Consider the following 72,089-nt stretch of genomic DNA (forward strand, 5'->3'; position numbering starts at 1 on the left):
TTATGATTGCATTGCTCTTTGGTGAGTAAATACCTCATTCTTTTCTTATTCGATTAAGTTATTCACTTCAGTTAATTTCCTCTGCAAATAGGCATGTGCTGAGTTATACTAAAGAAAGTATGGAACATAAAAATGGAACACGTACTGTATGTTCCAACTAAACCTGGTGGAAAGACACAATATGCAGGCTGGCACTGGCCATGCATTCATCAAGGTACAGTGTCAAAATCCATGTGTGTTACTATGAAGGATGTTGCATTCAAAGGCTAGCCTTGTCATATAAAGCAGGACATATGAAAGCCACAATGTACCATCTAGGCTATGAATTACCTTTCCCTTTTCAACTCACCTCCTCCTTTCCTTTTATCGTAATGATAATGAAACTCTGAATCCGGTGTTAAGTGTCAACCTGAGGTCTGTGTCTTCAGTGCCCTCGCATTCATCACCGGATGCGGTGCATTCCACTTCTGTGTACACCCACAGGCTGGGCCTCATTCACGCCTGGTACAATGCACAAGGACAGAGCAGACACATCAGAGGTTGACAATAAGCCACACTGATGTAATGTATACCGTGTGTCATATTGACAAGTCGCCCCAGGAAACACTAAAGGGCCCAGCCAGCACTGTTTTTATTCCAGCAATGCTTTTTAGAGGGAATTTATGTTCAGGCATAGATTGATTTTTAGATGGGTTTGAAGGTAAAATCATTGGTATCACATCTGGAGAGAAGCCAATACTTGGTTCTTTCATCCCCAAGTATTTAGTTATGTTTCTAATACATGGTTTTCCTTTGAATACCTATTTTACAAGTTGTCGTTGTTGTTAGGTGCTGCTGATTCAGTTCTGACTCATAGTGACCATACAGGACACAGTAGAACTGCCCCATAGGGTTTCCAAGGAGCTGCTAGTGGATTTGAACTGCCAACCTTTTGGTTAACAGCAAAGCTCTTAACTACACCACCAGGGCTATTGAATGCAAAGAGTCATAAGTTAAGAAAATGGACCTGGATATTTATAACCCAGTGATATCCAGGTATAGCATATGAATATACCTGCGTTGACCAAAATATCCCACAAAAACATTCAATCTCTTCCTTCATTTGTGAATTGATTCATTCATCTATTCATCAAACGTTTACTTAGATCTCTGAGTTGCTATGTGAGGCACTAGGGATGCAAAGACCATCATCCTCTCCGTGAAGCTCAATGACTAGTGAAGGGAATCATACATATGCAGAAAATTATGGTACCCAGTTCCTGAACATAGTGAGTGATCACTTAAAGCACATCTTTGCATGAATGACTACCTATAAATTATCAATACAACTTTATATTTAGTATAATATTTGCATAAATATAGAGCTAAAGGGAGAGAAAGGGGGGAGGAGAGACTGGCTCTGCCTCTAAGAGCGGGAGAAGGTGTCAGACAAGGGGTGACACGCACAGTGGGTCTTGGAGAATTAACAGGGAGTCAAAATGAGACATAGAGGAAGTGCAGTTCAAACGGAGGGACCAGCATGTGCTGGGGCACAAAAGCCTGAGAAGGTGTGGCATGTTTTGGGGACTGGTGGGATCTCATTTGTTGTGCCTTTGGTAATAACACGGATAAAGGAGAATTGGCAGGAAATAAAGCCAAAGAAATAAGTTAGAGCCAGATTTTATTCCATGCAAAGACATTTTTACTTTGTTCTATGGTTAAGAGCTTGGCTGCTAACCAAAAGGCTCGCAGTTGGAATCCACCAGCCACTCCTTGGAAACCCTCTGGGATAGTTCTACTCTGTCCTACAAGGTCGCTATGAGTCAGAATTAACTCAACAGCAATGGGTTATTTATTTATTTTTAGTATGGTCATTACGGGAATCACCCAAAAGCTTAAGCAAGACTGTGATGTATCATTTTGGGCAAAGGTAACTTGCAGCAATACAAGGTCTAAACTAGAACTGTAATAGAGTTCCCACTGCTGTCAAGTCAATTCCAACTCATAGCAACCCCAAAGGACAGAGAAGATTTGTCCCATAGGGTTTCCAAGGCTTTACGGAAGCAGACTGCCACATCTTCTGAGGAGCAGCTGATGGGTTCCACCTGCCGAACTTTAGGTTAGCAGCTGAGTGCTTTAACCAGTGTGCTACCAGGGCTCCTATGGTAGAGTAGTATAAAGAAATAACTGATTGAAAACACCTCTTGCAAGGGGTGCAAAAGATGCTCCAAAGAAAAAATAATCAAAGCCCAAACTAAACCACAGCAGCGCAAATGGAACATAAGAGCTAAATTTGAAGGAAAAAATCCCCTTTTCCAGGAATGTATTTCATTCTTTCAACTGAAGTTATCACTATGACAGAGTAGCATCTGGTTCAAGCAGTCTTTGTTTAGAGATAGAGAAAATATAGATATGTTAGGCTCAATTTAAAGAGACCCTGGGTGGTGCTAACTAACGTTAACATGCTCATATACTAACCAAAAGGTCAGTGGTTTGAGTCCATTCAGGGGCACTTGGAAGAAAGGCCTAGCAATCTACTTCTGAAAAATCAGCCATTGGAAATCCTATGGAGCACAGTTCTACTCTGACACACAGAGGGGTCACCATGAGTCGGAGTTGACTGGAAGGTAACTGTTTTTAGGTAAGAGGTAACCCAGGAAGCATGAAGCAATCAGATCTGATGGAGTGATATGGTAAGATCAGCAAATTAGATATTTTACAACAATGTGGTAAAACTAGGGAGACTGCTCTCTGCAATTCACTCATTTCTAAAATGTTTAGTAATAAACTGGGACGTGGGAGGAGGCAAACAATAAGCTTCCAAAGGGTCAGGGGGTTCACTGAGTCTGGGCAGAGTGTTGTTTCCTGAAGTTATGGTTAGAGCAGATCTCTGATTCAAACAACAAAAAAATGTAGTAGAAGGAGAAACATCAGGATTGTAGCCAGAGGCCAGAAGCCATCATTGGGTCATTAGTGCAGACCAGGCAACATCAGGAAAACAAGAGTTTGAAAGAGTCGGCTGTCAGACTCAGAGCTGATGATCAGCAGCTTGTCTTGGGTCTGGTAGGCACTGTTGGCTCAGTAGCCAAGGTGAGTTGAAGGCATAGTGCAAAGACAATAATTTCTTGCATTTACATATACAGTATCCTCCCTATTGGTAAGGTATTCACTGTAAAAGTGATCTTGTTCTAATGCTTGAGTAATACTCACCAGCTGAACACAGACATGCTCAGCATTTGGGATGTTCAGACTGAATCTATCTGACTTTCTTTAAAATTCAACTTCATATTTTAATTAATTTAAAATAGTCGATAAATATTTTAAATGCCACTTTAAAAAAATGTTTTTTCTAGAGGAGGAGCCAACATGGTGCTGTAGACAGAAGCACCACGCCATCCATCCACAGTGAAAACTTGAAAAACTAAGTAAAACAGAGACAAACATCAATCCTGGGACCCTAAGGTGAAGAGATAAAGAACTCAACCAAGCACCAAACGGAATAAGAAACTGATAGAGAATAGAGAGCAAGGAGAGATACCAGCAGAGGTCCCCTATCAGCTAACACAGCATGGATTTGCCATCTTGGACTCCTGTCGGAGATTGGCGGACAAAGAGTACAGGAAAGTAGCTTCATGGAGCTCCCAGAAGGAGACAGAGCACCCAGGAACCAGCAATACATGCTTTCCCACCCCCCACCCTTTTTCCCCCTGCTTGTCCTCTGCCTCTTCTAAGTGGGCTGAGTGACCACAGCCCAGGATGGGCTGGCTCCCTGCCACTTGGATTCACCCCGCCCACATAGGCCGGCTCCTACAGTGCCATTTTGTTGCTGGTGTTGCTTTTTTTGGCTTCTTTTGGTTTCTTCCCTGCCTCTCATCTCCTTTATCTCAAACTCCTGACTCTGTGGGCCATCTTTGCTTCTTGACAGGATGTGAACTGCCGCTCAACTGCAGAACTGCTTCCCCGATCTGCACTGCCATGCTGGTGGGATCCCCGAGGCTTTTGCTGTTTGTTTATTTTGTTTTGTCTGTTTGTTTGTTTTCTTTTTCTTTTCTTGGCTTGGGAGCCCCTTCTAGCCGGTCTGTACTGTGCTGCTTCAGATCCACTTCCCTGGTCTGCGCAGCTGTGTCAGTGGGATCCCTGGGGGCATTTTTTTTTCTTTTTGTCTTTTTTCATTTCTCCATTTCTTGTCCCTCTCTACTTACCTTCTTTTCCTGTCTCCTGAATACCTTGTGCTGTGTGCAGCATCTCTGCCCCTTGTAGCTGGGCCATACTGTACTGGTTGGAAGACACTTCACTGGTCTGGGCCATGACAGTTGAGATTCCTGGGAGTCTTTTTCTTTCTTTCTTTTCTCTTTTCCTTTTTCTTCATTTCTCAGTTTCTCATCTTTCTCTTTCCTGTCTCCTGAATACCTGGTGCTGTGTGCCATCTCCACCCCTTCTAGAGAGACTGTGCCCCAAGGCCTAGGACCCACTTCCCCAGTCGGCGGTGGAATCCCTGGGGCATTACTTTTTATTTTATTTATTTGTTTTTTCTCTTTTTCTTTTTGTTTTTCTTCACTTCTCAGTTTCTCATCACTTCAGCAGAAAGTTCCTTCAGCCGTATTTTGTTGTTGTTGTTGTTGTCGGCTCCTGTTTCTCTCTCCTCTCTCTCTTCTTTCCCATACTCATCTTAGCTCCACACATCACAACCTCAACCCGCCCTCCTGCCTACCTGTACTGTGGGCTGAACATCACAACACCAAGCAGCACAGGCATGACCTACTGACTCCCAGCGTGCCCTGTAGGCCCCACTACATGCTGCAAACAACCCATTCTAGCCCCTCCCCTTCAGCTGGACCTGCCCTGCTGCACAAGCTGAGCTGGCTCTGCCCTTTGGACAAGGAGATGAAAAGTATCTTGCCTACAGATGAGCAAACAACAAAGAACACACAGCCCGCCTGCTCAGACATGACCAAATAAAACAAAAGAGCAGGATGAAACAAACAAATATACAATCAATAAATGAAGAGAATAACTACTGAATGTCCCAAAGACAGCAGACAAAATCAAAACATATTTTAAAAAAGGTAGGGTGGTCCCAGTAGGTGTCCAAAATAAAACACCACATGACTTTCCAGGAGAAAAAAAGGCACTAGAACTACCTGATAAGGAATTCAAATGTCTATATTCAGAGCTATATAAGAGTTGAAGCAAAAAGCAGACAAAAAATGAGGAAAAATAGACAAACTCATGGAAAAGGCAGACAAATTCATGGAAAATATGGACAAGAAAAGAAGAATTCAGGAATATAATACGGGAACAAAATATCAAAATAAATTCACAACATGAAATCATACAAAAAAATTAGAAATCCAAAAGACAAACAAGATTTCAGAAATGGGCAGTGTCATAGGTCTGAGGAGCAGGTTTGAAACAATGGAAGACAGGATCAGTGAAACTGAAGACACATACTTGGATACAACTTTGAGGAAAAAATCAGAGAAAAGAATGAAGAAAAATGAAGAAACCCTGATAATTATGTGGGATACAATCAAAAGCAAAAATTTGCAAGTGCTCGAAGTTACAGAACAGAGAGAGAAAATGGAAAACACAGAGAGGATCTTTGAAGAATTGCTGACAGAAAACTTCCCTAACATCATGAAAGATGAAAAGCTGACCATCCAAGAGGCTCAGTGAACCCTATATAGGATAAACCCCAAAAGAAAATCACCAAGGCATATAATAATCACATTTGCTAAAACCAAAGACAAAGAAAGAATCCTGAGAGCAGCTTGAGAAAAACGAAAAGTCAACATACACACAGGAAACAATAAGACTAAGCTCTGATTACTCAGCAAGAAGGCAATAGGGATGACATATATAAAACCTTGAAAGAAAAAAATCCTCTACTAATAATAATATATCCTGCAAAACTCTCATTCAAATACGATGATGAAATTAGGACATGTCCAGATAAACAGAAATTAAGGGAATATGTAAAAAACAAACCAAACTTACAAGAGTTATAAAAGGATGTCCTTTAATTTGAGAACAAACAACATCAGACAACAGCATGAATCTAGGACATAAGATTGCACCAGCCAGATACCAACCTAGGAAATGAACTCTCAAGGACTATTCAAAACTGAAAGATTTACAACAGGGAACCAGAGAGGCTAATCTGCAAATGACAGCAACATCAGAATAATAAAAGAGAGAATAAATGGTGTAGATATAGAACTTTCTAAGGGAGAGGAAGGCAAGGTGATACTAAGTAATCATAAAAAAAAAAAAAAGCTGGTTCAAACCTAGCAAGATAAGTGTAAATTTCAAGGTAACCACAAAGAAAGTTAACAAACCTACTCTTCAAAATAAAGAAGAAAAACATAAATCTCAGCAAAAACAAAAGAAGGAAAAAAAAATCCCCACTCAAAAGGAATTCAGCACAAGAGAATAAGAGGGACAAAGAAAACGTTTGCACCACCAAAAAAAAGGCACTACAAAATGACAGCAATAAACTCACACCTCTCAATAATTACACTGAATGTAAATGGCCTAAATGCACCCATAAAGAGAGAGAGAATGACAGAATGGATTAAAAAAAACAGGATCCATCAATACGCACTCTACAAGAGACTCCTCTTAGAATCAAAGACATAAATTTATTAAAAATCAAAGGATGGAAAAAATATATATCAAGCAAATAAAATAACAACTACCAAAAAAGAGCAGGAGTGGCAACACTGATCCCAGATAAAATAGACTTTAAAACAAAATTCACCATAAAAGAAAAAGGATACTATATAGTGATTAAAGGCATGATCCATCACAAAGACATAACCATAATAAATATCTACGCACCCAATGACAGGGCTCCAAAACACATAAAACAAACTCTAACAGCACTGATAAGAGAAACTGACAGTTCCACAATAATAGTAGGAGATTTCAACACAACACTCTTGGTAAAGGGCAGAACTTCTAGAAAGAAACTCAACAAAGATACAGAAGATCTAAAGGACACAATCAGTCAACTTAACCTCATATATAGAACAGCTGCAAAGTACACATTCTTTTCCAAAGCACATGTAAAGTTCTCCAGAAAAAACCACAGCTTAGGCCATAGAGCAACCCTCAACAAAATCCAAAACATTGAAGTGATAAAAAAATTTTCTCTGACCACAATGCCATCAAAGTAGAAATTAACAACAGGAAAAGGAAGGAAAAAAATCAATTACATGGAAACTGCATAACATCTTGCTTAAAAATCACTGGGTAATAGAAGAAATCAGAGATGGAATCAAAAAATTCCTGGAATCAAATGAGAATGGAAACATATCATACCAAAACCTTTGGGACACAGCAAAGGAAGTCCTCGGAGGCCAATTTATAGCCATAGATGCACACATCAAAAAAGGAGGGACAAAATCAAAACATTAGGTACATAACTCAAATAGAAAGAGAGCAGCAAAAGAAGCCCACAGCCTCCAGAAGAAAGGAAATAATAAAGATCAGAACAGAAATAAATGAAATACAGAATAGAAAAACAATAGAAAGAATCAACAAAACCAAAAGTTGGTTCTTTGAAAGGATCAACAAAATTGACAAACCAGTGGCCAAACTGACAGAAGAAAAACAGGAGAGGATGCAAATAACTCAGAGAAGAAATGAAATGGGGGATATGACAACAGACCCAAGTGAAATAAAAAGGATCATAACAGAGTATTATGAAAAACTATATTCCAACAAATTTGAGAACCTAGAGGAAATGAACAAATTTCTAGAAACACACTACCTACCCAACCTAACACAAAATGATGTTGAAAATCCGAGCAGACCCATAACAAGAGAAGAGATTAAAAAGGTAATTAAAAAAAAAAAAAATTCCCAACAACAACAAAAAGAAAGCCTGGCCCAGATGGTTTCACTGGAACATTCTACGAAACATTCAGAGGAGAGCTTACACCAGTACTACTAAAACTATCTCAGAACATAGAAAAGGAAGTGATACTTCTGAATTTATTTTATGAAGCCATCATAACCCTGATACCAAAACCAGGCAAAGACACTGAAAAAAAAAAGAAAATTACAGACCAATATCATGAATATAGATGTGAAAACTCTCAACAAAATTCTAGCCAATAGAATTCAGCATCTTGTCAAAAAAAATAATACACCACAACAAAAAAAACAGAAAACCAAACCCGTTGCTGTCGATTCTGACTCATAGCGACCCTATAGGACAGAGTAGAACTGCCCCATAGGGTTTCCAAGAAGTGCCTCTCCTGGTGGATTAGAACTGCCAACCTTAGAGTTAGCAGACATAGCCCTTAACCACTACACAACCAGGGTTTCCATCACCAAAAAAAAAAAAAAGTAGGGTTCAAATCAGGTATGCAAGGATGTTTCAACATTAGAAAATCAATCAATGTAATCCACCATATAAATAAATGTGAAGAAAAGAATCACATGATCATCTCAATCCACACGGAAAAGGCATTCAACAAAGTCCAACACCCATTCCTGATAAAAACGCTCAATAAAATAGGTAAATAAGGGAAATCCCTCAACATAATAAAGGGCATCTACTAAAAAAAAAAAAAAAAAAAAATTTGTAAAACCAACAGCCAACATCATTCTTAATGGAGAAAGGCTGAAAACATTCCCCCTTGAGAACAAGAACAAGACAAGGATGCCGTTTTCACCACTCCTACTTAACATTGTGCTAGAAGTCCTAGCCAGAGCAATAAGGCAAGAAAAAGAAATAAAGGGCATCCAAATTAGTAATGAAGAAGTTAAACTCTCCCTATTTGTGGCTCATATGATACTATACATAGAAAACCCAAAAGACTCCCTGAGAAAACTATTGGAACTAATAGAAAGATTCAGCAGAGTAGAAGGATACAAGGTAACCATACAAAAATCAGTTGTATTCCTATACACCAATAAAGAGAATGATGAAAAGAAAATCAGAAAAACAGTACCATTTATAATAGCCCCTAAGAAAATAAAATACTTAGGAATAAACCTAGCCAGGGATGTAAAAGATCTATACAAAGAAAGCTACAAAGCACTGAAGTAGAGAAAATGTTTCCTTTGGTGTTCTAGTATTGGAATAGAGAAAATATATTTCTAGTGTTTTAGTATAACTGTATAAACTGTGATTAATTTCTAGTTTTTGAAACATAATTACTTGCTCTGAAATCTGTCTCATGATTGTTTCTATAAAGAAGAATAAGGTAATCAATTTTTAGTTGTTGATTAAACTATGTTCCTCTCCCAAGGTGGGGGGAATACAAAAGTAGCCGAACAAAGCTTAGATCCATCTTGTGACAGAAACCAGGACGGCATGAAGGGACTTGAAGGGCTCCAGGATGGCATGAGGAGACTTGCTCCTAGGAAGACTTCAATAATAGATCACTTTATCATCGTGTCTACCTCAAAGAAAAACCAACATTCCTGAAAACCTCAAAACTCTAACCTTCCCCCTATAAATACTCTTCAATTAGTCCTCTAGTTTTTAGACAGAATTTGAGAGAAATTTGACCCTCTCTGTCTCTTGAATACTGGTATTCAGTAAAGCCTTCTTGCTGCTTACTTCCTCCTGTCTCAGCGTTGGCTTTGCAGCAGGCAGCATGAATCCGCGATTTGTGGTAACAACACTACCACAAGAAACCACAAGAGAGCTACATAAATAGAAAAACGTACCATGCTTGTGGATAGGTAGACTCAACATTGTGAAAATGACAATTCTACCCAAAGCAATTTACAAATACAGCGTAACCGGGATCCAAATACCAAGGTCATTCTTTAAAGAGATGGAAAAACTTATCATCAACTTCATATGGAAAGTGAAGAAGACCCAGATAAGTAAAGCACTATTGAAGAAGAAGAATAAAGTAGAAAGACTCACACTGCCTGATCTCAGAACCTACCGTACAGCTACAGTAGTCAGAATAGCCTGGCACTAGTACAACAACAGAAACATTGACCAATGGAACAGAATGGAGAACCCAGATGTAAATCCATCCACCTACAGTCACCTGATCTTCAACAAGGGCCCAAAATCCATCAAACGGGGAAAGGACAGTCTTTTTAACAAATGGTGTTGGCAAAACTGTATTTCCATCTGCAAAAAAATGAAACAGGACCCATACCTCACACCATACACAAAAACTAATTCAAAATGAATCCAAGACCTAAATTAAAGCAAAAAAACTATAAAGACCACAGAAGAAAAAATAGGATCAAGGCTAGAGGCCCTAATACACAGCATTAACAGGATATAAACCATAAATAATGACACATAAACTCCAGAAGATAAGCTAGATAACTGGGATTTTCTAAAAATTAAAAACTAATGCTCACCAAAAACTTCACCAAAAGAGTAAAAAGAGAACCTACAGACTGAGGAAAAAAAAAAAATTGGCTATTACAAATCTGACAAAGGTCTAATATCTAAAATCTACAGGAAAATCCAACACCTCTACAACAAAAAGACAAATAATCCAATTAAAAAATGGGCAAAGAAAATGAACAGACACTTCACCAAAGAAGACACTTAAGTGGCTAACAGACACATGAGGAAATGCTCCCAATCACTAGCCATTAAGAAAATGCAAATCAAAACCACAATAAGATACCATCTCACCCCAACATTACTGGCATAAATCAATAAAACAAGATATAACAAATGTTGGAGAGGCTGCAGGGAGATTGGAACTCTTATGCACTGCTGGTGGGAATGCAAAATGTTACAACCATTTTGAAAAACAATATGGTGCTTCCTTAGAAAGCCAGAAATAGAAACACCATATGATCCAGCAATCCCACTCCTAGGAATATATCCTAGAGAAATAAGAGCCATCACACCAACAGACATACGCACACCCATATTCATTGCAGCATTGTTCACAATAGCAAAAAGCTGGAAACAACCTAGATGCCCATCAATAGATGAATGGAGAAACAAACTATGGTACATACACCCAATGGAGTACTATGCAATGATAAAGAACAATGATGAATCTGCAAAGCATCTCACAACATAGATGAATCTAGAGAGCATTATGCTGAGTGAAATAAGTCAATCAGAAAAGGACAAATATTGTATGAGACCACTACTTTAAAAACTGATGAAAAGGTTTACCCACAAAAGGAAACAATCTTTGATGGTTACAAAGGAAGGGAAGAATGGGGATGGAAAAACACTAAATAGACAATTGATAAGTGGTAACCTTGGTGAGGAAACCCTGGTAGCATAGTGGTTAAGTGCTATGGCTGCCCACCAGGTGCTCCTTGGAAACTCTATGGTGCAGTTCTATTCTGTTCTATAGGGTTGCTATGAGTCGGAATCAACTTGACGGCAGTGGGTTTGGTTTTTTTGGTTTAACTTTGGTGAAGGGTATGACAGTACACAATACTGGGAAAGCCAGCACAATTTGTACAAGGTAAGGTCATGGAAGCTCCATAGACACATCCAAACTCCCTGAGGGACCAAATTATTGGGCTGAGGTCTGTGGGAACCATGGTCTTGGGGAACATCTATCTCAATTGGCATAATATAGTTTATAAAGAAAATTTTCTACATTCTACTTTGGTGAGTAGCATCTGGGGTTTTAAAAGCCTGTGAGCAGCCCTCTCAGATAATCCACTGGTCTCACCCCTTCAGGAGCAAGAGATAATGGAAAAAAACTAAAGAAACAAGGAAAAGATTAGTCCAAAAGACTAATGGACCACAACTACCATGGCCTCCACCAGACTGAGTCCAATACATCTAGATGATACCTGGCTACCACCACTGACTGCTCTGACAGGTATCACAATAAAGGGTCTAAGGGAGAGCTGGAGAAACATGTAGAACAAAATTCTAACTTACAAAAAAAAAGACCAGACTTACTGGCCTGAGAGAGACTGGAGAAACCCCGAAAGTATGGCCTGGACACCCTTTTAGCTCAGTAGGTTCACCTTTCCTCCAAAGATTAGACAAGCCATAAAACAAAATGAGACTAAAGGGGCACAGCATCCCAGGGACAAGGGCTAGAAAGCAGGAGTGGACAGGAAAACTGGTATAGGAAACCCAAGGTTGAGAAGGCAGAGTGTTGACATGTTGTGGGGCTTTAACCAGTGCCAAAAACCATTATGTGTACTGTTTAATGAGAAGCTAGTTTGTTCTGTAAACCTAAAGTATAACAAAAATAATAATAAAAAATACTTTTTCTATAAGTACATCAGAAAATGCTGCCATGATTTCATTTTGATTTCCCAGAAGTTCTAATGGAACTAAGATTCCATCTCTAGGGAAGGAGAGACAGAAATGGGAGTAAACACTTGGTCCCATCAGTGACTGAGCTAGCTTCAGCAGATCCCTGTGTGACAAAAGAAAAAAAGGTTGCCCTTAATTTTACTTTTACATTTATAATGACTCTCCTTACCCTTTCCACTTGTGACATTCCTACTTGCTACTAATTGACCAAATTAATCAGCGGGACGGGAAATAACCACTCACAAGCTGTCAAGCGAACCTTGTCACTTTATGGCTTCCAAGGGCTCACAGCCATTCAGATCAATTAGCTTCAGTGTTTTACACACAGTGCTATACAGCCATTTGGAAAATGCTTTCATGTTTTCTTCTTTCTTTTCCCCTCAACAAACAATGATACATCTTAATAAATACGCTTAAAAAAAAAAAAAGTACAGAACGGACCATTTTAAAAGTACTGCTTTTGAAGAATACAGTATCTGCTATGAAAGTTTTATCCTTTCTGAGTACCCCTTTCTTGTCTAGAGGAAAAACTAAATTTTCTGGTTGTCCCAAAAGATCAGTAGCTAATTACAGTCAACTTCCACCTATCGCTGCTAATGGAAAGAAGCACTGATGCAGGCAATTCCCAAATGGCAAATCTTCCATGAGATCCCAGCAAGTAGAAACACAAAAGGCATTTTACACTTCAATGATTTTTTTCAGTTGTTTTAAAAATAAATTCTTGATCAGGTCAGAGTTTGACTTTTAGAGCATCTTAAGGTAACATAGATAAGTTTCTATGACCCTTTGGACTTACCATCACAACTGTATTTACATCAGAATTGAAATGTAACTCATATGCTTTAACAGATACTAGCTGAGGAGGACTGGAGAGAGCTCAAACGGTCGATGTCACCAGGTCATAAAGCCTGTAACCCGCATTTGGATTATCGGTAATAATTATTATAGTGACAACAACAATACTAATAACAACTCCCATTTTGAGTATCTGCTATATGCTTTAACTACATTGGCCATAATCCTGAAAACAATCCTGCATGGCGTTATTATCCTTATTTTACAAATGGAAAACTGAGGCTCAGAGAAGTTACATGATTGACTTTGTGCTACACAAATAGTAAATGACTGAGGTTAGATTTAAGTTCTACCAGACTTCAAAGCTCAGCCTCCTTCCAAGAAGCTGTTTGGATAAATAGAGTGGGCAATGTTTAATGATCACTTTTAAATTCTCCTATTACAATTACAGGTTCTGGTGCACGTACTAGTTAAATCACTTATAAACTTAGATGCTTTATTGTGTGACAGATGGTTCTTGAGAGTTTTCTTACTGAAATTTGAAAAGACTGTAGCTAAAAGTTGTTTCATTTAGAAAGCAACTGGCAGGAAAAGATCCTGAAAGACCCATTCTGTGAAGACTCTGGTCCAAAAGTGTCATAATCTTGCCCCTATGTTAACTTTTCCCACCGCCATGGGGATTTCTAACTCAAAATCTTCATCAAGCAAGTTTGGCTCATGTCTTTTTGCTTTGCAAGTAATTGTTTTTCAGGAGTGGACTTTTCTTTTAAAATCATTTTAAAAGTGAGTTTTCTGGGGAAAAGGTCACTATAGGAATCCTCCAATAAAGAGAAATTACACTTATGCAAAATAAAAATTATGAAGACATAAATGTGTATATTCCTCAATAAGCTCATTATTCTTGAACAATATTGGCTCCACTATTCTTTCCATTTCATGAAATGGAAAACATGTACATCGATATCCTAGGCATTAGTTTATGAAATGGAATGCATGAACATCAATATTCTAGTCATTAGTGAGCTAAAATGGACTGGTATTGGTCATTTTGAATCAGACAATCACATAGTCTACTATGCTGGGAATAACAGCTTGAAGAGGAATGGTGTTGCATCCCTTGTCAAAAGAACATTTCAAGATCTATCCTGAAGTATAATGCTGTCAGTGATAGGATACTATCCATACACCTACAAGGAAGACCAGTTTATATGACTATTATTCAAATTTATGCACCAAGCACTAACTCCAAAAATGAAGAAATAGAAGATTTTTATCAGCTGCTGCAGTCTGAAATTGATCAAACGTGCAATCAGGATGCATTGATAATTACTGATGATTGGAATGTGAAAGTTGGAAACAAAGAAGGATCGGTAGTTGGAAAATATGGCTTTGGTGATAGAAATAATGCCAGAGATCGAATAATAGAATTTTGCAAGACCAACAACTTCTTCATTGCAAATGCTTTCTTTCATCAACATAAACAGTGACTATACACATGGACCTCACCAGATGGAACACACAGGAATCAAATTGACTACATCTGTGGAACAAGACGATGGAAAAGCTCAATATCATCAGTCAGAACAAGGCCAGGGGCTGACTGTGGAACAGACCATCAATTGCTCATATGCAAGTTCAAGCTGAAACTGAAGAAAATCAGAGCAAGTCCACAAGAGCCAAAATGTGACCTTGAGTACATCCCACCTGAATTTAGAGGCCATCTGAAGAATAGATTTGACCCACTGAATGCTAGTGACCAAAGACCAGATGAGTTGTGGAATGACATCAAGGACATCATACATGAAGAAAGCAGAAGTTCATTGAAAAGACAGGAAAGAAAGAAAAGACCAGGATGGTTGTCAGAGGAGACTCTGAAACTTGCTCTCAAACGTCGAGTGCTAAAGCAAAAGGAAGAATTGATGCATGAAAAGACTGAACAGAAGATTTCAAAGGGCCTCTCAAGAAGACAAAGTAGAGTATTATAATGACATATGCAAAGACCTGTACGTAGAAAACTAAAAGGAAGAACACGCTCAGCATTCCTCAAGCTGAAAAAACTGAAGAAAAAATTCAAGCCTTGAGTTGCAATAGCGAAGGATTCTATGGGGAAAATATTAAATGATGCAGGAAGCATCAAAAGGAGATGGAAAGAATACACAGAATCATTATACCAAAAAGAATTAATCGATATTCAACCATTTCAAGAGGAAGTACGTGATCAGGAACGGATGGTACTAAAGGAAGAGGTCCAAGCTGCTCTGAAGGCACTGGCAAAAAACAAGCCTCCAGGAACTGACAGAATATCAATTGAGATGTTTCAACAAATGCAGGTGCTCACTTATTTATGCCAAAAAATATGGAAGACAGCTTCCTGGCCAACTGACTGGAAGAGATCCATGTTTATGCCTATTCCCAAGAAAGGTGATCCAACCAAATGCAGAAATTATAGAACAATATCATTAATATCACATGCAAGCAAAATCTTGCTGAAGATTATACAAAAATGGCTGCAGCAGTATATCAACAGGGAACTGCCAGAAATTCATGCTGTTTTCAAAAGACAACGTGGAACCAGGGATATCATTGCTGATGTCAGATGGATCCTGGCTGAAAGCAGGGAGTACCAGAAGGATGTTTACATATGTTTTATTGACTATGCAAAGGCATTCAACTGTGTGGATCATAACAAATTATGTATAACATTGAGAAGAATGGGAATTCCAGAACACTTAATTGAGCTCACGAGGAACCTTTACATAGATCAAGAAGCAGTTGTTCGGATAGAACAAGGGGATACTGATTGGTTTAAAGTCAGGAAAGGTTTGTGTCATGGTTGTATGCTTTTACCATACCTATTCAATCTGTATGCTGAGCAAGTAATAGGAGAAGCTGGACTATATGAAGAAGAATGGAGCATCAGGATTGGAGGAAAACTCGTTAACAACCTACCTTATGCAGATGACACAACCTTTGTTGCTGAAAATGAAAAAGACTTGAAGCACTTAGTAATGAAAATCAAAAACCACAGCCTTTTTTTTTTTTTTTCAGTATGGATTGCACCTCAACATAAAGAAAACAAAAATCCTCACAACTGGACCAATGAGCAACATCATGATAAATGGAGAAAAGATTGAAGTTGTCAAGGATTTCATTTTACTTTGATCCACAATCAACAGCCATGGAAGCAGCAGTCAAGGAATCAAATGATGCATTGCATTGGGTAAATCTGCTGCAAAGGACCTCTTTAAAGTGTTGAAAAGCAAAGATATCACCTTGAAGACTAAGGTGCACCTGACCCAAGCCATGGTATTTTCAATCGCATCATATGCATGTGAAAGCTGGACAATGAATAAGGAAGACCAAAGAAGAATTGATGCCTTTCAATTGTGGTGTTGGCAAAGAATATTAAATATACCACGGACTGCCAAAAGAACAAACAAATCTGTCTTGGAAGAAGTACAACCAGAATGCCCCTTAGAAGCAAGGATGACGAGACTACATCTTACATACTTTGGACATGTTGTCAGGAGAGATCAGTCCCTGGAGAAGGACATCATGCTTAGCAAAGTACAGGGTCAGAGGAAAAGAGGAAGACCCTCAACGAGGTGGATTGACACAGTGGCTGCAACAATGAGTTCAAGCATAACAAGGATTGTAAGGATGGTGCGGGACCGGGCAGTGTTTTGTTCTGTTGTGCATAGGGTCTCTATGATTCGGAACCAACTCGAAAGCACCTAACAACAACAACAACAACCATCTTTACATTCTCAATGATGGTGATTACCAGTAAAGACTATCCTAGCCATAAATACAGATAGAGTAAGGTACTATAATTAATAATTTCTTACCCCTTTTAACAGAAAAGACTCACATATACACAAATAACTATATCAAAAAGTAATTTTTGCTTGGCAGCACAACCATTGATGTCTCCAAAAAACAGAAATCTGGAGGCATTCTTGATTCCCCACTCTAAAATCTCTAATTCAGTCATTCTCAATGTCTTGATAATTTTTCTTTTTAAACTTTCTCAGCCATATCCCCTTCTGTACATCTGCACTCTCACTGTCTTTTGCCCAGGTTTTATCATCCATCTCTCATTTAGACTATTGTTACAGCCTCTTGTCCAATCTTCCTACTTTTACCATTAAGCCATTCTCATATTTTTCCACATAGAATTATCTAATATGAAAATCTATGTGATTCTCACGCTTTCAGTTCTTTAATGAATGCCTTCACAACTCAAAATGGAAATAAAGCCAAAAAGAAACTCAAGTGTTGGAGCTTTCATGTATTAAGGGTGTGACCTTGGGCAAGTTACTTATCCTTTCTAAGCCTGGTTAATAACATGTAAACTGTAATACCAGTATCTCGGAAACCTCAGGTTTAAATGAGAATAAATAGTAGAAGCAAAGTCAAGGTATGTGGTAGAAACTCAATTAAAAAAAAAAAAGATCATAATCATTATTTCAGGCTCTTTAGCTTTGCATGTGCAATTCCTCCATGTTGTGGCCTCTATCTAATTCTACAGTCTTATCTTCAACATCTCTCTGTGTTTCACTTTATGCTCCAGCAACATAGAGACATTTGTAGTTGCCTGAAAATACCATGTTTTCCCACACCACCATGGCTTTGTCTATTCTGATGGCTCAGCTTGGAACGCCCTTTCTTTCTTCTTCATCACTTACTTTTGAATAAAGTCTCATTTCCCATGTCATCTCCTGCGAAAAACTTCTGTGCCAACAATGGAGATGTGCAGCCCAGACCTGTCTTCAAGAAAACACTTGCTGCTCAGTTGCAGAGAGAGCAGTCAGCAGAGAGCCACCTCACCTGAGGTCACGAGCCTATCTGATGACTTAACCAGGTTAGGGTATAAAGGCTCTGCCATTTGGGCCTGATGCTGGATAACTCTGATGGGCAGATTTCCCTGATGGATTGGCTGAAGCTTTGTTGTATCTACAGTTTACATTTTCCTCTGCTCAGTTCTGTGCCCTCCTTCATATCTCAAAGGTTGGATCCTTAATAAACGTCCTGCCCCATAAACTCCCATTCAGCATCTCTTCCAGAGAGCCCAATCTGTGATGGTTAGTACCAAAAGTGGGACATTGGAGCTAGATTATTTACTACTCAGCTAGTAATGAACTTACTATCCCTGGTGGTAGGTGGAGCACAGACAGCTCCTAACACAGGATGATGGTCCAATTGTTAAAGTTGGTGGTGAACTAGAAAGTATATAAATGAGATAACTTCCAACATATTTCCATTTAATTCACCAGTCTGGCTGTCCAGTAACCAAATGGGATCTAAACAATGACTGTAGACCAGGGGACTGCGAACTATTTTTAAAGAGAGCTAGATAGCAAATATTTCAGAGTTCATGACTCAAGAAGCAAAATTGAAGCAGAGTATATAACCATTGTTAGTTGTATAATCATTTAAAATGTAACCATTTAAAAATATAAAACCATTCTTAGCTTTCAGGACATTAAAAAACAGTTTACTGATTAGATTTGACCTACGGGCTATGGTTTACCATCCATTGCTGTAAATTGTTTCAAACTCAGTCAAGCAGCAACAGGGAACTATGAAAGGGTGTGAATATCAGGAGGTGAGAATCTTTGGGGACCAGCTTAGATGCTTAAAAATGCTCAAAAACAACAATTTGTTCCACATGGAACATGAGGAATTTATGTGAAACCCCTTTAGAATGGGACTTGGTTGATATTATATTGATTGTAAATATCAATAAATCATATAATTTGAAATTGACCATTACAATGAGATTTTTAATCATTAATAAGACATATGTTATAATTACAGGGTCACTATGAGTTGAAATCGACTCGACGGCACTGGGTTTTTGTTGGGTATGTTATAATTAGAACTAACATAATTTTTTATTCCGGTTGATGTTTTGACATATTTTGGCTGTAAACCAACAAGCCTTGAATTGCATATAGTTTTTTTCGTGTTTACTTTTGATAGATAAAAACAATAACTTATTATCCAACCAATACGGCTGTAAATTCCTCATCATAAAGAGTCCTATTTCAATCTATATTTTAATGTACATACAAAAAATTCACTTTGTATTTATTTACATACAGTTTAATGGGTTTTGAGAATTGAATAGAATAATGTAACCACCACTAAAAATCTGGACACAGAAGAGTTCCCTCACCCCAAAAATTTCCCTCGTGCTGCCTGCTCATTTAAAACAAATGAAAACCCGTCCTTTACCCCTAATCCCTAATGAACACTGATTTATTCTCTGTCCCTATATTTTTTCCTTTTGCAATATGTTGTACAAATAGAATCATGCAGTGTGTAACTTTTTGCCTGGCTACTTCCACTTATCATAATATATTTGAAATTTATCCATGTTGTTGTATGTATCAGCAGTTCATTCCTTTTTTATTGCTGAGCAGTATTCCATTGCACAACAGTTTTGTTAACCATCCACCAGTTGGAGAACTTTTGAGTTGTTTCCCGTTTGGGGCAATGAAGATTAATGCTGTTATAAACATTCATTCACAGGGTTTTGTGTGAACATGCATTTTTCATTTTCTAGGGTAAATACCGAGGAGTAGGACTGCTAGATCATATGGTAAGTATATTTTTAACTTTATAAGAAACTGCCAAACACTTCTCCAGAGTGTTAGCAGCATCCTGTAGTCTCACCAGCGATGTATGAGACTTTCAGTTTCTCCGCATACTTCCCGGCTCTTTTTTTTAAAAGCTATTCAACCGTTCAAATCAGTGTTTCATAGTACCATATTGAGATTTTCATTCGTACTTCCTATTGACTCTAAGGTTGCTATGAGTCCGAACTGGCTCGATGGCACCTAACAACAACAACAAGAGGGACTAATAATGTTGAGCATCTTTTCATGTGCTTCTTTGCCATCTGTATATCGTCTGTAATAACGCACCTTTTCAAAACTTTTGCTCAGCTGGATTGTTGAGGATTCTGTATATATTCTAGAATAAAATTCTTTGTCAGATATGTGATTGTGAACGTGTTCTCCCAGTGTGTACCTTGTACTTTCAGTCTCTGAACAGTGTCTTTCCAAGAGCAATAGATATTAGTTTTGATGAATTCTAATTTATCAATTTGCTCTTTTACAGGTCAGGATTTTAGTGTTGCAAAAATTTAGTTTGCCTTACCCCAAAATATCAAGATTTTACCCTATGCTCTAATAAAATTTTATAGTTCTTCATTTTACATTTGTCTGTGATCCGTTCTGAGTGAATTTTTGCATAAGGTGTGAGGTATAGGTTGAGGTTCACTTTTTATTGTGTAAAAATGTCCATTTCTTCTATCACTGTTTATTGAAAAGGCTATCTTTCTTCATTGCTTTTCCTTTATATTTTTGTCAAAAAGTTATGGTCATACTTGTGTATGTCTATTTCTGGGCTCTCTATTCCATTCCATTGATGTATGTGTCTATCCTTCCCGGAAAACCACACCATATTGAATACTGTAGTTTTGTAGTAAGTCTGAAAATGAAGTAGTGTTTCTGGCCAAAATGGAATAACAGGGGCTGGATGAACTCTTCTCATGGAAGCAATCAAAAGAAAGAGGCACAATTTATGAAAAAACTTTTTTTAAGGCACTCCAAAAACTAAACCAAACACATTGCTGTTGAGTCAATTCAGACTTATAGCAATCCTCTAGGACAGAGTAGAACTACCCCATAGGGTTTCCAAAGCTGTAATCTTTAGGGAAGCAGACTGCCCCATCTTTCTCTCACGGTGAGGCTAGTGAGTCTGAACTGCCAACCTTTTGGTTAGCAGTGAAGTGCTTAACCACTATGCAACCAGGGCTCCTTCAAGGACAAATAGAGAACCTGAAAAGCCCTAGCCCTATTAAAGTAATTGAAATTATAGTTAAAAACTTTCCTGCAATGAAAACTCCAGGCCAAGATATCATCATTGATAAAATCTATCAAATGTTTAAGAAAAAAATAATAATACCAATTCTACATAATTCTTCAAGAAAATTGAAGAGTAGGGAATTCTGCCTAAATCATTCCAACAGGCTAGCATTACCATGACACCAAAACCAGCAAAAGCATTACAAGAAGAGAAAACTACAGACCCATATCCCCAATGAACTTACATGCAAAAATTCTTCACAAAACTTTAGGAAATTGAATGAAGCCATTTGTGAAAGGATAATAAAGCATGACTGTGTGTTGGGTTTAATCCAGGAATTCAAGGCTAGTATAAGATTTGGAAATCAATCAATGTAATGTAGCACAGTTAAATAGTAAAAAAAAAAGCCATAAGATCATCTCAATATATACAGAAAAGCATTGTGGCAGAATCCAACATCCATTCTTCAGGGGAGGAAATAAAAAAACCTTAGCAAAGTAGGAATGGAAGGAAACTTTCTCAACATGATAAAAGGCATCTATAATAGCAAGTATTCAAGGATTACTCAGATCACAGAATTATGGGATGCCAAGGAAATGGAGTATACTAGTATATCATCTAGATAGCACCACACAAGTTGCAGTGCAAAATAGTAGAATAGAGGCTGCTGTTTTAAAATTAGAAAAGAGCTAGAACATTGCATATGCCAAGTACTATTTCCCAATACATGAACTCGTTTACATATATATGAAATGTCTTCACTTTCCTGAGCACCAGAATGCTCCTTAGGAGTAAGGATGGCAAGACTACGTCTCACATACTTTGGACATGTTATCAGGAGAGATCAGTCCCCAGAGAAGGACATCATGCTTGCTAAAGTAGAGGGTCAGCGAAAAAGAGGAAGGCCCTCAATGAGATAGATTGACATGGTGGCTGCAGCAATGGGCTCAACCATAACAACAATTGTGAGGATGGTGAAGGACCAGGCAGTGTTTTGTTCTGTTGTACATCAGAACAGACTCAATGGTACCTAACAACAACTCGTGAATACACATACCCTATACATCTCTATTTTTTTTATACATCTCTAATCAAACACACAGGTGTATACACATACGCATACACATACATGCAAGCACACACACACAACTTGAAGTCTGGACCAGGAGGTTAGAATCATTACGAGAAGAAAGCATATTTGGAGATTAACCTCTGAATTCTGCATCAAGCAGAGAGTGTTGTTATAGCTCTGACCTTATAGATAGAACTAAAAGAAAATACCTGATGAAGAAATTCAGGAATTACGCACATTCTGAAAGCAGTTCAACCTGTGATGATGGACGGATTGGGGTGTGGCTTTGTAGGAATCGGGATTGGGTACCTAGCAAATATTTCTTTCCTGATGTCAGGAGTGTGTGAGGATGAAGAGAAACATTCAGGGGTACAAACTGAAATCAAAGCAAACCTTAGTCATTAATCCAAAGGACCTGGGAGTTATCACACTGGGAAGACCAAGTGGAAAACCTTTACACTCTCCCCGTCCCAACCAAGAGAATAAATAAAAGACATTATTTCATCCTGGGTAGAGCGGCAGAGATTAGTGCCACTATCAAACCAAAACCAAACCAGTTGCTCTCTAGTCTATTCCAACTTATGGCGACCATATGTGTTGCAGGGTGGAACTACACTACATGAATTTTCAAGACTGCAACTTTTCAGAAGCAGATTGCTAGGCCTTTCTTCCAAGGTGCCTCTGAGTGGGTTTGAACCAACAACCTTTTCATTAGTAGTTGATCACTTAACCATTTGCTCCACACAGGGACTCCTAGTGCCACCATTAAAGATATAAAACATGCAAGAATAGCAATCTCTGTCCCATCTCCACATTTTCCACACGTCTTTTTCCCGCAGAAATCAGATGGGTCCTGGAGAATGACTCTAGACTATTGCCAACTCAGCCAAGTAGTAGCACCAGTCATAGCTGCCATGCTGGATATGGTTATTGCTATTAGAACAGATTTACAAGCTTCCAGGTATATGGTATGAGGCCATTGATTTGGCGAATGTGTTCTTTTCTATTCCAATCAGAAGAGGGGATTGTAAGGAGTTCATATTCACATGGATCTGACAATAAGATTTATCTACAGTTTTTCCCCAAGGCTATACTAACTCTACTGCCCTCTGTCATAATAAAGTCTTAGGAAATCTGACCCATCTGGATATCCTGCAGAATACCAGATTGATCCATTATGTCAATGACATCTGGTTGATTGGGCAGGATGAGCATGAGGTGCTTGTAGATAAAAGGCCTTGGTAACGTTTGTGTGCTCCAGAAGGTGAGAAATAAACTCTGAAGATTCAAGAAACTGCCGCTTCAGTGAACTTTTTGAGGGCTCATTGATCAGGAGTGTACCTAGAAGCACATCGCTTTCAAAGGACAATAGCAAAATCTTTCATCCCTTCTAAAGAGAAGAAAGCTCAATGATAGACAGGACTCTTTGGATTTTGAAGGTAAAATATTTCACTCTAGGAATATAATGTTGTTGCTAGGTCCCCTCATGTAGGTTCCAACTCATAGTGACCCTAGGAACAACAGAACGGAACACTGCCCAGTACTGCGCCATCCTCACAATCGTTGTTGTGTTTGAGCCCATCCTTGCAGCCACTATGTCAGCTCATCTCCTTGAGGCCCTTTCTCTCTTTTGCTGACTACTCTAATTTACCAGGCAGGATGTTCTTCTCTAGGGAGTGGTCCCTCCTGATAACATGTCCAAAGTATGTGAGACAAAGTCTAGGTATCCTCACTTCTAAGGAGCATTCTAGCTGTACTTATTCCAAGACAGATTTGTTTATTCTTCTGGCAGTCCATGGTATACCCAATATTCTTCACCAACACCATAATTCACAAGGCATCAACTCTTCTTTGGCTTTCCCTATTCATTGTCCAGTCTCTACATACATATGAGGCAAATGAAAAAAACATGGCTGCGGGGGTGCACCTCAGTCCTCAAAGTGACATTTTTGCTTTTTAACACTTTAAAGAGGTCTTTTGCAGCAGATTTGCCCAATGCATTACATTCTTTGATTTCTTGACTGCTGCTTCCAGTGACATTGAGTAAAACGAAATAATTGACAAATTCGACATACTTTTCCTAACTTTAAACCACACAGTATACCCTTGTTCAGTTCAAACAACTCCCTCTTGGTTTATGTACAGGATCCTAATGAGCACAATTAAGTGTTCTGAAATTCCCATTCTTCGCAATGTTATCCATAATTGTTATGATCCACACAGTCAAATGCCTTTGCATAGTCAATAAAACACAGGTAAACATCCTTCTGGTATTCTCTGCTTTCAGCCAAGATCCATCTGACATCAGAAATGTTATCCCTCATTCCATGTCCTCTTCTGAATCTGGCTTGAATTTCTGGCAGTTCCCTGTTGATGTAGTGCTGCAACTGCTTTTGAATAATTTTCAGCAAAATTTTACTTGCATATGATATTAATGATATTGTTTGATAATTTCTGCCTTCTGTTGGACCACCTTTCTTTGGAATGGACACAAATATAAATCTCTTCCAGTCGGTTGTTCAGGTAGCTGTCTTCCAAATTTCTTGGCATAGACTACTGAGCATCTCCAGCCCTGCATCCATTTGTTGAGGCATTACAATCGGTATTCCATCAATTCTTGGAGTCTTGGTTTTTGCCAATGCCTTTAGTGAAGCTTGTACTTCTTCCTTCAGTATCATAGGTTCTTGGTCATATGCTGCCTCCTGAAATGGTTGATCATTAACCAATTCTTTTTGGTACGGTGGCTACGTCTGTATTCTTTCCATCTTCTTTTGACACTTCCTGCATCATTCAATATTTTGCCCATAGAATTCTTCAATATGGCAAATCAAATCTTAAATTTTTTTTCAGTTCTTTCAGCTTGAGAAATGCCAAGCATATTCTTCCCTTTTGGTTTTCTAATTCCAGGTCTTTGCACATTTCATTATACTACTTTACTTTGTCTTCTCAAGCTGCCGTTTAATATCTCCTGTCCAAGTCTTTTACTTCATCATTTCTTATATTCGTTTTAGCTGCTCTGTGATCAAGAGGAAGTTTCAGAGTCTCTTCTGACATCCATTTTGGTCTTTTCTTTCTTTCTTGTCTTTTTAATAACCTTTTGCTTTTTTCATATATGATGTCCTTGATGTCGTCCCACAATTCATTTGGTCTTCAGTCATTAGTGTTCAATGCTTCAAATCTGTTCTTGAGATGGTCTCCAAATTCAGGTGGGATATAATCAAGTTCATATTTGTCTCTCCTGTACTTGTTTTAATTTTTTTTAGCTTCAACTTGAACTTGCACATGAACCATTGATGGCCTGTTCTCCAGTCAGCCCCTAGCCTTGTTCTGACTGATGATTTTGTGCTTCTCCATCATCTCTTCCCACAGATGTAGGCAATTTGATTCCCATGTATTGCACCCAGTGAGGTCCACATGTATAGTCCCTGTTTATGCTATTGAAAAAAGGTATTTGCAATGAGTAAGTCCTTGGTCTTGCAGAATTCTATCATGCAATCTCTGGAGTCATTTCTATTCAAGGCCATATTTTTCAACTACCGATTCTTTGTTTCATCTTGATTGTGTTACCAAACCGAGGAAATTGGGTTCCTGTCTGGCACTCGAAGACTTGCCAAATATCTGGGAAGTGGTCTTTGAGAAAGAGAAAGTAACTACTGTAATACAATGTGAAGAGCAAGGAGCTGGAAGGAAGTTCTTCAGATCGGCTCCCAAGCTACAGGGAAGCAGGACTTACATGTGATTTGGGCAGCAAGATGGCCACACAGGCTTACTGGGGAGAGAAAATTCTAGAAGGTGGGCAGGAAACAGCAGGTGATACGGTTCTTGTCAGACCTCTCACTTCGGAATAGGACCCAGGTGATGGTTTTTCTCCTTATTCTTTCCTCCCGTTGCTGTGTCCTCTGTTGAGGTCAATTAATGGTCACACCTGACCCTTCTGCATATGTGGGGTGGGCTAAATCTGGCTTCGGCTAGTTTAAGGTCATAGGGTCAAGTTACAACTGCATGTTTGATCAATTTCAGACTGCAGAAGTTGGTAAAAATATTCAATTTCTTTACCTTTGGCATTAGTGGTTGGTGTGTAAATTTGAATAATAGCTGTATTCACTGGTCTTCTTTGTAGGCATATGGATATTATCCTATCATGGACAATGTTGTACATCAAAATAGATCTTGAAATGTTCTTTTTGACAATGAATCTAATGCTATTACTCTTTTGTTATTCCTGGCAGAGTAGACCATATGATTGTCCGATTCAAAATGGAATCCCAGTCCATTTCAGCTCACTAATTCCTAGGACATAGATCTTTATTTGTTCCATCTCATATTTGACGACTTCCAATTTTCCTAGATTATATAATACTCTGTACATTCCATGTTCCAATTATTAGTGGATGTTTGCAGCTGTTTCTTCATTTTTGATGTGTGCCACATCTGCAAATGAAGGTCCCGAAAGCCTTGCTCTATCCATGTCATTAAGGTAGGGTCTACTTTGAGGAGGCAGCTCTTCCCCAGTTGTATTTTGAGTGCCTTCCAACGTGAGGGGTTCATCTCCTGGCACTATATTAGACAATGTTTTTCTGCTATTAATAAGGTTTTAATTGGCCAGTTTTTTCAGAAGTAGACATCCAGATTCTTCTTCCTAGTCTGTCTTAGTCTGGAAGCTCCGCTGAAGCCTGTCCACCATGGGTGATCCCGCTGGTATTTGAAATACCAGTGGCATAGCTTGCAGCACTACAGCAACATGCAAGCCACCACGTACCACAAACTGACAGATGAGTGGTGGAGGAATATAATATATAAGATGGTATATGTGATAGGTATTATATATTGTAGAAATATAATACCTGTCTCTTATACCAGTTAACATGGAAGGGTGACTGCATAAGTGAGAGTTAGTGTAAGTAGCTCTACCACTAGGGACGTACAATTGGGCAGACGCAATGTTGGAAATATCAATAGTGGGAAAATGGGTAATATGGTGGTTACTGCACACCTCAATGGGAGAACCACAATGCAGTGCCCTGCATTTCTGGAGCAAGGTAAAGTCATCTGAAGGAGAGAATTAAATGCCTTTTGAGAAGCAGCTCCTGAATATTACCAGGCCCTGGTAGAAGTAGAACACTTACTTGACCATGGGGAATCAAGTAATCACACATCTGGGACTTCCCATTATGATGTGGAAACTGTTGGATCCAAATAATCATTAAGTTGGATGGGACCACCATTGGTCAACTGCAAGACAGAAATGTTACACCTTGGATCAAACCATACTGGAACCAGAAGACACTAATAAACTGCACAAGCAGGTATCCCAGTCACTGATGTCACCCACCAAAGTTGCATCAGTGTTGCTCTCTCAGTTCACACTTAAAGCCATATGGGGTGGGGATTGGGAAGGGTTGTCTCATAAGACCAACAGAAGAAAGAGGGGGAAGAAAAAATCCAACCTGTGTTCACATGTGAGTTGCCTTGGTATGTGAGTAAAAACTAAAAATGGATGATGACTTGATTTCAGCCACATTTATGGGTCACCTTGAAAGAGAATGGAGAGAGAAAATCCTCCTAGTGGGTGGAGCAGAAAGCAGTATATCTGGCCATCTATGCTGTGTGGAAGGAAAAATGGGCCAAAGTAAATGTACATGGAGATTCTGGGCTGTGGCCAATGGCTTGACTGTCTGATCAGGGACCTAGAATGAAGAGCTAGAAGATTTGAAACAGGTATAGAAGTGGAAACAAAGTGTGAAGACATCTTTTTCACATCTTAATGCCCATCAGAAAGACTTCATCGTGAAAGAGGCACTGAACAATTAAGATGACAAAACAACTCACCCAGTTGATATTGACTAGTTGTCATCATTGGCAACCTCAGAACTGTCACAAGGGCGGCATGAAAAAACAGCCACGGTGGAAAAGATGGAGGTTATGCATGGGCCAAATAGCATGGACTCCCACATCCTGAAACTAATCTGCCTATACCATCTATGAATGCTCAACCTGCCAACCATATAGAACAACAACTCCCCAATTCAACACCATTACTTCAGAAGATCAATTGGCCAGTTGGTGGCAAACTAACTACATTGGGCCCCTTCTATCCTTGAAGGGCCAGTAATTAGTACTCATAGGGACAGATATCTCTTCTGGGTATGAGTTTACCTTTTCTGCTCACAGAGACTAAATCAGAACCACCATCTGCAGACTTAACTCACACATGGAATCCCACACAACATAGCACCTGATCTGGGGGTCTGTTACAGATTGAATTATGACTCCCCAAAAGATGTGTTATAAATCCTAACCTCTATGGCTACAGTTATAATCTCATTTGAGAGTGGGTTGTCCTTGTTATGTTAATTAGATAAGATTAGCATAGGGTATAACTTGAGTCAATCTCTCTGAGAAATAAAAAGAGAGCAAGCAGAGATGGGGTAAGATAGATGCTAACCAAAACCAAACCCAGTGCTGTCGAGTCAATTCCAACTCATAGCGACCCTATAGGACAGAGTAGAACTGCCCCATAGAGTTTCCAAAGAGCACCTGGCAGATGCTAAGACATGGAAATCTCCACAGGACCAGGAATAGAAGCTGAAAAGACAAGAACCTTCCTCTAGAACCAACGGAGTGAGAAAGCCTTCTCCTAGAGTTTGCACCCTGAATTTGGACTTTTGTCTCCTAAACTGTGAGAAAGTAAATTTGTTAAAGCCACCCACTTGTGGTATTTCCGTTATACCAGCACTAGATAACTAAGACAGTACCTATTTCACAGTGAGGGAGGTATAAGAGTAGACCCATAATCATGAGATCCACTGGTCAAATAATTTACTGCACCATCCAGAAGCAGTCAGTTTTACAGAGCATTGAAATGGTCTGTTAAAAGTACAACTGAAGTTCCAGCTTAGAAAAAGTACTCTGTAGAGATTGGGTACCAGAATGTAGTATACAAAATAAATTAGAGACCCTTAATACAGTTTTTTTTTTTTTTCCCTGTCAGAATAATATGTGAATCAGGGAAGTAGGGAGCAGAAGCAAGAATGGCCCCATTTAATATCATTCCCAATGACCCAGTGAGAAACATTGTGCTTCTAATACCCAAAACTCTGAGTTAGAAGTACTGATTTCCAAAGCTCCACACTCTTGAACTACAAAGTATGGCTGACACCTGAGGACTTTGGACTTACCGTGCCCAAGGATCATCAATCTAGAAAAGGAGTCACGATCTTGGCAGGGGCATTTGATTTTGATCATCAGTAGAATGTAGTGTTGCTTTCACTCAATAGGTGAAATGAGGACTACAAATGGCACCCAGATGATCCATTTGGACACAAGTAGGGTGATCTACTTCCTTGTCTAATTAGAACTGCAAATGGACATGTGCAATAGCCCTGGCCTGAGAAAATTATAATGCTCAGGGGTTTGACCCTTTGAAATGGGGGCTTAGATCACACCACCATGTAAGCCACCAAGACCTGCAGAGGTGATGGCTGAGGTTGAGGAGAATTTAGAATGGAGAGTGGACAAGGGAAATGCTGAGTGCCAGTTGCAGCCCTGAGATAAACTGCAGTAATGAGGGCTGTAGTCTTCACAATAACTTGGCTCTCCTAAATCTCTCCTCAGGAGGAAAGGCACGTAGGAATCATATAGGAACTGCTTCTGGAATATGAATGTAAACATGAATCTATGTAGTGGAAAGGGTGTACTGAGGTAGCTATAGATCTCCCTTCAAGAGAGAATCTTATATGAGGAAAGTATCCAGTTGGTTCACAGTTACCAGCTGTTGCACTATCCACCACAGAGTTCACTGTAGAATTTACTCTGTCTGAGATGTTCCCAGGCAATGACTGACTTCAGAGGATGAGGATTCTAGAGCCAGAACATTTCTTCCTTTCAGTGGGACTCTTCCACCAAGTAATTTTGCTCTGGGTCTCCCAATTAGCCTGGTCAAATATTTCCCACAGCTATACTGTTCTACTTTCTTCTTTCTCCCCGCTTCACAAGTATCAGGTCTGCATTATACTCTGAGGCTGTCCTATCTACTCCTGTTTCCTGTACTCTTTATGTTTCCTAAGTATTTCCTCCAATAAATTCCTTGCACTTCTAGTCCCATCTTGGCATCAGCTTCCTGGAAGACTCAACAAACATAATCAATTTTTGCTATTTTTCATTTCCAGATCTTTGAATGTGCTGTTTAACTGCTCAAATACCTATCCTCTCTTCACCAAGCTGACTTCATTTTCACCATGCACAACAAATACAAGCTTGGACAACATTTTCTCCAGGAAATTCTCCCTGACCTCCCCTGCCACAAAAAATCTGGGTTGAATGTCCCTGCCAGTGCTTCCATAGCACCCTTTACTTCCCCTGTCCTAACCCTCATTCCTCTAATTTGTCATTCCTCTTTGCCTGCCTGCATCTCTCCCCAAATTATAAATGTCATGACGAAAGTGTTTATACCTATTTTCTTCACCACTGTATACTCAGCATTTAACACAATGCTTGACATGTTTTAGGGACTCAGTAAATATTTATTAAATGAATAACTGGGTACAAAGCAAGAGAATGAAAAACATGGCAACTAATCAAGACAAGACCCAGAGAAGGAGGTCAAAGGTAGAACTTAGAAGAATTCCATTGGCTAGAAAACACTGTTCATACAGTTTAAAAAGTCAGCCTTCAAAATGGGCATAATGGGAGCCACTAAGACACTGATCTAGCTCAGATACAAATTTTCAGAACATTGGATTCCAGCTATGACATTCCTTTCATTGGCAACTTAGTCAGCTCTTGCTGAGCTGGTGATGTGGCTATCACTGCACTCTGGAAGTAACCCAAGTCAGATGATACTAAACATAATAACTTCCTAGAATCACAGCTTTATTTTGGTTAGTGATAAGAACCAATCTATGTATGAGCAGGATACAGCACTGGCTTAAATGCACAAAAATAAACAAATTTACACTAGCCATCTTAGAAAAGCACAGAAGGAAATTGCTCAGAGCCTCTACTTTTCCCCTTCCAATTTGCCAGACTGTGGTACCCATTCCTGTCAATTTGACCTCAGATTCTAAGTTTTATGTCCCAGATTCCACACTTGTTTCTATCTCTATTAAATTTGGTAACTCCCTGAATTCTTCTCTTGCATTTTCTACAAAGGTCCTGTGTTCTTCTATGGTTTTGGGCTTTTTGCATTCCAGCCATTTCACTTCTCTGTCCATCTTTACTTTGAATGAAGGCTTATCCCTCTTGCCCAAAGGAAAACCAACTTTCATCCTCAAAAAGAGACCAAAATTTCATTTGGGGTGGAGAAAATCATAGTTGTAATAATATATATGCTAAAATATTATCATCCAGAAGCCACAGGGATTGCATTCATTTTCTTTGGTTATTAAGAATTATATGCATGAGGGTCTTAAACGCTAGCAAGTGGCCATCTAAGATGCATCAGTTGGTCTAAACCCACATGGAGCAAAGGAGAATGAAGAACCCCAAAGACACAAGAGACAGAAAAAAAAAAAGAGAGAGAGACAGAAAGGGCCACATAAATCAGAGACTACATCAGCCTGAGACCAGAAGAACTAGATGGTGCCCAGCTACAACCGAAGACTGCCCTGACAGGGAACACAACAGAGAATACCTAATGGAGCAGGAGAGTATTGGAGTGCAAACCTCAAATTTTAGTAAAAAGACCAGGGTTAATGGTTTGACTGAGACTAGAAGGACCCTGGAGATCATGGTCCCCAGACCTTCTGTTAGCCCAAGACTGGAACCATTCCCAAAGCCAACTCTTCAGACAGGGATTGGGCTGAACTGTAAGATAGAAAATGATACTGGTGAGGAGTGAGCCTCTTGGCTCAAGTAGACTCATGAAACTACATGGACAGCTCCAGTCTGGAGGGGTGATAAGGCGGCAGAGGGGGACAGGAGCTGGCTGAATGGACACAGAAATACAGGGTGGAGAGAAGGCGTGTGCTATCTCATTAGGGGGAGAGGAACTAGGAGTATATAGCAAGATGTGCATAAATTTTTGTATGAGAGACTGACTTGATTTGTAAACTTTCAGTTAAAGCACAATAAAAAAAAATTAAAAAAGAATTACATGCACAGGTAATCAGTGTCACTGAATGGTATCTGTAGAAATTGTTGAATTGTATGTTCTTCTGTGTATGTTTTCAACAACAATAAAATAAATTATTTTTTAAAAAAGAATTACATGCATGGGTACATAGTAACATCTGCTAAATCAAAGATGGTTTGAAGGTAGTTATTATGAAGCCATCACAAACTGATGTCACTTTGATTAGACACCAAAAGTTGACATGCCCGAGAATACAGCTTATGCAGTAGATTTGGGTCTTAATGCATTACTTTCAGAAAACTCGTCATGTACAATAGTTCTCAGGACTTGAATGTGGACTTCCAAAAAATATTCTTAACATTCACAAACCACCCCTGTTCTCATAAGGATATTTGTTTCAAAGCACATGAATTTCCAAAATGTAGAACATTTTCTAACAATGTTCTCACTGATCCATTCTCCTTCTCCAACAAGGAAGATATGTAGGTCTGTCAGAAGGCTGCAAATCCTGTGGAGCTGAGTAGGCAGCAGAAGCACTTCTTAAACACCCAGCTGTGGTACATCAATGCAGAGGGAAAGTTCTGGAAAAGGGTGTCTAAATAGGCTTTCAAATATAGACAATCTTAGAAGGCAGGTAGTGTGTGGAGCTGAGGTTTAGAAACAGGGACTCAAATACCAGTAAAGAGTAAAGGAAAGAAATAGCAGGTTTAAAAGGACAAGTAAGAGGAGGACCAAGCAAATACAAATATTAGAGACAATAAATTAGAGCCCACAGCCCAGTCCAGATGTCAGTTTATGGTACTTCAGTAGCCACTGCATAGAGAGCTTAGTGAACTACATTTCACATGTGTGCATTTCATTTTATTTAATGTTTAAGCTCTTTAATTCTTTGTGTCTATGAAAAGTCACAGTCAGAAATCCAGATGGGCAATATTAATCAGAGCTTGTAATTTTACTGGTAGTATGCTTATTCCCAAGGCCTGGGTATATTCCTAGAGCCTCTGCAATGCCGAGTTCTCTTGAGGTAAGAATTATGGTTGGCTCAGCAACATTCGTTAATTTATGTAAGAAGGAAAATGAATCATATATAAACATATGGAAATACACAAATGCCAATTTTTTTAGACTAACTCTTTGCGTCCTCATTTTCCTTTTAGCCTGAAACTTATGTTATCAGCTTTTAACATTAAACAGAGTCCTCTACTGTACCTAGTATTTAAACGCATAAACATATTTATATGTATACCTCAAAGTAAAGTTGACCTTAGTGGTGTGGATGGAGTAAAGCTTTCAGGACCTTCATTTTCTGATGTAGCATGAATCAAAACGAGAAGACAAACCTACAAACATCCTCAATAATCAGAATGTGGAATGTATAAAGTATGACTCTAGGAAAATTGGAAGTTGTCAAAAATGAAATGGAAAGCATAAAGATCAATATCCTAGGCATTAGCGAGCTGAAATGGACTGGTATTGGTCATTTTTAATTGGATAATTATATTGCCTAATAAGCCAGGAATGACAAAATAAAATGGAATGGCATTGCATTCATTGTCAAAAAGAACATTTCAAGATCTATCCTGAAATACAATGCCGTCAGTGATAGGATAATATCCATACACCTACAAGGAAGACCAGGTAATACAACTATTATTCAAATTTACGCACCAAGCACTAATGCCAAAGATGAAGAAATTGAAGATTTTTAACAGCTTCTGCGGTCTGAAATCGATCAAACATGCAATCAAGATACATTGATAATTACTCATGATTGGAATGCAAAATTTGGAAACAAAGAAGGATCAGTAGTTGGAAAATATGGCTTTGATGATAGAAAGGATCCCAGAGGCCGCATGATAGAACTTTGCAAGACAAAAGACTTATTCATTGCAAAGACCTTTTTTCAACAACATAAATGATAACTATACACATGGACCTCGCTGGATGGAGTACACAGGAATCAAATCATCTGTGAAAAAATTACCTCAGTGTCATCAGTCACAAGACCAGGGCCCAACCATGGAACAGGCCATCAATTATTCATATGCAAGTTCCAAGCTGAAGCTGATGAAAATTAAAACAAGCCCATGAGAGCCAAAGTATGAACTTGAGTATATTCCACCTGAATTTAGAGACCATTTCAAGAGTAGATTTGACACATTGAACATTAATGACCAAAGACCAGACTAGTTGTACTGTGACATCAAGGACATCATATATGAACAGAGTAAAATGTCATTATCAAGACAGGAAAAAAGGAAATGGCCAAAAGAGATGTCGGAAAAGACTCAGAAACTTGCTTTGAAATGTACAGTAGCTAAAACAAATGGGAGGAACTATGGAGTAAAAGAACTGAACAGAAGATTTCAAAGGGCGGCTTGAGAAGATTAAGTATTAGAATGAAATGCGCAAAGGCCTGGAGTTAGAAAACCAAAAGGGAAGAAGGTGCTCAACATTTCTCAAGCTGAAAGAACTGATAAAAAATTTTAAGTCTTAAGTTGCAATATGGAAGGATTCTATGAACAAAATATTGAACAATACAGGAAGCATCAAAAGAAGATGGAGAGAATACACACAGTCGCTGTACCAAAAAAAAAAAAAAATAGTTAATGTTCAACCATTTTAGGAGGTAGCATATGATCAAGAACCAACTACACTGAACGACGAAGTCCAAGCTGCACTGAGGCCTTGGCAAAAACCAAGACTCCAGGGATCGATGGAATACCAATAGAGATATTTCAACAAACAGATGCAGTACTGAAGGTGCTCACTTGTCTATGCCAAAAAGTTTGGAAAACAGCCACTTGCCCAACTGACTGGAGGAGATCCGTATTCGTGCCTATTCCAAAGAAAGGGGATCCAACAGAATGCAGAAATTATCAAACAATATCATTAATATCACACACAAGTAAATTTTTGCTGAAGATCATTCAAAAGCAGTTGCAGCACTACATCAACAGGAAACTGCCAGAAATTCAAGCCAGATTCAAAAGAGGACGTGGACACGGGATATCATTGCTTACATCAGATGAATCTTGGATGAACGCAGAGAATACCAGAAAGATGTTTACCTGTATTTTACTGACTATGCAAAGGTATTCAACCGTATGGATAATGACAAATTACAGATAACATTGCAAAGAATGGGAATTCCAGAACACTTGGTGGCACAGTAATTAAGAGCTATGGCTGCTAACCAAAACGTCAGCAGTTCGAATCCACCAGGAAACCCTATGGGGCAGTTCTACTCTGTCCTCTAGGGTTGCTATGAGCCAGAATCGACACAAGAGCAACAAGTTTTATCTTTTGGTGTTTTTAATTGTGCTCATGAGGAACCTGAACGTAGACAGAAGCAGTTATTCATATAGCACAGGGGATACTGTGTGGTTTAAAAACAGGAAAGGTGTGTGTCAGGGTTGTATTCTTTCACCATGCTTATTCAATCTGTATGCTGAGAAAATAATCTGAGAAGCTGGACTATATGAAGTAGAACGTGGCACTAGGATTGAAGGAAGACTCATTAACAACCTGTGATACGTAGACGACACGATCTTGTTTGCTGAAAGTGAAGACTTGTAGCACTTAGTGATGAAGATCATAAACTGAAGTCTTCAGTACAGATTACATCTCAACAATAAAAATAAGTAAATAAATAATCCTCACAACTGGCCCAATACGCACCATCATGATAAACGGAGAAAATATTGAAGTTGCCAAGGATTTCATTTTACTTGGATTCACAATCAACACGCTTGGAAGCAGCAGTCAAGAAATTAAACAACACATTGCATTGTGTAAATTTGCTGCAAAGACCTTTTTAAAGTGTTAAAAAGGAAAGATGTCACTTTAAGGACTATGGTATGCCTTACCCAAGGCATGGTATTTTCAGTGGCCTCATACTCATTCGAAAGCTGAACAATTAATAAGGAAGACCAAGAAGAATTGACGTCTTTGAATTACGGGGTTTGCAAAGAATATTGAATATACCATGGACTGCCAGAAGAACAGAAAAATCTGCCTTGGAAGGAGTACAGCCACAATGCTCCTTAGAAGCGAGGTTGGTGAGACTTCATCTCAACTACTTTGGACATATTATCAGGAGGGATCAGACCCTGGAGAAGTACATCATGCTTAGTTATGCAGAGGATCAGAAAAGAAGAGGAAGCCCATCAAGGAGACAGATTGACATAATGGCTGCAACAATGGGCTCTAGCCTAGGATTGTGAGGATGACGCAGATCAGGGCAGTGTTTTGTTCTGTTGTACATAGGGTTGCTATGAGTTGAAACCAACTCGACAGCATCTAACAACAACAGCAACATGTACGTATGTATGTATATATATACTCACACACACACATAAATCTGAATACATGTGTACTTGCATAAATATATATATACATATATATGTATATACACATTTATATATTTTAGGCTAAGTAAAATCAGTATTTCCTTTGGACTGAAAACTGACAAAGGAAAGGCAATCCCTTATTTCAGGATATTACAGTTAAGGGTCATGAACATTTAAGCAGGAGTTACTGCCATCCAGAGGTAGAAAGCAATGAACTGCCATACCCTATTACAGTTTTACTGTTAAGGAGGTAAACCAAGAAAAATATGTAGGTGGTTGTAGTTTTGTTCATTAAATCATCAAAGAATAGGAAATTATTACTGAGATTAGAATACCACCGGGTCTGTGATCCCACTGTCATCATTAATGATGGAATGTATTTAATATTCCTCAAAGCTAGTGCAGCAAAGGCGACTGCGGCATTCAGCGACCTAAGGCTTACCGTCTGCACACTCATGCAAGTGCAAAAGAATGAAACATCTTGAAAATGAACTCTTCTACGTTTCTTTAAAAAAATTTTTTTTTTCTTGATTGGAAGCCATATGATAACTAGATAGAGAAATGAATGTTTCTAGTGGCTGATGAAGGCAGTCTATTACCCTTTGGCATAGGTAAAATATACTATTTCCTCGCTATAAATTTTCCCTTAGGACGTTAGGATGTTCATCATATAAAATAGTGCTGAGGACCTGAATGTGGACTTCCAAAAAATACTCTTAACATACACAAAAAACAATTTTGGTGGAATTAGTAGGCAAAATCCTCAAAGTGTTTGCATACCTCAAAAGTGCTTGGATTACACTAAGGGAGTTGTGACTTAGAGAAAAGATTATGTTGGTCTTCTAGGATTCTATCATCTGCCATTGCTGTTTAACAGTTTTAAGAGTCAGTTTCTACAGGTGTCTCATAAGCCAAGTTCCCTCCGGCAATAAATATATAAACAAATGTATTAATTCTAAAATATTTCTGCTCGTTTACACATTGTTCAAAATCTAAATTCAAAAACTGCATCAAATTGAGTTTTTAAGAACAGGAACTAATAATGACCCCCAAACCGTATCTGCTATTCACAGACATTTTACATATTCATTACAGGTATATATATAAAAAAAAACAAAACATTTTACATATTCATTACAGGTATAGATATAAAAAATTATGAATACTTTAAAAAGTTTTGAATACACACCCACCAAAAAACCCATTGCCGTCAAGTCAATTCCAACTCATAGCAAACCCTATAGGACAGAGTATAACTGTCCCATAGGGTTTCCAAGGCTAAAAAAAAAAAAAATTTTTTTTTTTTTCTAATCTTTACAGAAGCAGATTGCTTCAACTTTCTCCTGAAAAGTGGCTGGTGGGTTCAAACCACTGACCTTTCAGTTAGCAGCCAAGCACTTAGCCAATGCACTACCAGGCGTCCGTTTCACACACACACACACACTCTCACACACAAATACACAATTTGAAAGATAAATCAAGTAAAAATATAATCTCATTGTTGACCTAAGCCCACTTCAATATCCTACTAGCTTCCACTTACCCGTAGGATTTAAGTGTGAAAACATCCCGAATCAAATAATTTATAATTAGATAGGAAAATCTTATTAAGTAATTATTATTATTCCACCAAACTTACTTGTTATACAAATTAGTTTTTTTGGAAGCCCGTATTCAAATACTCTTAGGGGGAGGAGGCTCCACCATTAGTAGTACAAATAGTTTTAAGTTTGAAAAAGAAATCCTACATTTCTGCACTTGCCCTGGGCTGATATCTTAAAACCAATTGTGCTTTTTGTTGTCAGTAGCTTTCCATTTGACTTCTTGCTTGTGCAGGGTTATCAGCGCCCTCTACTGGTTTTCTGCCTGAAGTAAAGCCTGAAGAAAAGGTGATTAAAAACACTCATTCAAATCCTGGGGAATTACACTCTCCTAGTTTTAATTAATTTTTTTTAGTTTTAATTAAATATGGAATTAAATACAGAAGGAAACAAAAAGCAGGAGTATTTATGTTGATGTTATTTATTTGCTTACTTGCTTTTTTTTTTTTTGATAAACTGTTTATAGTAAAGTTCAGTATTGAGGTGGTTTGTTTCTGAGGACTTCCAAATCACTCTTAATCCTTCTATTTCAGCTCCAAGAAAAGGAAGTAACACCATATATAAGGGGGAAGAAAACTGAAGATAAAGGCACAAAAATAATTGCTATATATGTATATACATACACACACACACACACACACAGGCTATTTGTAGAAGTAGAGGAAAAGGTCTGATGGTACATACATTTAATTGAAAACTACAAAACTACAAAACAATTCTCAAAGAAAAGAAATAAGACCCTAAAAAAAGAACAAATACACAATGGTTACCTCTGAAAAGCAGAATGGCCTTGGAAGGAAGGGTGGTTGTTTTTAGGTGCTATTAAGTCGGTTCCAACTCAAGGCCACCTTATATATAACAGAAGGAAACACTGTCCAGTCCTGCACCATCTTCAAGACCTTTGCTATGTTTAAGTCCATTGTTAAGGCTATTGTGTTAATTCATCTCATTGAGGGTTTCCCTCCTTTTCACTGACCCTCTCCTTTACCAACCATGGAGTTCTTTTCTAGTGATTCATCTTTCAAGACAACGCCTGCAGGGTACCGTGGGGTGTTGTCACTCTTTACTTATTTTCTACAGGTGGTGCACTGTTTAAAATTTTAACAAAGGTGAATTCCTCCCCTCCTGCTCTCACCTCCTGTCCTGCTGGCATTTGATCCCAGGCCACTATCCCCTCTCATCGGTGAGTGTGTTTGCTGTGCGCATCATTTCTAGGGATTACACGTCAACACATCGCTGATCTACTCGGTGTCAACAGATTGATTCCGTTTGAATAATTATTTTTATGTATGGATATAACATAATTTTTTTAAATAATTTTATGCAGACAGCATCAGTTACAGTAACATCTATGCAAATTGCAATTAGTAATGAAATTGAAATGCTTATTGTTTTAATTAATATCTCCAGTTTAAAAAATAAGTACGGGTCCTTTTAATTTAAAATTTTTTAAAAATCACTAATGCAGAATTCAGTGGGAATACAGAAGCTAGTACTCTACCCACCCAGTGCCATCGAGTCGATTTGGACTCAGCAACCCTACAGGACAGAGTAGAACTGCCCCATAGAGTTTCCAAGGAGCACGTGGTGGATTTGAACTGCTGACCCTTTGGTTAGCAGCTGTAGCACTTAACCACTACACCACCAGGGTTTCCACTAGTACTCTAGGAGACAGTAAAGAAAAAAGGAGACTGGAATAAGGTATGTCTGAAAATGAAGTAAAATTTTATTTATGGGCAACATAATGTTTTATGTAAAAAAAGTGAAGATGCTACAAAAATGTAGAACTAGTCAATGATTTTAGCAAGTGTTCAGATTACAATATCAATATAAAATAAAATATATATCTATAAAAGAGTGGTAAAATAAGTTTTTCAAAATATCTTTTGCCATAACATCAAAAACATAAAATATTTTGAAATATACTTAACTAAAGATGTGCTGAACACATTTAATTGAAAACTACAAAACAATTCTCAAAGAAAAGAAATAAGACCCTAAAAAAAGAACAAATACACCATGTTCATAAATTACCGAAACCCGTTGCTGTCAAGTCGATTCCTACTCATAGCGACCCTATAGGGCAGACTAGAACTGTCCGATAGTTTCCACGGAGCGCCTAGCGGATTCGAACTGCTGGCCCTTTGGTTAGCAGCCTAGCACTTAACCACTATGCCACCAAGGTTTCCATCCATAAATTATTGTTAAGCTGTCCACTGTCAGCAAATGAATATACAGAATCAATACAATTTCACTCAAAATTCCAGCATGCATTTTTTTAAAGATTGATCAGATGATTCTAAAATTTATGTGAAAATGCAAAATAACTAGAATAGCCAAAATAGCCTTTAAAACAAAGAACAAAGTTAGAGATTTTATACAGTCCGATGTATAAAACTTAGTATAGAACTACAACCATCAAGACAATACGAAGTGGATTAAGAATTGACAAAGAAAACAATAAAATGGAGAAGAGAGTCCAGAAATAGACCTATATGCATTCAGTCAATTTATTTTCAACAAAAGTGACAAAGTAATCAAGGGGAAAGTTATTCCTTTTTCAGAAAATAGTTCTGGAATAACAATGATGCTGGAACAAAAAATGAATAATAAGCAAATACTACCTATTATTATGAAAATTTAATTTGATATGTATCACAGACCTAAATCTTAAAGCTGGACTATAACATTTCTAGATAAATGTATACCTTCAAGACCCTGGATCTTTAAGACCTTGGATTAAAGCTGGATCTTAGATCCAGCTCTCTTAAATGGACTGTAAAAAGCACTAACCATACAAGAAAAAAAATTGATAAATTTGGCTTCATGAAATTTTTAAATGTCTGCTCTCCAAAAACACCACTAAAAAAAATGAAAGGGCAAGCCCCAGACTCAGAGAAAACATTTGCAATTATCTAGATGTAAAAAAAGACCTGTCTCTAGAATATAGAGAACGTCTAAAGAGAAGCCTGTGGGGGGTGGGGGGGGAGGGAGGCAGGTACACACCCAGGGTGCCTCATGCATGTCCCTAGCACGACTTGAAGTCAGGTGCCAATGAGCAGTTTCTATTGTCATCACAGTTTCCATCACCAGCTGTGAGAGATGATTCAGCAATTTAACACTAATTGCCCTAGGCACTATTTCCCATAGTAGGCACCTGCTTCTAAAACTCAATAAATAAAAAGACAAGCCACGCAATTAATAAATAGGCTAAAGACTTGAAAAACACTTCATAAAAGAAGATAAAGGAATAAGCTATTAGCATATTAAAAGATGTTGAACCTCACTGGTCATCAGGAAATTGAACATTAAAGAAAAAATGAGGTAGCACTTATGTAGAATGCTAAAATAAAAATGACAGGTGACATTAAATATTGGTGAAAATTTGAAGCAAATGAAGGTCTTTCACAATGCTGGTGGGAAACACAATTTCATACAACCACTTTGGTAAACAGTTGGCAGTTTCCTATAAAGTTAAATATATACCTTCTCTATGACCCAAAATAACCCAAAAGCTCCGTTCTTAGGTATTTCTCCAATAGAGATGGAAACATATGTCCACAAAAAAGAATGGTCATACTGGCTGCAGTAAGTAATAGGCAAAATGAGCAAATCCCACCTGTGTTGCCAACTGCATGGTGTGGATCAGCATTAACCCAATACCCAAAATGTGGAAATTAATCCAATCCTCACCTTCCCATTTCTCCATCTTCATTGCAAGCTGTCCAAACGGCACTCTTTCTCTGACCCTAGCCACCCGGAACTGTGCCAGAGGCCACAAGTTAGATGGACATTATCCTTCAGACTATCTGTCCATGGAGCTCTTCTCTAACCCTAGCCACCTAGAGGTAGGTCAGAACTAACAAGTTCAATGGGCACTACCCTTCAAACTGCCAAAGAAGCAGATAACAGCCCCAGCTGGCTCTCATTGCTCCTTTGGGTTCAATAATTCACTGGAACAACTCACAGAATCTCATGGGGAGTATACCAGATCCACACATAAGTGAGGTCTGGGAGTGGTCTCAGCATGGAATTTCCATGTCCCAAGACACACACTACCCTCCTAAGAGTAGGTGTTCTCACCAAGAAGCACATATAAGCTTTAGGTTTCCAGGCTTTTATTGGCCTCCCCATGTGGCCATGATAGATTACATCAGGCCACAGGTGGTTCCTCTTGCCCTGGTCAGCCCCCACTCATTAGCCTCAGGGGTGGTCCTACTTTCAAGAACCCAGAACAAAGACCAAATTACTTTCTGTACCTCATACCAGCTTTATTCATAACAACCCCAGACAGAAAACAGCTCAGATAACTTTCAACAGGTGAATGGAAAAACAAATTGTTTTATGTGCACAGACTGAGATAATAATAACAAATGACTGCTGATACAAGTACCAATGTGAATAAATATCAAAAATAATATTTTGAGTGAAAGAAGCCAGGCACAAAAGAGTACACACCACATGTTTCCATTCAAATGAAATTATAGAACAGATAAAACTCAGACGTGTTGATATGAATCAGATCACTGGTTTCAGGAGTTGAGGTAGTTGGGAATTGACTGCAAAGGGGGGAGGAGGGAACTTGGATGATAAAAATGCTCTATATCTTAACTGGAGTCATGGTTACAGGGGTTAGTCAAGATTAATTTAGCTATACACTAAAATTTTCTGCATTTTTGCAGAGTCTCTGGCATGAAGGAGCCCTGGTGGTACAGTTGTTAAGAGCTTGGCTGCTAACTGAAAAGCCCATGGTTCAAAACAATCAGTCACTCCACAGGAGAAAAATGTGGCAATCTGCTTCTGTAAAGATTTACAGCCTTGGAAACCCTACAGAGCAGTTCTACTCTGTCCTATAGTGTCACAATGAGTCAGAATTTGACTCACCAGTGATTTTTTTTTTTCTGGCATGTACATTATACCTCAATATATTTGATTTTAAAAATCAGTATACAAAAATCAACTGCATCCTTATATCAGAAACAAACTCTATTTCTAATAGGCCCTAAATAAATGAAGAAATATACCATGTTCATGGATTAGAATATTAAATATTTTAAGCAGTCCATAAACTATAACTTAGTAAATATAATATTAATATAATCTTAAAATATAAGAAACCTGGGGGAAAATCTAACAAAAACATGTGCAATGTCTTAAGGATTCAATATAAAACTTTGTTAAAACACTTTATTAAAGAAGGCATAAATAAATTATATATCATGTTCATAGATAGGACTAGGCAATATATTTAAAAGTCATTTCCCTCAAAAATAGAGGGAATTATGCTGAGTGAAATTAGTCAGTCCAAAGGCACAAACATTGTTTGAGACCACTATTATAAGAACTCAAGGAAAGTTTTTAAACCCAGAAAAAAAGCCTTCTTGGATAGTTATGAGGGTGGGGACGGAGGGAAAGGGGAATTCATTAACTAGATAGTAGACGAGGATCAACTTCGGTCAAGGGAAGGACAACACACAACACAGGGCAAGTCAGCACAACTGGACCAGAACAAAAGCTAAGAAGTTTCCTGGACACATCCAAACACTTTGAGGGACAGAGTAGCTGGTGCTGGGACCTGGGGACCATAGTTTCAGGAGATATCTAGGTCAATTGGCATTACAAAGTTTATTAAGAAAATGGTCTGCATCTCACTTTGGTGAGTGGCGCCTGGGTCTTAAAAGCTTGACAGCAGCCATCTAAGATGCTTCAATTGGTCCCATCCCACTTGGAACAAAGGAAAATGAAGAAAACCAGACACGAGGAAAATATTAGCCCAAGAGACTAAAGGCCCATATGAACCAGAGACTCCACCAGCCTGAGACCAGAAGAACTAGATGGTGCCTAGCTGCCACCAATGATGACCCTGACAGGGAACACAACAAAGTCCCAGATGGAGCAGTAGAAAAGTATGGAGCAGAACTCAAATTCATGTAAAAAGACCACACTTAATGGCCTGACAGAAACTGGAAGAACCTCCGAAACTATGGCCCTCGGGTGCACTGTTAAACCATAACTGAAGCCTTTCCTGAAGCCCACTCTTCAGACAAATATCAGCCAGGACTGTAAAACAAAAAATAAGACAAGTGAGTAATGTGCTTCTTAGATCACTCAGATACATGAGACCAAACAGGGAGCTCCTGTCTGGAGGCAGGATGAGAAGGCAGGAAGGGACAGAAGCTGATCAAATGGACACAGGGAACTTGTGATGAAAAGGGGGAGTGTGCTGTCACATTGACGGGATTGCAACTAATGTCACAAAACAATATGTACATAAATTTTTGTATGAGAAATTAATTTGAGCTGTAAATTTCACCTAAAGCACATGCATACACGAAATAGTCTGTAATTATAATGCAAAATTCCAATAGAGGTTTTGTTGTAATTCTACAACTTGATTTTAATATGTACATGTAAGAAGCAAGATCTATAGTCGAGATGTTCCTAAAGAAGAAATGGTTATGAGATTAGCCCTTTTAAATATCAAAGTTTATTATAAAACTAGAAAAATTAAGATTCAGCTATAATGGCACGTGGATTATCAGGTAAACCAACAGAACAGAAGAAAAAGTCTGGGAATAGACCCATCTACATATGTATACCTGATGTACAAAAGCTCTGGCACTGCCAATCAGTGGGAAAAAGGACAAACTAGGCAATCAATGGTGCCAGGACAATTGGGGCTGGATAAAAAATTAGCTATCAGTGCCCCAACTTATGCAAAGATAAATTCCAAAAATATTAAAGACCTAGATGTGAAATGCAAAATGTTAGTTAAGAAATAATGTAGGAAAACATCTTTATGATTCTGGGGTAAGAAAAGTTTTCTTAAAATGATACAAAAATTATAACCCATAAAGGAAAACACTGATTGATTTGTCTGTATTCAAATTTTAAAATGTCTATTCATCAAAAGACCTCAAACTCAAAGGGAAGAAAACCTCAGTCTAGAAGAACACATTTGGAATGCATATACTAGGCAATTAATTAGTACCCAAACAAAAACCAAACCTGTTGCCGTTGAGTCGATTCTGACTCATAGCGACCCTACAGGACACAGTAGAGCTGCCCCATAAGGTTTCCAAGGAGCAACTGGTGCATTCGAACTGCTGACACTTTGCGTAGCAGCCTGAGCTCTTAACTGCCTCTCCACCAAGGCTCCAGAACAGGTAAGTAAGTAATTAAGAAAAAGACAAATAGCTTAAAATGACCTCAATAGGAAAGTGAACAATGTGTAAGAGTAGGCAATTCACAGAAGAAGAAAGCAAGTGTTGAATACATATGAACAGATGCTCAATCAGCAATAAGGGAAATGAGAATAAAAACAATGAGGAATCACTTCACACAGTCAGATTTACAGAAACAAATTTTAAAACAAGTTTGACGACAGCAAATGACATTATAGAACAAAAGAAATAATGCTTTCATAAACATACATACATATGATTGCTTAGGGAATTTATCTGAAACTTAACACTAGTCATTTCACTCCTAGGAATCTTCAAGATGTATACAAAGAACACTATAAACGTTATCGGCAGCATCTAATAATTGGAGTCAACAAAAAATATCTACCAAGAAAAAAAAAAAGAACCAAGAAGAGGGTGGATAAATAAGTTACATCACACTTTTGCAGTGGAATAGAATATATATTTTTAAATGGATTAAAAGGAACTCCTGAATCAAAATGGATAAATGTCATAAAAATAATGGAATAATGTGTGTATGTGTATATATATACACATATATATGTATGAATTATACATCTAAATAATATTGGTTTTGCCATATTTTTATATTTAAATGTTCAAAAAAAGAGGATGGAATCTAGAATCAATGTTTGGATCTCAGCTCCTTCACTACTGTGTTACCTTAAAACAGTTAACCTCTCTGAGCCTCATTTGTCTCATCCAAAATTAGTTGCAATAATTTTTAACTTACAGTGTTATTGTGAGGATTAATGAATTATGTTAGCATATGTAAAGCACTTAACCTACTACTAAATACAAAAATCACTTATTACATGAGAGCTATTATTACCTAGATGTGTCTCATCCGCTGGAGGGTTGTCTCTTGAACCTAATGATTATGAAATCATGTCTGTGTTTTAGTGCACTCAGGGTTTTCTCAAGAGAGTACACACTAGTTATCCTAAACCTTCTGGGGCTTTTAGCTCTTTGCCACTTGTGTCTTTGGAAAAAAAAAAGAAACACATATATACATATAGACAGTTATTGTGGGTATTAAACATTGCATCACGTTTAAACAGCCTAGTGACACTAAGTTAATTTTCAAATATGTAAGTAAGATTATAAAAAAAAATTCCACTTATCATTGCTAATTGCAAAACAAGGAGCTCTCCAGTCAAGAACTAATTCTAGGCTAGCATTTAAACAAACCAGGTAAATGAGATATTCATGGAACCTTAGAGATTTTTGATAACTTTTCTTTTCTCCAAGAAGCTAATGTGTTGCTCTTGGGACTACTTAAGACTTGCACTCACAGACAGCTGGGAATGTTTTAGCGCACTCTAGTTCCTACAGAAAAGAAAAAAATAAATACACCTAAACATAAAAAAAAAAAAAAAAAAAAATTTTTTTTTTTATGTTTAGGACATAAGCAAGTCAAAAAAGAAATTTTTTTCTGCCCTTTTGACCTACTCTGGTCTCCCCCCAAAAAAATCCAACAGTGGAAAAAAAAAAATTCTTTCATCTTCTGTATCAGTACTGCTAAATTTATGATTTTGGTCATTATATATCACTTTTACTTAAGAAAAGAATCATTTTGATATTAGCATGGCAACCACAGCATTTTATCTGTTCTTGATCTACCTGCTCTCAAACAAATATAAAAAATTGCTGGAGGAAAAAGGAATTTTAATGAAAATGACCTGATATACACGACTAAGTCAAATTCCACCAGAAAAAGCAAAAGCTCCCTTGCCAGCGGTGGGCAAACTCAACATCTGTTATTGTAAAAGCTGGCTTTCATCTCATGCCTTCCAAATCCAAAGAAAATAATACATAAAATTCTTCAAAACCATAAATATTAACTAGAAATTACTTAGTTACTAGTTTCAATACTAATATTTTTCTCTCTTCCTTATCTTTCCAATTTTTTGCACTTTTGAGAGAAGAAGAAATTTTCTGTTCTGAAATTGTGTAGCCTGGTTGGATCATGAAACCAAACAGACCACCATTAGGTATGAGAACAGTGACTCTACTGGCCAAAGCGGAAATAATGTCACCTTAAGTGAGTTTTTTTTTTTTAGATGAGGGCCCCCCCCCCAACCACAGCATGCACATGCCAGAGGGGAATGAGACATGAATCTATCCCACCTCACTTCCCATATTCTACTCTTGAGTAGAATATCTTTTGTTTCTGTGCTGGCTGAGTTACCTTTCAGTCTAACGAAACTGCCAGCTTAATAAGAAAAAGACATTAACAAGCAAATGCACATTAAAAAATAGAGATTGTTACATTTATAATACATAGAATACGTACAAATGTATTATAAATGAGAAAGACACATTATAATACTGAAAGCTACAATGAAGAATAATAGTAATTATATCTACACACTCAAAACATAGCAGCAGTTTGCATAAAGCAGCAAATACATGAAACATGAGAAGAAATAGGAACCCTTTTAAATTTATAAGAGATTTGAAATAACTCTTAGTCCAAGACAGATTTAATGGAAGGAAAGTGAGTAAAGACATAGCAAACCTAAAAATCAAAATCAATAAGGTAGATATTATAGGTAAATATTGTAAATCAGAACTTTGACACTACATACTTTTGAAGTGCACATGAATACGCATAAAATTTAATTACATGTAAGACCACAAAAAAAATTAAAAATTTCAAAAAAATAGAAATAGCATAAAAATATTAATATAAGTAGTACAAACAATAAACTTTGACCATAATACAATAAAACTAGAAACTAATAACAGAATTTAAAAGTGAATTTTGCTTGGAATTTTTTAAATTACATTAACCCTTGGATCAAAAGGAAAAATGCAAAATGAAGTTATAAAATTCCCTGGAAATAAAACAGATTCTGAATCTGTGAAACACTACTAAAGTACTGCTCAGAGAGAAGTCATAGAATGAAATACTTATGCCCACGATAATAAAAATAAATTAATTATAATGTACTTCAAAATGCTAGAAAAAGACTAACAAATTATCCAAAAAAGAAAAGGAATAAGTAAAGAAGAGATTAATAAGAGAAAACATAAAAGGAAGAGAAGTCATAAACCATCAACCAACTTAGTTGTTTATTAAAGAGAATATGTAATATACACACAAAATAAGAAATGACTTAATCAAAAGACAGAAAATTAAAAAGAAAAAGAATTACTTTGTACAACTCTATGGATAGAAATGTGAAAATACAGATTAAACAGATAACTTGTTATGAAAAGGTAATTTACCAAAATAAATAGGCCAAATTCCCTAAAAAAAATATTGCTTTTGTTGTTAGGTGCCATTGAGTTGGTTCCAACTCATAGCAACCTATGTACAACAGAATGAAACACTGCCAGGTCCTGCACCACCTTCACAATCGTTGTTATGCTTCAGCCCATTGTTGCAGCCACTGTGTCAATCCATATCATTGAGGGCCTTCCTTTTTTTTTTTTTTTTTTTGCTGACCCTCTGCTTGACCAAGCATGATGTCCATCTCCAGGGACTGATCCCTCTGATAACACGTCCAAAGTATGTGAGACGAAGTCTTGCAATGCTTGTTTCTAAGGAGCATTCTGGCTATACTTCTTCCAAGACAGATTGGTTCGTTCTGTGACAGTCCATGGTATATTCAATATTTTTCATCAACACCATAATTCAAAGGCATCAATTCTTCTTCGGTCTTCCCTATTCATTGCCCAGCTTTCACATACATATGAGATGAATGAAAGCACCATGGCTTGGGTCAGGCACACCTTAGTCTTCAAGGTGACATCTTTTCTTTTTAACACTTTAAAAAGGTCTTTTGCAGGAGATTTGTCCAATGCGATGCATCTTTTCATTTCTTGACTGCTGCTTCCATAGGTGTTGATTGTGGATCCAAGTAAAATGAAATCCTTGACAACTTCAATCTTTTCTCCTTTTGTCATGATGTTGCTTATTGGGCCAGTTGTGAGGATTTTTGTTTTATGTTGAGGCGTAATCCATATTGAAGTCTATGGTCTTTGATCTTCATCAGTAAGTGCTTCAAGTCCTCTTCATTTTCAGCAAGCAAAGTTATGTCATCTTCATAAAGCAGATTGTTAATGAGTCTTCCTTCAATCCTGATGCATTGTTCTTCTTCATATAGTCCACCTTCTTGGATTATTTGCTCAGTATACAGATTGAATAAATATGGTAAAGAATACAAACCTGACACACACCTTTCCTGTCTTAAAACCACGCAGTATCCCCTTGTTCTGTTTGAATGACTGCGTCCTAATCTGTATACAAATTTCCTCACAAATACAATTAAGTATTCTAGAATTCCCATTCTTCTCAATGTTATCCATAATTTGTTCTTATCCACACAGTCAAATGGCTTTGCATAGTCAATATAGAAATAAAGAAATACAGAAAATTTTAAAATAGCTCCCCTCCCAAAAAGCATCAGACCAGATGCTTTTTCAGAGGAATTCTATCAAACCTTTAGGAACAAGGTAATCTCAGTGCTGAAAAACATAATTTGAATGCAGAAAAAGAAGGAAACTTTCCAAATAATTTTCAAATCAAGTAAATTATTGATCCAAAATCTGATCTAAAACTTCCCTCTCCCTAAAAAAAAATGCATATGACTAGCTGTGCTTATGAGTTGATGGAGAGAGCTTAAATCTGAGAAAGAATCCAAAAGTAAAATTTTCAAAATAATACATTATGAAAGAGTAGGAATGCAAGGGTGGTTCAGTATTAGAAAATTCGTTAATAAAATGTATCATACTCATAGATCTATGGCGAATTACAACAATCTTCATAAATGCTGAAAGGATATTTAACAAAAGTCAGCATCTATATATTATTTAAATGTTTGAAAAACACCTAATAATATAAGAATGTGCATATATGTGTGTGTGTATAGATATATACACATGCACACACATATTTCCTTTGGCCCCCAAAGCAACATCTTTTTCAATGGAAAAACACTGTAGGTATCCTTCTAAAATCAGGATAAAAATATCCACTCTCTCTCCATGTTAGAGGTATTAGCTAATAAAATCAAGCAATAGAGAAGCATTAAAAAAAAAATTGAAAAGTAAAAGTACTATTCCTGTTGCAGAATATCGTGAAGACCCAAAAGGATCAATGGGTACACTACTACACAAAATAAGAGAATTTAGTAGTAGTAGGATATATAATTAACACTTTTATATAATTAGTTTTCAAATAGACACAATAACTGTTCAGAATATATAATGGAAGAGAGGAATCCATGTGCAATGTAAAAAATCAAAATATCTAAGAATAGATATGACAAAGAATGTGTAAAATCTGTGAGGAAAATGACAAACACTTCTAAAAGACAGAGATGCAACAGAAAAATGAATAATTTTGTAATGTTAATTATTCTGTAATTGACTTATAAATTTAGCACAATGCAAATAAAAATACCATCCATGACTTTTCTAGACCTCTAAAGCTGACACTAAAGTTTATTTAAAACAACCCAGCAAGAATAGTCTGAAAATTTCTGGAAAAAATGCAATGTGTATGGGTGAGGCAGCCCAACGTATATAAAAGCATATTATAAAGCCGTTGTAATTATTGTGTGGCATTACAAAAAAAAAAAGTTGCCATTGAGTTGATTTCAATTCATGGTGGCCCCATATGTGTCAAAGTAGAACTGTGTTCCACAGAGTTTTCAATGGTTGATTTTTCAGAAGTAGATCACCAAGCCTTTTTTCCAAGACAACTCTGTGTGGATTTGAACCACCAGCCTTTTGGTTAGTATTGAATGCATCAAAGGTTTGCAGCACCCAGGAACTCCATTGTGTGCCATGGATGCAGAGAGAAAAGGGACAAAATAGAAAAAATTATAATGGTCCAGTGTGTGTTAATATACAAAAAAAGGAGGCATTTCAAGTCAGTGGGTAAAAGATTGACTTTTGAGTAAATGGTATTGTGCAACTGAAAGGCCATATGGTAAAAGTTTAAACTGGATCTGTTCTTCCCACAATACAACAGAATGCATTCCAACTGGACTAAAGGTTTAATTTTTTTTTTTTTTAACTACACAAGTTCTAGAACAAAATGTGAATAAGTCCCTTTATAAACTGAGTGGAAAATTTTTTGATTCAGAATCCAAAAGTCATTTTAAGAAGGTAGAAAATTTTACTATCAAAAAAAAAAATTATTAGTTAAAAGCAAAAGTTAAATGACCAGGGAGGCAGAGCCAACGTGGTACTATAGACTGAAGCACATGCAATCCCTCTGTGGCAAAGACCCGAAAACCTAAGTAAAACAGTTATAAACGTCAGTCCTGGAAACCTAAGCATCAAATGAAGGAATAAGGAACTAGATACAACACTGAATGGAGGAAGAAACTGACAGAGTGCAGAGGACAAGGAGAACTACGGAGTGAAGGTCCCCTGCCAGCTAACATGGCACGGGTTTGCAATCTTGGAGCACAGCCATTTTGGCCCTGGACAGTAAGTACAGGCAGGCAACTTCACAGAGCTCCCAGACGGAGACACAGCACCCAGTAACCAGAAATTCATGCCTTCCAACCTCATACCCTTCTACCTTGTATGCTGCTTCTGTAGCTTTCCAACAGGCTCAGCCTGAGAGACACCAGATCACTTCTGCCTCAGGTCTGCCCCATTCCCACCAGCCAGATCCCTTAGCACCATATTTTTTAATTTCTTTCTCTCTCCCTTTTCCTGTTTCCTTCTCCCTCCCACTCGGCCCCGTGGGCTGCTTCTGTGCCTTCCTGACAGACTGTATTGCACTGTCCAGTGAGAGGGACACCAATTCGCTGCCACCCCAGTTCAGCCCCACCACCAGCTGCCAGTTCCCGCAGCACCATTTCTGTGCATGTGTTTCTTCTCTTCCTTTCCTTTCTCACATCCACCTAGCCCTGTGTGCCACCTCTGCCCCTTCTCAATGGGTCATGCCACACTGCACTGCTAGAGAACCACCAGCACATAGCCTCCCTGGGTCTGCCAAGCCCCTACCTGCCAGCTTCTGCTACACCTTTTTCTTCTTCTTCTTCTTCGCTTTTGCCTCTCTCTTTTTCTCTTCTCTTTCTTACCTAGCTCTGCACATCAAATCTGCTCTCTTCCTTCCTGCCTCTGGGCATTACCTGCAGAGTGTTGTGACCGAAGCAGCACCTGCACAGAACCCCAGACCCCTGGACCCTGCACCCCAGCACCCTCCAGCCATGCTACACTAAGCACATGTCCTGAGCAACACTGGCATGGACCCCAGACCCCCGACCCTGCCCGACACCATGCCCTCGCCTTGACCCCCCACATGTTGCACCCCTGGGTGGCACTGGTGAGGACCCCCAGGCCCCTAGAGCTGTCCTAGTGCCCCACTGAGGGCTGCACACACATACAGCACTGGCGTGAACTCCAGGACCCCTAGACCCTGCCCCCACAACACCCCTGCCCCACCTTGCTGAGCTCTGTGCCCCTGAGTGGCAGCAGTGCACACTCCAAAGACCCCTGGTACCTGCCCCAAACTGCCCCCAGGCCCACCATACCAAGTACCTCACCCCCAAGCAGCACTGGTGTGAACCCCCAGAGCTTGCCCTGCACTGTCCCCTGGCCCTGCCCCACCAAGGGCTGCATGACCCCATGCAGCACCAGTGTAAATCAATAGATCCACACCCCAAGCTGCTGCTTAGCCTCACCCCACTGAGCACTAAGCCCCTGAGCAGGATAGGATTCAGACCCCAGACCTGCCCCGCCAGCCCCGGTTCATGCCACAGACAAATAACCCATCACTGCCCCTATACCCCTACAATCCCCCCCACTGGATTTGCCATGCCACACCATAGCTGAGCACTGGCACTGCCCACCTAAACAAGGCTGAGAGAACTATCATACCTAGAGATGAGCAAGAAATAAACCATGCCCAGCCCATCTGCCCAGACAAAACCAAATGAAACAAAGAAGTAGAACAATACAAACAAACCTACAATGAATAAACAAAGAAAATAATTCCTGAATGTCTTGGAGACAACAGACAATATCAAAACATAAAAAACAGGACAGGCTGGCTCCAGTAAACAATCAAAATAAAATACCAGATGACCTTTTGGTAGAAGAAAAGGCACTGGAACTACCTGATAGGGAATTCAAAGTCTAATATTCAAGGATCTCCAAGAGATTAGGAAAGAGATCAAGGAAAACACAGAGAAAACTAAGGAAAAATAGACAAAATCATGGAAAATATAGACAAAAACAGGGAAAACATAGACAAAGCAATGGAAGAATTCAGGAAAATAATACAAGAATAAAATGTCAAAATAAATAAACAGAAATCATACAAAGACAGTAATTAGAAATCAAAAAGATAAACAACAAGATTTCAGAAATGGACAATGCAATAGGAGGTCTTAGGAGCCAGTTTGAAACAATGGAAGACAGGATCAGTGAAATTGAAAACAAATCCTGGGATACCACATAGTTTGAGGAAAAATCAAAGAAAAGAATGAAAAAAACCTAAGAACTACGTGGGATACAATCAAGAGCAAAAATTTGCGCATGATCAGAGTTCCAGAACAGGGGGAGAAAATGGAAAACAGAGAGGGAATCATCGAAGATTCGTTGACAGAAAACTTTCCTAATATGAAAGATGAAAAGCTGACCGTCCAAGAAGCTCAACAAACACCATATAGGATAGACCCCAAAAGAAAGACACCAAGACATATCATAATCACACTCTCCAAAACCAAAGACAAAGAAAGAATCCTGAGAGCAGCTTGAGAAAAACAAAAAGTCACATACAGAGAGGAAACAGTAACACTACTAAGCTCTGATAACTTGGCAGAAATCACTCAGGCAAGACGGCAATGGGATGACATATATAAAACCTTGAAAGAACAAAATTGCCAACCAAGGATAATATATTTTGCATTACTCGTCCTCATATATGATGGTGAAATTAGGACATTTTCAGATAAACAGAAATTAAAGGAGTACATAAAGACCAAACCAAACTTACAAGCATTAATAAAGAGAGTCTGTCAGTTAGAGAACAAACAATATTAAACAACAACCAGAATCTAGGACACAGAACACCATCAGATTCCAACCTAGGCAATGAACTCTCAAGGATAAAACAAAACTAAAAGATTAACAACAGGAAATCAGAGATGTCAACCTGTAAATGATAACAACATCAGAAAAATAAAAGAGGGAATAAATGGTCTCTGTATAGAACTTTCAAATAAACTTTCAAATACAGAGGAAGTCAAGGTGTTATCAAATAATATAATACTGATTCAAACTTAGAAAGATGGGGTAAATTTCAAGGTAACGACAAAGAAAGTTAACAAACCTACTCATCAAAAGAAAAACATGAAGTCTCAGTAAACACAAAATCTACAAAATGAAAGAAATGAAAAGAAAATCCACAAACAAAAAGAACTCAGCACACGAAAATAAGAGGAACAAAGAAAATATCAGCACCACAAAAAAAAAGCACTACAAACGACAGCAATAAACTCACACCTATCAATAATCACACTGAATATATATGGCTTAAATATACCCATAAATAAAGAGTGACAGAACAGATAAAGACATGACTCATCATTATACTGTCTATAAGAGACACACTTCACAGAGACATAAATATATTTTAAAAAATCAAAGGATGGAAAAAATACATCAAGAAAACAGCAACCAAAAAAGAGTAGGATCGGCAACACTAATCTCAGATAAAAGACACTTTAAGGCAAAATCTACCATAAAGCACAAGGAAGGACATTATATAATGATTAAGGGGAGAGTCCACCATGATGACATAACTATAATAAATATCTAAGCACCCAACTACAGGGCTCCAAAATGCATAAAACAAACTCTAACAGTGCCGAAAAGAGCAATTGACAGGTTCACATTAATAGTAGGAGGCTTCAACAAACCACACTTAGTAAAGGGCAGAATATCTTCAACAAAGGCCCAAGATCCCTTAAACAGGGAAGACAGTCTTTTCAGTAAATGATGTTGGCAAAACTGGGCATCCATCTTTAAAAAAAAATGAAACAGTACCCATACTTCGTACCATACACAAAAACTGATTCAAAATGGATCAAAGACTTAAATGTAAAATCAAAAGCTATAAAGATCATGGAAGAAAAAAAAAAAGTCAATGTTAGGGGTCCTAATATACCACATAAATAGGAAACAAGCCATAACCAATAATACACAACCAGAAGATAAGCTGGATAACTGATAAAAAAAAAGATAACTGATATCTTCTAAAAATTAAACACTTATGCTCAACAAAAGACTTTACCAAAAGAACAAATAGAGAACCTACAGACTGGGAAAAAAAATTGGCTATGGCATGTCCAACAAAGATTTGATCTCTAAAATCTATAGGAAAATCCTACACCTCTAAAATCGAAAGGACAAATAATTCAATAAAAAAATGGACAAAAGATGTAAAAAGACACTTCACCAAAAAAACACATTCAAGCGGCTCACAGACACATAAGGAAATGCTCGCAATCACTAGCCATTACAAAAATGCAAATCAAAACTCAATGAGATACCATCTCACCCCAGCATTGCTGGCACTAATTAAAAAAACAGAAAATAACAAATGTTGGAGAGGCTGCGGGGAGATTGGAACACTTACGCACTGCTGGTGGGAATGCAAAATATTACAACCATTTTGGAAAATGATATGGTAATTCCTCAAAAACATGGAAATCGAAATATCATACAATCCAGCAATTCCACCCCTAGGAATATATCCTAGAGAAGTAAGAGCCATCACAGGAGTAGACATATACATGCCCATGTTCACTAGCAAAAAGATGGAAACAACCTAAGTGCCCATCAACAGATAAACAGAGAAACTATGGTACATACACACGATTGAATACAATAACAATAAAGAACAATGATGAGTCTTCCAAACATTTCACAACATGGATAAATCTGGAAGACATTATGGTGAGTGAAACAAGTCAATCACAAAAGGACAACTACTGTGTGAGACTACTGTTGTAAAAAGTAAGGAAAAGGTTTACACACAGAAAGAAAAAATCTTTGATGGTTATGAGGGAAAGGTGGGTATGGGGAGGGAAAAACACTGACTAGACAATTGTTGTTGTTAGGTTCCATCAAGTCAGTTCCTACTCATAGAGACCCTATGCGCAACAGAACAAAACATGACCCGGTCCTGAGCCATCCTTACGATCGTTGTTATGCTTGAGCTCATTGCTGCAGCCACTGTGTCAATCCACCTCGTTGAGGGTCTTCCTCTTTTCTGCTGACCCTGTACTCTGCCAAGCATGACGTCCTTCTCCAGGGACTGATCCCTCCTGACAACATGTCCAAAGTATGTAAGACACAGTCTCGCCATCCTTGCTTCTAAGGAGCATTCTGGTTGTACTTCTTCCATGACAGATTTGTTCGTTCTTTTGGCAATCCATGGTGTATTCAATATTCTTAGCCAACACCACAATTCAAAGGCATGAATTCTTCTTTGGTCTTCATTATTCAGCTTTCACATGCATATCATATGATTGAAAATACCATGGCTTGGGTCAGGCGCACCTTAGTCTTCAAGGTAACATCTTTCCCCTTCAACACTTTAAAGAGGCCCTTTGTAACAGATTTACCCAATGCGATGAGTCTTTTGATTTCTTAACTGCTGCTTGCATAGGGTTGATTGTGGATCCAAGTAAAATGAAATCCTTGACAACTTCAATCTTTTCTCCGTTTATCATGATGTTGCTCATTGGTCCAGTTGTAAGGATTTTGTTTACATTTTGTTCAGGAGCAACTCATACTGAAGGCTGTGGTCTTTGACCTTCATTAGTAAGTGCTTCAAGTCCTCTTCACTTTCAGCAAGCAAGGTTGTGTCATCTGCATAATGCAGGTTGTTAAGGAGTCTTCCTCCAATCCTGATGCCCCGTTCTTCTTCATATAGTCCAGCTTCTCGTATTATTTGTTCAGCATACAAATTGAATAGGTATGGTGAAAGAATACAACCCTGACCCACACCTTTCCTGACTTTAAACCAATCAGTATTCCCTTGTTCTGTCCGAACACCTGCCTCTGGATCTATGTAAAGGTTCCTCATGAGCACAATTAAGTGTTCTGAAATTCCCATTCTTCACAATGTTATCCATAATTTGTTATGATCCACAGTTCAATGCCTTTGCGTAGTCAATAAAACACAGGTAAACATCCTTCTGATATTCTCTGCTTTCAGCCAGGATCCATCTGACATTAGCAATGATATCCCTGGTTACACGTCCTCTTCTGAAACTGGTCTGAATTTCTGGCAGTTCCCTGTTATACTGTTGCAGCCGTTTTTGAATGACCTTCGGCAAAATTTTGCTTGCATGTGATATTAATGATATTGTTCTATAATTTCCACATTTAGTTGGATCACCTTTCTTGGGAATAAGCATAAATATGGATCTCTTCCAGTCAGTTGGCCAGGAAGCTGTCTTCCATATTTCTTGGCATAGATGATTGAGCACCTCCAGCTCTGCATCTGTTTGTTGAAACATTTCAATTGATATTCCATCAATTCCTGGAGCCTTATTTTTCGCCAATGCCTCCAGAGCAGCTTGGACTTCTTCCTTCTGTACCATTGGTTCCTGATCATATACTACCTCTTGAAATGGTTGAATATCAACTAATGCTTTCTGGTATAATGACTGTGTGTATTCCTTCCATCTTCTTTTGATGCTTCCTGAATCGTTTCATATTTTCTCCATAGAATCCTTCACTATTGCAAGTCAAGGCTTGAGTTTTTTCTTCAGTTCTTTCAGCTTGAGAAACGCCAAGCATGTTCTTCCCTTTTGGTTTTCAATCTCCAGCTGTTTACACATGTCATTATAATGCTTTACTTTGTCTTCTCGAGACGCCCTTTGAAATCTTCTGTTCAGCTCTTCTACTTCATCAATTCTTCCTTTTGCTTTAGCTTCTCAACGTTTGAGAGCAAGTTTCAGAGTCTCCTCTGACATCCATCTTGGTCTTTTCTTTCTTTCCTGTCTTTTCAATGACCTCTTGCTTTCTTCATGGATGATGTCCTTGAGGTCATTCCACAACTCATCTGGTCTTTGGTCACTAGAGTTCAATGCATAAAATCTATTCTTGAGATGGTCTCTAAATTCAGGTGGGATGTACTCAATGTCATACTTTTGCTCTTATGGACTTGCTCTGATTTTCTTCAGTTTCAACTTGAACTTGCATATGAGCAATTGATGGTCTGTTCCACAGTCGGGCCCTGGCCTTGTTCTGACTGATGATATCAAGCTTTTCCATCGTCTCTTTCCACAGGTGTAGTCAATTTGATTTCTGTGTGTTCCATCTGGCGATGTCCATGTGTATAGTCACCATTTATGTTGGTGAAAGAAGGTATTTGCAATGAAGAAGTCGTTGGTCTTACAAAATTCTATCAATCAACCTCCAGCATTGTTTCTATCACCAAGGCCATATTTTCCAACTACCGATCCTTCTTCTTTGTTTCCAACTTTCATAATCCAATTGCCAGTAATTATCAGTGCATCTTGATTGCATGTTCGCTCAATTTCAGACTGCAGCAGCTGATAAAAATCTTCTATTTCTTCATCTTTGGCCCTAGTGGTTGGTGTGTAAATTTGAATAATAGGCATATTAACTGGTCTTCCTTGTAGGCATATGGATATTATCCTATCACTGACAGCGTTGTACTTTAGGATAGATCTTGAAATGTTCTTTTTGAAGATGAATACAACACCATTCCTCTTTGAGTTGTCATTCCCAGCATAGTACACTATATGATTATCTGATTCAAAATGGCCAATACCAGTCCATTTCAGCTCACTAATGCCTAGGATATCAGTGTTTGTGCATTCCATTTCATTCTCGACAATTCCCAATTTTCCTAGATTCATACTTCATACATTCCAGGTTCCAATTACTAATGGATGTTTGCAGCTGTATCTTCTCATTTTGAGTGGTACCAACTAGACAATAGATAAGTGTTGATTTCTGTGAAGGATAAGACAGTACACAATACTGGGAAAGTCAGCACAACTTGACCAAGCAAAGTCATAGAAGCTTCACAGACACATCCAAACTCCCTGAGGGAACAGTTACTGGGCTGAGGGCTGGGGATCACTATCTTGGGGGACATCTAGGTAAACTGGCATAAGACAGTTTATAAAGAAAATGTTCTACATCTTAATTTGGTGAGTAGCATTTGGAGTCTTAAAACCTTGTGAGCAGCCATCTAAGATACATCTACTAGTCCTACTGCATCTGAAGTAAAGGAGAATGAAGAAAACCAAAGACAAATGGAAATATTAATCAAAGACTAACAGACCACAACTACCACAGCCTCTAACAGACTGAGTCCAGCACAACTACATGGTGCCCAACTACCACCACTGACTGCTCTGCAGCAATCACAATAGAGCATTCCAGACAGAGAGGGGAAAAAATGTGGAGCAAAATTCAAACTCACACACACACACACACACACACAAAAACAGACATACTGGTCTGACAGAGACTGGAGACTCCCCAAAAGTATGGCCCCTGGACACCCTTTAAATCAACACTGAAGTCACCCCTGAAGTTCACCCTTCAGCCAGAGATTAGACAGGTCCATATAACAAACAATAACACATGTAATTCAACCATGTATAAAAGACTAATACCACACCAGCCCAAGAGCAAAAATGAGAAGGCAGGAAGAGACAGGAAAGCATTCCAAATGGAAATGGTGAATCCAAGATTGAGAAGGGGAGAGTGTTGACACATTGAAGAGAGAATCTTGAAAGCAGCAAGAGAAAAGTGAATGGTCACACACAAGGGATCTTCAATAACATTAACATATGATTGCTCATTACAAACCATGAAAGCTAGGAATCAGTGGAATGACATATGTAAAGTGATGAATTTTAAAAAAAAAGAGAAGCCAACCAAGAATTCTATACCCAACAAAACTATGCTTCAAGAATGAAGAAGAGCTGGGCGGGGCCAAGATGGCTGACTAGGTAGACGCTAACTCAGATCCCTCTTGCAACAAAGACTCGGAAAAACAAGTGAATTGATCACATACATGACAATCTATGAACCCTGACCATCAAACACAGATCTAAAGAGTTGACCTGAGTGACAGGTGAGTGAAAACCTGCATCCTAAAGCAGTAACTGCCTCTGGAGCTGGTGTCCGGCACCACAGCATTGAGCCCTCGTGGTTCCCTGGTGCCGAGTGGCAAGGCTGATTGCGGCTTGCCGAGGCGGGGCAGGCACAGGACACAGCCCCAACCCCTAGCCTCCTGGGGTAACCTCTGTAGAGAGCCAGCACAAGCAGGCTGCACACTGACGGGGCTCATGAGAGAACGAACAACCACGGGGAAGCAGCAACTGATTTCGGAGCCTAGAGCCAGCATCCCAGTCAGAAAACCTTGGCGCCAGGCTTTGGACTGGGCAGAGGGGAGCTGAGCATGGTATCGTATGATGGCACAAACACGGGACGCAGCCCTAGCCCCCAGAAGTGACCTCAGGGGAAGCCCAATCAGTGCACGCAGGCAGCGCAGCGACGCAGCTGACAGGAGAAGTCACCAGGAGGCAAGCCTGTTTTTGGATCCGGGAGTGCAACGTCCCGGCTGGGGAACCTTGGCGCTGGGCTTTGGACTGGGAGCGGAGAAACTAACCACGGCTTTTGAGACACCACAAGCACAGGACGCAGACCTGACCCTCGGAGGCAATCTCTACCCAGCCAGCACACACAGTTGACACGCCCTTCGGGAATCTCAGATAAAACAGTCATCCCAAGAAAGATAAGTTACTTTGTCTATATTCCAGGGTCCTACTCTCTCCTATTTATCGGAACGCTCCCCTCCCCTTCCCAGGCGGCTTCATTAACATTGGAATTTCCTGAGCCAGAGAGTGAACTGCGCTGTGGTTTTTCTTTCTTTTTTTCTCTTTTTTTTTTTTTCTTGGCCTTTTCCTAATCCATTCTCCTGGCCTGAGAGAAGCAGCTACAAAAAGCCCAGGGACCAAAATCCTTCCCTAATTGGACTAAAAACACAGAACCAGCTCCAGCCAAGCATATGTGATCCACAGTCTTGGGCTTTCATCCCTACAGGGAACAAGGTGGCTATTATAATGCAAAGGCATTTCTGATAGGGATCTGACTGTAATTGTTTTAGCGGATTACTGGAAAGACAAGTTTCCCAGGTCTGATATCTCTGCGTATTCAATAGAGCCCTCATTGACCCACAACTGGGAACAATGGGCTGAAGCTCCCCCCAGACCACCTAGCCTCCCACCTTAGGGGTCTAAGGAGGGTGACACCTACCAATCTGTAGAGGTACTTGCATTGGGGGCCTAAGGTACAGCTCCAGAGCCCACCCACCAAAGAGCTTTAGGAATAGAGACACACCTACCTCACTGACACTTGGGGGAAGCCTGTCAGCATCCTGCCCCCCCTGGAGTGTGAAACCCTACTGCTACTAGAATCTGGTGCACACAACTATCACCACTACTTCTCTAGGTGTATAGGTGACAGTCTGCACCACACACTTGATGACCCAAAATCAGATTCTACTCGAGAATAGTGAATGGACACTTAGGTTTACATATCTGGTAACAGCCCAAACCAGCTGGTAATAGGACATAAGTGATTCAAGGGCTACAACAATCAAGACAGTGCAATCTAGTAGCCCATCTATGTGTATTGAAAGAAAACAAAACAAGATAGGACTCAGTGAGCAAATACAGAATAAATCACTACAATATCTTAGTGATGGCTCGGAGACAGCAGTCGATACCAAACCACATAAACAAGCAGACCATGATTGCTTCTACAACTCCCCAAATTAAAGAATCAAAATCTTTCCCAAATGAAGATACAATCCTGGAATTGCCAGATACAGAATATAAAAAACTAATTTACAGAAAGCTTCAAGACATCAGGGATGACCTCGGAAATGAAATAAGGCAATCTACAGAAAAAGCCAAGGAACACACTGATAAAGCAGTTGAAGAACTCAAAAAGATTATTCAAGAACATAGTGGAAAAATTAATAAGTTGCAAGAATCCGTAGAAAGACAGCATTCAGAAATCCAAAAGATTAACAGTAAAATTACAGAATTAGTCAACGCCATAGGAAGTCAGAGGAGCAGACTCGAGCAATAGGAATGCAGAGTGGGAGATCTGGAGGACTAGGGGATTGACACTGATATAGCTGAAAAAAAATCAGATAAAAGAATTAAAAAAAATGAAGAAACCCTAAGAATCATGTGGGACTCTATCAAGAAAATAACTTGTGTGTGATTGGACTCCCAGAACAGGGAGGGATAACAGAAAATACAGAGAGAATAGTTCAAGATCTGTTGGCAAAAAACTTCCCTGGCATCATGAAAGACGAAAGGATATCTATCCAAGATGCTCACTGAACCCCATTTAAGACTGATCCAAAAAGAAAATCACCAAGACATATTATCATCAAACTTGCCAAAACCAAAGAGAAAGAGAAAATTTTAAAAGCAGCCAGGGATAAAAGAAAGGTCTCCTACAAAGGAGAATCAATAAGTTCAGACTACTCAGCAGAAACCATGCAGTCAAGAAGGCAATGGGATGACATATATAGAGCACTGAAGGAGAAAAACTGCCAGCCAAGGATCATATATCCAGCAAAACTCTTTCTAAAATATGAAGGCGAAATTAAAACATTTACAGATAATCACAAGCTTAGAGAATTTGTAAAAACCAAACCAAAGTTACAAGAAATACTAAAGGAAATTGTCTGGTCAGAAAACCAATAATATCAGATACCAGCACAACACAAGGTCACAGAACAGAACATCCTCATATCAACTCAAATAGGGAAATCATAAAAACAAATTAAGATTAATTTTAAAAAGAAAAAAATGCTCAAAACAGGGAATCATTGAAGTCAATATGTAAAAGACCACAATAATCAAAAAGAGGGACTAAATACAGTTGGCATAGAACTGCCATATGGAGAGGGATACAAGGTGATATAGGACAATACCAGTTAGGTTTTTACTTAGAAAAATAGGGGTAAATATTAAGGAAACCACAAAGAGGTATAACAACTCCATAACTCAAAATAAAAACCAAGAAAAACATAACGACTCAGCAAACATAAAGCCAAATACTATGAAAATGAGGAAGACACAATTTACAAAGAAATACGTCTCAGAACAAAAAAAGTAAGTGGAAAAATGAAATTCTCAACAACACACATAAAAAGGCATCAAAATGACAGGACTAAACACATACTTATCTATAATTACGCTGAATGTAAATGGACTAAATGCACCAATAAAGAGACAGAGAGTCTCAGACTGGATAAAGAAGCACGATCCATCTATGTGCTGCCTCCAACAGACACACCTTAGACTTAGAGACACAAACAAACTAAAACTCAGAGGATGGAAAAAAATATATCAAGCAAACAACGATCAAAAAAGAGCAGGAGTAGCAATATTAATTTCTGAAAAAATAGACTTTAAAGGTAACTCCACCACAAAGGATAAAGAAGGACACTACATAATGATTAAAGAGACAATTTACCAGGAAGACATAACCATATTAAATATTTATGCACCCAATGACAGGGCTGCAAGATACATAAAACAAACTTTAACAGAACTGAAAAGTGAGATAGACACCTCCACAATTATAGTAGGAGACTTCAACACACCACTTTCAGAGAAGGATAGGATTTCCAGTAAGAAGCTCAATAAAGACACGGAAGACCTAATTACTACAATCAACCCACTTGACCTCATAGACTTATACAGAACACTCCACCCAACTGCTGCAAAGTATACTTTTTTTTTTCTAGTGCACATGGAACATTCTCTAGAATAGACAACATATTACGTCATAAAACAAACCTTTGCAGAATCCAAAACATCGAAATATTACAAAGCTTATTCTCAGACCACAAGGCCATAAAAGTAGAAATCAATAACAGAAAAATCAGGGAAAAGAAATCAAATACTTGGAAACTGAACAATACCCTGCTCAAAAAAGACTGGGTTATAGAAGACATTAAGGAGGGAATAAGGAAATTCACAGAATGCAACGAGAATGAAAACACTTCCTATCAAAACCTCTGGAACACAGCAAAAGCAGTGCTCAGAGGTCAATTTATATCAATAAATGCACACATACATAAAGAAGACAGAGCCAAATCAGAGAACTGTCCCTACAACTTGAACAAATAGAAAGTGAGCAACAAAAGAATCCATCAGGCACCAGAAGAAAACAAATAATAAAAATTAGAGCTCAACTAAATGAATTAGAGAACAGAAAAACAATTGAAAGAATTAACAAAGCCAAAAGCTGGTTCTTTGAAAAAATTAACAAAATTGATAAACCATTGGCCAGACTGACTAAAGAAATACAGGAAAGGAAACAGATAACCCAAATAAGAAATGAGATGGACGATATCACAACAGACCCAACTGAAATTAAAAGAATCATATCAGATTATTACAAAAAATTGTACTCTAACAAATTTGCAAACCTAGAAGAAATGGATGAATTCCTAGAAGAACACTACCTACCTAAACTAACACAATCAGAAGTAGAACAACTAAATAGACCCATAACAAAAAAAGAGATTGAAAAGGTAATCAAAAAACTCCCAACAAAAAAAAGCCCTGGCCCGGATGGCTTTACTGCAGAGTTTTACCAAACTTTCAGAGAAGAGTTAACACCACTGTTACTAAAGGTATTCCAAAGCATAGAAAATGATGGAATACTATCTAACTCATTCTATGAAGCCACCATATCCCTGATACCAAAACCAGGTAAAGACATCACAAAAAAAGAAAATTACACACCTATATCCCTCATGAACATAGATGCAAAAATCCTCAACAAAATTCTAGCCAATAGAACTCAACAACATATCAAAAAAATAATCCACCACGACCAAGTGGGATTTATACCAGGTATAAGGCTTAAAAAAAAAAAAAAAAAATTTTTTTTTTTATGCAAGGCTGGTTTAATATTAGAAAAACCATTAATGTAATCCACCATATAAATAAAACAAAAGACAAAAACCACATGATCTCATCAATTGATGCAGAAAAGGCATTTGACAAAGTCCAACACCCATTCGTGATAAAAACTCTCAGCAAAATAGGAATTGAAGGAAAATTCCTCGACATAATAAAGGGCATCTTTTTTTTATACAAAGCCAACAGCCAACATCACTCTAAATGAAGAGAGCCTGAAAGCATTTCCCTTGAGAACGGGAACCAGACAAGGATGCCCTTTATCACCGCTCTTATTCAACATTGTGCTAGAGGTCCTAGCCAGAGCAATTAGGCCAGACAAACAAATAAAGGGCATCTGGATTGGCAAGGAGGAAGTAAAATTATCTCTCTTTGCAGATGACGTGATCTTATACACAGAAAACCCTACAGAATCCTCCAGAAAACTACTTAAACTAATAGAAGAGTTTGGCAGAGTCTCAGGTTATAAGATAAACATACAAAAATCACTTGTATTCCTCTACATCAACAAAAAGAACATCGAAGAGGAAATCACCAAATCAATACCATTCACAGTAGCCCCCAAGAAGATAAAATACTTAGGAATAAATCTTACTAAAGATGTAAAACACCTATACAAAGAAAACTACAAAGTACTACTGCAAGAAACTAAAAAGGACCTACTTAAGTGGAAAACCATACCTTGCTCATGGATAGGAAGACTTCACATAGTAAAAATGTCTATTCTACCAAAAGCCATCTATACATACAATGCACTTCCGATCCAAATTCCAATAACATTTTTTAATGTGATGGAGAAAGAAATCACCAACTTCATATGGAAGGGAAAGAAGCCCCAGATAAGTAAAGCATTACTGAAAAAGAAGAAGAAAGAGGGAGGCCTCACTCTACCTGATTTTAAAACATATTATACAGCCACAGTAGTCAAAACAGCCTGGTACTGGTATAACAACAGGCACATAAACCAATGGAACAGAATTAAGAACCCAGATATAAATCCATCCATGTATGAGCAGCTGATATTTGACAAAGGCCCAGTGTCAGTTCATTGGGGAAAAGATAATCTTTTTAACAAATGGTGCTGGCATAACTGGATATCCATTTGAAAAAAAATGAAACAGGACCCATACCTCATCACACCATGCACAAAAACTAACTCCAAGTGGATCAAAGACCTAGACATGAAGACTGAAACGATAAAGATCATGGCAGAAAAAATAGGGATAACGCTAGGAGCCCTAATACAAGGTATAAACAGAATACAAAACATTACCAAAAATGATGAAGAGAAACCAGATAACTGGGAGCTCCTAAAAATCAAACACCTATGCTCATCTAAAGACTTCACCAAAAGAGTAAAAAGACCACCTACAGATTGGGAAAAAATTTTCAGTTATGACATCCCCAACCAGCGCCTGATCTCTAAAATCTATATGATTCTGTTAAAACTCAACCACAAAAAGACAAACAACCCAATCAAGAAGTGGGCAAAGGATATGAACACACACTTCACTAAAGAAGATATTCAGGCAGCTAACAGATACATGAGAAAATGCTCTCGATCATTAGCCATTAGAGAAATGCAAATTAAAACTACGATGAGATTCCATCTCACTCCAACAAGGCTGGCATTAATCCAAAAAACACAAAATAATAAATGTTGGAGAGGCTGCGGAGAGATTGGAACTCTTATACACTGCTGGTGGGAATGTAAAATGGTACAACCACTTTGGAAATGTATCTGGCATTTTCTTAAAAAGTTAGAAATAGAACTACCATACAAGCCAGAAATCCCACTCCTCGGAATATACCCTAGAGAAATAAGAGCCTTCACACAAACAGATATATGCACACCCATGTTTATTGCAGCTCTGTTTACAATAGCAAAAAGCTGGAAGCAACCAAGGTGTCCATCAACGGATGAATGGGTAAATAAATTGTGGTATATTCACACAATGGAATACTACGCATCAATAAAGAACAGTGACGAATCTGTGAAACATTTCTTAACATGGAGGAACTTGGAAGGCATTATGCTGAGTGAAGTTAGTCAGAGGCAAAAGGACAAATATTGTATAAGACCACTATTATAAGATCTTGAGAAATAGTATAAACTGAGAAGAACACATACTTTTGTGGTTACGAGGGGGGGAGGGAGGGAGGGTGACAGAGGGTTATTTACTGATTAGTTAGTAGATAAGAACTACTTTAGGTGAAGGGAAGGACAATACTCAATACAGGGAAGGTCAGCTCACCTGGACTGGACCAAAACCAAAGAAGTTTCCGGGATAAACTGAATGCTCTGAGGGTTAGCGGAGCAAGGGCAGGGGTTTGGGGACTATGGCTTAAGGGGACTTCTAAGTCAATTGGCAAAATAATACTATTATGAAAACATTCTGCATCGCACTTTGAAATGTGGTGTCTGGGGTCTTAAATGCTAACAAGCGGCCATCTGAGATGCATCAATTGGTCTCAACCCACTTGGATCAAAGAATGAAGAACACCAAGGTCACAGGATAACTATGAGCCCAAGCGACAGAAAGGGCCACATGAACCAGAGACTTATGTCATCCTGAGACCAGAAGAACTAGATGGTGCCCGGCCACAACCAATGACTGCCCTGACAGGGAGCACAACAGAGAACCCCTGAGAGAGCAGGAGAATAGTGGGATGCGGACCTCAAATTCTCATAAAAAGACCAGACTTAATGGTCTGACTGAGACTAGAGGAATCCCAGCAGTCATGGTCCCCAAACCTTCTGTTGGCCCAGGACAGGAACCATCCCCGAAGACAACTCATCAGGCATGTAAGGGACTGGACAATGGGTTGGAGAGAGATGCTGATGAAGAGTGAGTTACTTGTATCAGGTGGCCACTTGAGACTGTATTGGCATCTCCTGTCTGGAGGGGAGAAAGGAGGGTAGAGTGGGTTAGAAACTGGCAAAATTGTCACGAAAGGAGAGACTGGAAGGGCTGACTCATTAGGGGGAGAGTAAGTGGGAGTATGGAGTAAGGTGTATATAAGCTTATATGTGACAGACTGACCTGATTTATAAACGTTCACTTAAAGCTCAATAAAAATTATTAAAAAAAAAAAAAAAAAGAATGAAGAAGAGACTAAGGTATTCACAGACAAACAAAAATTGAGGGAGTTCTTTACCAGTAGACCTGCCCTACGAGAAATGCTAAAGGGAGTGTGATCCTAAGGTTGTGTGTCAACTTTGCTGGGCCACGATTCTCATTGGTTTGGCAGTTATGTTGTAATTTGGCAGCTGTATGATGATGTGATCACTTCTATGATGAGATTTGATATAATGTGATCACCTCCATGATGGAATCTGCTGAGTATCCAATCAGTGGAAAGGGAGTTTCTTCGGGGGTGTGACCTGTATCCAATATAGGTGGACTTTCTGGCAAGGCTCTCAGGCTTTTGTTCACTCCGGATCCTGCAGCTGGCTCCTGTTTATGTGACCTCCGGTTCTTGGGACTTGAGGTAACAGCTTACCTACCAGTCTTGGGATTCAACAGCCTCCATGGTCTATATCTTGGATTCACTAGCCTCTGCAGCTACATGGGTCAGATGAAGCCTCCAACCTGACCCACGGATTTGGGACCTTCCAGCCTCTACAACCACATGAGCCATTTCCTTGATAATATGTCTTTCTATCCCTCTCTCTCTCTCTCTTTCTCTCTCTCTCTCTATACTCTTCACTAGTTTTGCTTGTCTAGAGAACCCAGTCTAAGACAGGATTTTTCAGGACAAAATAAAAAGATGCTAAATGGTAACTTGAAGCCATAAGAAAAGGGAATACTGGCAGAGGTAACTACCTAGGTAAATACAAAATGCAGTATTATTGTACTTTTGGTTTATGACTCCTCCATTTTTTTTCCTATATAATTTCAAAGATAAATTCATTAAACAGTAATTACAAATCTATATTAATGGGCACACATGTATAAAAATATAGTTTGTGACACTAGCAATATAAAGAGTGTATGTATAACATCATAACTAAGTTTGTATTTTTCAAAGTAGATTGTTATAATTTTAAGATAAAATTGGCACAGCACTGCTACATTGAGTCTATTGGTCAGTTGAGTTTGATGCATCTCATACTCAACTAAAAAAGAGGCTGAGAAACAAAGTTTTTCCAATGTACCCAATAGAATAAATTGAAATAGAACTTTGAAAATACATATTATCTCCGCTGTAACCAGGGCCTCCTTCCTATTGTAAATCCATTGATACTGAGGCAAATCCAAGAACTCTGATATGGAGCAAATAGAATTAATCAATAAAATCAACTCACTCAGGGTTCCAAGTAGATATGCAAGGCAACTGAACAATATAGATACTTCCCAAGCTTGGAAACATTAGGAAGCTCATCCAAGCATTGTTTCAGATTTTAGATAGACACTGTCTTGCTTTGAGGGTTATACTTTGTCTTTACGAAGTATGTGACTCTGGGTGTATGTGTGTATTTGTGTGCACACACACAACTATTTGAAAGTGAAGATGCACATCTTTATCTCACTCTGGCAAAGACATTGATGGAGACAAGGCAAAAAATACTAAACCCCACCTAGACTATTCTACTGAAATGTCACCTCACCTCAAAATTATTCATTCATTCAACAACTATATGTATCAGGCACTATATTGTACTTGGAGATACAATCACAATAGGAAACAAAAAAGACACCATCCACCCATTGGCATTATTCTAGTCTCCTTAAAATTAGACTTTGGAACATATACTGCAGGGGCTTACTGTGTCTATAGATTGCCAGATGGTAGGATGGGGACAGATTCTAGGGTGAGGTCAACTTCTGTGGATAGAGTTAGAGGGTTTTTCTACAGAGGAGTAGAAATATATACTGAAAAGAATTCAGGGAAATTGTAGGTATATTAGCATAGTTTCACCAAGAAGTTAAATTTCCAAATCTGTTTTCCTGATTAAGATTAAAGGTCTCCTTGGCCATTTACTTTTTCTGAATGTCACTGCTCACTGCACGCTATACTGTCAAGCCAGTTATCTTGTATTTACACATATATTAAAAAAAAAATAGGAGAGCAAAAATTAATTCAAAATGAGTTAAATCACTTAATAACCACATGCTATTCCAACAGGTAGGTTTTCATTCCTAAGTTACAGAAGCTTTTCAGAACCCTGAAATAGCCTCTCTTTTCTGCTTGAAGAAACATTTTTTGTTAAGCTCATTGTTAATAGCAAAAGAGCTCAATATTTAATTCTATATTCTATTAATGTAATAAAGGGGAAATTAAGTGATTTATGTGACTGGTAGTGTATGTGGAAATACGTAGCCCTTTGTTAAGGGAATCGGTTAGATGTAGGACTTCATGGATTTACTTAATAACATTACTTTTCTCATTGAAGGGAAATAAATAGCATAAGCTATTCCTGGGGCACTTTGTAATTATGATAAATCGTATGGAAAGATAAATGGAACTATATTTCCCTTTTAGAAGGGAAACTGCTGTGTTCCCAGGTTAAATTTCAGATGGTAGTTGGTTCCTGTAACTTTTTTTCCTCTTCCTCTCTTCTTGCTGTTTTGATATTTCAGATATTATCTTAAAAAGGAGTAGGGGAAAAAATTATTTAAAAAAAAAAAGGAGTAGGGGAAAGACAGTCTATTTTACTACTTGATAACGGCCCTGATAAGAACCTTGGGAGATAGGAAGATTGTAACTGTTGGACAAAATAAGTTTGAGGGTTTATAGTAGATTCCATGTTAATTGTCTCCTATCACTTCAGATATACTCAACATTTGTATTTATGTTATCTCAAATAGTTGTTTAAGCTCCTAATTATCTCCAAGGATGTGTAATGACTGAGAAAAAAAGTCCCTTATTGATTCTTTTTGTCTGTTTTTTTCTGTACATTCATTCTGTAGCAGTTGTAAATATATGTGCACTTTTTTTTTAAATCATGTGAAATTTCCATTTTTGTAGATCAAGAATGATCAAACATATACATGGACAGCCATCAGATGATTATGTTTCTTACAAAAGTATGAAATAAACAGAAGCAAATATAGGAAACCCTGGTGACATAGTGGTTAAGTGCTACGGCTGCTAACCAAAAGGCCAGCAGTTCAAAACCACCAGGAGCTTCCTGCAAGTTCTGTGGGGCAGTTCTACTCTGTCCTATAGGGTTGCTATGAGCAGGAATCGACTCAATGGCAACAGGTTTGGTTTTTTGGTTTTGGTTTTAAGTAAAGATAAAATAGCTCCTTAAAACACTGTCAGACGGTAAGTGCTTAATTAGTTTCTTGTGAATAAATGAGTAAATTGCATAATTAATTAATAGGTGAAAGCCAATTCAAACTTGTGGATAAGTCAAATAATTTCCTTCTAATTATTTTTGAGGCATTAAGCTGAAGGCTGTATTATACAGACAAATCTAACACCATCTACATCTCTGCACCATCCAATTTACCTTTCCACTTTAGAAATTGTTAAAATATCCTGTATCCAGAAGGAGCACATTCATTACCGAAAATTGAAAAACATGATGATAATAAAACGAGAGTTCTTTTCTATTTCCAGTGGTAGTTATACAAGTAAAATTATAGTATAAGTCTTTTTTTAATTGAAATTCTAAACTATGCCCCAGGTAGAAAATCAACACACACCCACACACACAAATATAGTGGTTTATTTACTGTGTATTATTATGTGCTTTTAAGCCTACCAATCACGCCAACCAACGTTCTGAAGTCAAAGTACATTGTTTTTCATAAAGGTATGAACCAGCATCTTATAAATTTTATAAAGGAAATTGATATTCATGGAAGGCGAGTGACTTATTTAAGGTCCTACTTAAATTCTCTTCCATTACTGCCAGGTGCATAGGCCTCTCCTCCTGATTTTCAA

The sequence above is a fragment of the Elephas maximus genome, chromosome 18 (assembly GCF_024166365.1).
Source record: "Elephas maximus indicus isolate mEleMax1 chromosome 18, mEleMax1 primary haplotype, whole genome shotgun sequence".
NCBI classification, from domain to species: domain Eukaryota; kingdom Metazoa; phylum Chordata; class Mammalia; order Proboscidea; family Elephantidae; genus Elephas; species Elephas maximus.